The sequence below is a fragment of the Tursiops truncatus genome, chromosome 10, assembly GCF_011762595.2.
Source record: "Tursiops truncatus isolate mTurTru1 chromosome 10, mTurTru1.mat.Y, whole genome shotgun sequence".
Lineage (NCBI taxonomy): Eukaryota > Metazoa > Chordata > Mammalia > Artiodactyla > Delphinidae > Tursiops > Tursiops truncatus.
Genome location: NC_047043.1, coordinates 66477721 through 66541283, shown reverse-complemented (window position 1 = coordinate 66541283; position 63563 = coordinate 66477721). Strand labels below are relative to the sequence as shown.

Here is a 63563-nt window from a genome sequence, read left to right as displayed (position 1 = left end):
CTGGTTACCTACCACCACTGGGTCAGCGGGGTCAGCAGCATGTTAACAGAGTGCTTTGTCACCCTCTGTCACTGAAGCCCAACTCCCTATGCAGGACTGTTATTTCCATCTCATAACGAGGAGGACTCTGAGGCCCACAGAGGGGAAGTGTCCTGACACCCAGGGCTGTGCTGTTTCCATTATGACAGTGCAGCTGACTCAGAACCCCCAGAGGGTATTTCTCTTCCCCTTCCCTCCTCCAGGAAGGCAGGCTTGACAACTCAAAGCCCCTGAGGCCCCACAGCCCAGGGCCCAGGGAGGGCTGCAGGAGGAGTCCCTACCTTCGCCTCCACACCCAAGCCCAGCATATGCTCACTAGGCCTTACTTCCTCCAGGAGGCCAGCCTTGCCCCATTGGGAGTTCCCTCCACCCAAGGAAGAAGGTTCCTGGGGCAGGGAGCTGTGCCCAACAGCCCCTCCCTCAAATGACTCAGTTCCAGGGTAGCCTGGGAGCTAATTTACTGACCCCACCATGTGTGTCAGGCCCCAAGCACTAGGCACAGGAGTACAGTACTAATGGAAATGAGCTCCCCTGCAGTGATGGTGGAAGTCCTGGTGGATGGTGCTTGATCCAGCTGGCAAGGGGGAGGGGGAGAAGTCAGAGAAAGCTTTCCAAAGGACACCTGAGCTACAACCTGTCATCAGGACAGAAATGGACCAGGGACCCAGAGTGGGGCAAACCCAATTCTATCAGTGGGGTAACCTCCTCATCCCACCAGCCAATGGCTCAGAAGCTGTTAAAGTCTAAAACTAGAGGAAACAATGCAAACACAGTTTATTCCCCAAACTCACCATCTTGGACTCCCCTGGGTAGATGAAGATCTTGTCCTCTAGGTGTATTCAGAGAAGCTCCTGGCAGCCAGGTGTCACAGGTGGTCTGTTGCCCAGCTTAACTATTTTAAGTTTTCAGAGCCATGTGGAGCTCTATGGCAATCCCATCCTCCCTGTTCCAAGCTGACCTAAGTGTTCCTCCAGTGCTACCAAGGCTCCTCTGGCTCCCTAGGCTCCTGGGAGCCTCTGCTCTTGCCTGGGTCCCAAGCCTGACTCTCTTGGTTTACTCTGTCATTTTGCTGAAGCACATCCTCTAACAACTTTCCAAGAAAGGATGACTGGGTCCCGGTAATTTTCTGGGTCCTTGCAATTCTGAAAGGGTTTGTATTCTGCCTTTTTTTGTTGTTTTTGTTTTTTGTTTTTTGTGGTACGCGGGCCTCTCACTGTTGTGGCCTCTCCTGTTGCAGAGCACAGGCTCCAGACATGCAGGCTCAGCAGCCATGGCTCACGGGCCTAGCTGCTCCTCGGCATGTGGGATCTTCCCAGACCAGGGCACGAACCCTTGTCCCCTGCATCGGCAGGCAGACTCTCAACCACTGCGCCAAACAGGGAAGCCCTGCCTTTGCTTTTGATTGATATTTTGGCTCAGAATTCTTTCTGACTGCTCTGTTCATTGTTTTTTGGCTGTTGCTGCTGCTGAAATCCAGTGCCCCTGTCATTCCCAGGCCTTTGGATTGGCTTCTGTTTACCTTTTTTTCTCTCCAGAAGCCTCCAGGCTCTTCTGTCTCCAGTGCCTGAAGTTGTAGGTGAGGTTCCTTGGGGTGGGTCTGTCTTCATTTCTGGGTAGAGTCCTCCCTGGGGGCCATGCAACTCCTCACTTTCCAGTTATACCCTTATCCTGACACCCTTCTCTCAACTGCTCGAAGGAACCCAAGCCTGCCCCCTCCTGGCCGGAGACCTTGCCTCAGCTAACTCAGTCAGCATGTGAGGGATGGAGGCGGGGGAAGGAGCAAGCTTAGAAAAAGGAAAAAGATTTTTATGCTACGTTTTTTTCATGCACCGTGAAAATAGCTTTTGTTGAGTCCCATATCTGTTCTTGACAAGATTTATTTTAGATTTAATTCAAAAAATTTAATACATTTCACTATGGCTCAAACAGTTCCTCCCTCTGAAGACAACCAATATTACTAGTTTCTTGTGGATCCTTCCAGAGATGTCAGGGGTATTCTGTGCAAGTTCAAGCAAAAAAACAAAAACAAAAACAGAAACATGTAAGACCAGAAATAACATGTGCTGGCAAAAGAATGTGGAGAAAAGGGAACTGTTGTGTATTGTTGCGGGGATGTAAATTGGTGTAGCCACTATGGAAAACAGTATGGAGTTTCCTCAAAAAGTTAAAAATAGAACTACTATATGATCCAGCAATTCCACTTCTTGATATTTATCTGAAGAAAGCAAAATCACTACCTCAAAGATATCTGCCTCCACCATGTTTACTGCAGCATTATTTACAATAGCCAAGACATGGAAACAACCTGTGTGTCCATCAATGAATAAATGGGTAAAGAAAGTTTATATATGTGTGTGTATATATATATATATAAATATAAAATATAGAATCTATATATTATATAGAATATATTTATTATATAGTCTATACACTATATAGAATACATGTTTAATTTATTATATATATTCTATATATTTTATATTTTCAGCCATAAAAAAAGAAATTCGGCCATTTGTAACAATGTGGATGGACCTTGAGGGCATTATGCCAAGTGAAATAAGTCAGAGAAAGAAAAATACTGCTTGATTTCTCTTATACGTGGAATCTACGAAACAAAAAACAAAACCCAAACTCATAGATACAGAGAATAGATTGGTGGTTGCCAGAGGTGGTGGGGCAGGAGGTGGTGGGAGGTGGAGGCAAAATGAATGAAGGGGGTCAAAAGGTACAAACTTCCAGTTATAAGATACGTAAGTCCTGGAGATGTACTGTACAGCATGATGACTATAGTTAACAATACTGTATTGTAGGGCTTCCCTGGTGGCGCAGTGGTTAGTAGTCCACCTGCCAATGCAGGGGACATGGGTTCGAGCCCTGGTCCGGGGAGATCCCACATGCTGCGGAGCAACTAAGCCCGTGCACCACAACTACTGAGCCTGCACTCTAGAGCCCGCGAGCCACAACTACTGAGCCCATGCTCCACAAGAGAAGCCACTGCAATGAGAAGCCTGCGCACTGCAACAAAGAGTAGCCCCTGCTCGCCACAACCAGAGAAAAGCCCGCGTGCAGCAACAAAGACCCAATGCAGCTAAAAAAAAAAAAAAAAAAAAATACTGCATTGTATATTTGAAAGCTGCTAAGAGAATAGATCTTAAAAGTTATCACAAGGAAGAAAACTTGTAACTCTGTGGTGATGGATATTAACTAAACTTATTGTGGTAATCCTTTCACAATATATACATATATCAAATCATGTTGTACACCTTGGACTAATACAATGTTATATGCCAATTATATCTCACTTTAAATAAATGGATAAATAAAAATTATATAGATATATATGTTAAATCTTTCCTCTTCCCCTCCTTTTCTTTACCCAAATGATAGCATACTCTACACTGTATACTGCACCTGAAGTTTTCACATAAGATACCTCTATCTTTTTGTATCAGTCTTTGAAGTGCTGCCTTGTTCCTTGTGAGGGCTGCAGAGCAGTCTCTGCAAATATGCAGACTTTATGTAGCTAGCCCCCCAATGATGAACATTTAGATTGTTTTCAATTTTTTGCGTGGGCATATAATTTTTTGTGTGGGCATATTAGTAGGATCAGCCTAGTAATGGAACTGTTGTGTCAAAGGCATTCATTGTTCATAGCAACACTATTCATAATAGTCAAAAGATGGAAACAGGGGCTTCCCTGGTGGCGCAGTGGTTGAGAGTCCGCCTGCCGATGCAGGGTACACGGGTTCGTGCCCCGGTCCGGGAAGATCCCACATGCTGCAGAGCGGCTGGGCCCGTGAGCCATGGCTGCTGAGCCTGCGCATCTGGAGCCTGTGCTCCGCAACGGGAGAGGCCACAACAGTGAGAGGCCCGCAAACCGCAAAAAAAAAAAAAAAAAAGATGGAAACAACCCAAATATCCATCAACTGGATGAATGGATAAACAAATTGTAGCATATATGCACAATGGAATACTATTCAGCCATAAAAAGGAATGGAATGCTGATACATGCTACAAGGTAGATGAACCTCCAAAACGTTATATTAAGAAGCCATATGCAGGACTCTCCTGGTAGTCCAGTGGCTAAGACTCCATGCTGTAAATGCAGGGGGCGCAGGTTCGATCCCTGGCCAGGGAACTAGATCCCAGATGCTGCAACTGAGAGTTCACATGCTGCAACTAAGACCTGGTGCAGCCAAATAAATAAATAAATATTAAAAAAAAGAAGCCATACACAAAAGGTCACATATTCTAAGCTTCCATTCATACTAAATATCCAAAATAAGTAAATCCATAGAAAAAGAAGAGTAGCCCCTGCTCGCCTCAACTAGAGAAAGCCCACGTGCAGCAACAAAGACCCAATTCAGCCAAAAATAAATAAATAAATAATTTTTTAAAAAAAGAATGTTTTGGAACTAGACAGAGGTGGTGGTTGTACAACACAGTGAATGAACTGAATTGTTCACTTTAAAATGGTTAATTTTATGTTATGTGAATTTCACCTCAATTTAAAAGGGGGGAGGGAATACACATTAATAATTTTGTAGATATTGTCCTACATGAAGTTTGCACCAGTCTATTTCCCCATCCTTTGACCATTGCAATTTTTTATTAAAGTTTTGTTTGTTTTTCTTTTCTTTTTTTGCGGTACGCGGGCTTCTCACTGATGTGCCCTTTCCCGTTGCAGAGCACAGGCTCCGGACGCGCAGTCCCAGCGGCCATGGCTCACGGGCCTATCCGCTCCGCGGCATGTGGGATCTTCCCGGATCAGGGCACGAACCCGTGTCCCCTGCATCGGCAGGCAGACTCTCAACCACTGCGCCACCATGGAAGCCCATTATTAAAGTTTTTAATCTTTACCTATAAGTAAAAAATATGCAAGTTTAGTTTGATTTCCATTTATCTTCTTTAAAATGAATTAATTATTATTTATTTATTTATTTATTTTTGGCTGCGTTGGGTCTTCGTTGCTGTGCGTGGGCTTTCTCTAGTTGAGGCGAGTGGGGGCTACTCTTCGTTGCCACATGCAGGCTTCTCATTGCAGTAGCCTCTCCTGTTGTGGAGCACAGGCTCTAGGCAGGTGGGCCTCAGCAGCTGTGGCATGTGGGCCCAGCAGCTGTGGCTCGTGGGCTTTAGAGCACAGGCTCAGCAGTTGTGGTGCATGGGCTTAGTTGCTCTGAGGCATGCAGGATCTTCCCGGACCAGGGCTCGAATACATGTCCCCTGCATTGTCAGGAGGATTCTTAACCACTGTGCCACCATGGAAGTCTCTGATTTCCATTTATCTTAATAGGAGAGGATAACCAACTTTTCACAGGTTTGAGAGACATTATTTGTAGTTCCTTTTCTGTAGATGGTCTTTTTGTATCTTGTGCCCAGTTTTCTACTGGGCCATTGGTCTTTTTCTTATTGATTTATGAGAGCTCTTTATATATTAGGGAAATCAGCTCTTTATTTTGAAATGACTTGCAAGTACATTGTTTGTAGCCAGTTACAGTTTTATGTTTGTGTTTTGGTTTTGATCGTGGGTTTTTCCACATAGACTTTTTTTTTTTTACATCTTTATTGGAGTATAATTGCTTTTCAATGGTGTGTTAGTTTCTGCTTCATAACAGAGTGAATCAGTTATACATATACATATGTTCCCATATCTTTTCCCTCTTGCGTCTCCCTCCCTCCCACCCTCCCTATCCCACCCCTCCAGGTGGTCACAAAGCACCGAGCTGATCTCCCTGTGCTATGTGGCTGCTTCCCACTAGCTATCTACCTTACATTTGGTAGTGTATATATGTCCATGCCTCTCTCTCGCTTTGTCACAGCTTACCCTTCCCCCTTCCCATATCCTCAAGTCCATTCTCTAGTAGGTCTGTGTCTTTACTCCTGTCTTACCCCTAGGTTCTTCATGACATTTTTTTTCTTAAATTCCATATATATGTGTTAGCATATGGTATTTGTTTTTCTCTTTCTGACTTACTTCACTCTGTATGACAGACTCTAGGTCTATCCACCTCATTACAAATAGCTCAATTTTGTTTCTTTTTATGGCTGAGTAATACACATATGCAATGGAATATTACTCCACATAGACTTTTTATTTTTAATGTAAATAAATGTTTTTTTCTCTTATGGTTTCTGGGTTTGGTGACATACTCAGAAGGACTTCTCTACTCTAAGATTTTACAAACTTCTCCCTTTGTTTCTTCAGTATTTTTATAGTTCACTTAAAAAAAACATTTAAATATTTGATCCACCTGAAAAAAAATATGTATGTTTCAATAATTTCAATGGCTGACTCTTTGTTGAGAAACATCAGCAAGAAAGGAGCAACCAACCTGCTCCTGGACACTCTGATCATCCCTAGACTCATTTGAGGAGCTGTGCGCAGCTTTCTCATCTTTCTGCCTGAAACCAGATCTCAGCCAGAGATGCTGTCTGTTTGGATATTCCACTGGTCCTTAGGCTCCTCGCTTGCATCCTAGGCTCTGAAACTGCGCAGGACTGGGCCCCAATCCCAGTCTCCCAGGAAGTTCCTTTCTCTGGTTAAACCCTCATCACTCAGGTGTGAGACAGTGATGGAGGCGATGAGGGCCACTGCCCAGCAGGATTTCTCATCCTTTGTTCCAATTTGAGTAAAGGAAACTAAGATTCTTGGGGACACTCACTACCTTGTGACTTTGATCAAATCACTTTCTCTCTCCAAACCTCATATTCTTCATCTGTAAGGAGACAATAACACCTACCCCGTAGGGCTGTCATGAGGATGAAGTAAAGGTGCCCAGTCATAGTTAGTGTGCAACACAAAGACTCATAGTTCATTCAGATACTTTTTTTATTTGGCAAATATTATTGAGCACCTACTAATCCTGGGCACTGTTCTAGGTGTTGGGGATAGAGCAGGGGCAAAAATTTAATGACTGGTGGGGGGAAAGACAATAAACAAATAAGCAAGTAAATATATGAATCAGGTAGTGATAAAAACAGAGAATGACACAGGGTGGGGCCGACCAGGTATCAGGGGAGACCTTGATGTTAAGGATGCCATGTAGTTCACCCAGTGATGGACATTTTAATAGGGAACATAACCTTATTATTTTTCATCAATCTGTTTTCTTGGTTAAGTCCTGTTTCCAAGAGGTCAAGGTTCTTATGGTTCTGTGGAATTGCCAGGTGTTCTTGTGGAGGTGGCCAGGTCTGAGAGTTGATGTAACCAGTGGCTCTGTGTTGCTGGCCTCATCTGGGCTGTGACAGATCTCAGAGTTGGGGGCACTTACCTACGAACCGTTCTCCCAAGGGCTGGCTGCAGGGCCACACATGGTTTTTATGTTCCACTGTGAGTGCTAGGGTGGCCACGGTGAGCCTACTACACAGGCCCAGTCCTCAGGGCGTGCACAGGAAGATGAACAAGAAAACCTTTCAATTTTGTGTGAGTTGGACTCTCAGGAGACAGGAAACCCAGGGTCTGGGGCACACAGAGGAGTGCTCAATTCTGCCTAGTTAGGGTTGGGTAGAGGGACAGGGAGCAGGGAGCTCAAGCTGGGGCTAGATACCAGGCAGGCCACATCATCCATCATCAACTCTCAGCAACCCCAGCCCCCAAAGCCCACCTCCTTTCTAATCGTCCCATCCAAAGTCCCAGGACAGGCTCTGACTGGACAGACTGGGGTCATGTGCTCATCCTGACTCAATCACGGTGGCCTAGAAGATACATTATGTTGGTAACAGCAGGCAGGGGCTGATGCCAGAGAAGGCAAGTCTGCTGTGTATGGAGCCAGAAGTTGATTAGGAGTTGGAAGTTTCTCAGACTCACCAAGCTCTGACCCTCCTTTGCGCTTTTGCACACGCAATTCTCTCTTCTCAGAAAACTTTTCCCTCGCTCTACCAGGCTTTCCTCCAGGTCTCCGCTCAAATATCACCTCTTCCTAGTGGTCTCTTACTCTGCACAGGGCGCTCGCTGCCACAGACACAGCTCATTTGCTGACTGCCTAGTAGAAAGTCGGTCTGGGCTCCCACTGCTAGGGCAGGGCCTGCGGGCCGGGACGCCTCGAGGAGCCCAGGCCCCCCAGGAGGCGCTCAAGAAACGTCTCCGAGGAAAGGGATGCCACTCAAACACACGCACGCCCATCCACACACAGACCACACCCGCCCCCCGCCCGCTTTAAGGCCACAGGTTGGGGTATGCGTGGATCCCACCCACCTACAAACCCACCTGGCCGGAACTCACGGACACACCCCAGCCATAGACCGCTCGGATCATGGTGCACAGGCTCAAACACGCGTGCGCCCACACACGCTCGGCCACACGCAGGCCCTGTTCTCGGCTACAAACAGGGCACGCGCAAGCGCGCGAACAAGGCGATCAACTCAGTCGTGGGCCCACCCGAAACCAGGAGCCCACTACGCGCACGCGCGGCCCCGAGTCCCCGCCCCCTCCGGGTCTCGCCCGTCAGGGGCGGGGCGCTCTGGGGGCGGGTCTGCGGCACCGCCCGGGAAGCTGCGCGAGGCTGGGCGGCCGCCACCACATCCCCCTACTTCTTTTCCTTCTACGAGTCCAAGCGAGCCGAGCCGGGCCGGGGCCAAGCCGAGGGCTCCGACGGCGCGGGCGGAGCGGGGCACAGAGTCATGGCGCACCAGACCGGCATCCACGGTGAGGGAGGATGGCGGACGGGCAGGGGGCCGAGGGTCAGTGCTCGCGGCTGCGCCCCCTTGCTGGCTCTCGGCCCCTGTTTCCTCCTCGGCACCAGCCTGGGGAAGCTTCCTGTTCTCTTTTGCAGCCGCGGGTCGCCTGGGGTGGGCACATCTTGGTGGGATGCGCACTTACTGTGCATAGTTGAGGGTGGGCGTACATGTACGCACACAGCTGGGGTGGAAGTATCGGTGTTCCCATGTGGGGGTGGATGTGCCTGTGTGTGCCCATCTATGTATTTTTGTTCCTTTCTGGGGGTGGGTGTACCCGGATGTGCACATCTGAGGGAGTGTGCACGCATGTGCATTTGTCTTGTGTGTACAGTCCTGTGTGTTCACATCTGGATCTGACTGCTTGTGTACATCCAGTGCACATGCACTAATGGCTGATTGGACACTGTCGCATGGAATCATCTTTAGACATCAGTGTTTCGTGACTGTGTGCACATGTCTGTGGGTGTCTGTGTGCGTGTGCACAAGTTGGGTGCATTTCAGTGTTCATTTGTTACCATGGATGCATGTATGGCTCGTATTGGTTTGTGTCTGTCTGAGGAGGGGGCCCTGACCTTGGGCTCCTCCTGGGACCCTCACAGACTAGGCTGGGAAAAACCTGGGACAGGTTTTTTTCTAAGTGGGATGTGGAGAGTCGCCAATCTGACCTTGACCTCTGATCTCCCTGCCATTTTCCACTCTGATCCCCTGAGTCTGCCCCAGCCAGTGCTGGAAGGCTCCTGCTCCAAGCTGGAGGCAGGGAAGAGGGTCTTGACCCTAGAGATTCTAGGCCAGCTTCCCCCACCCCAAGCTTCTCCAGCCCAGAGCATCACCCTCCTCCCCCAAGGGGCCGGTTTCCTCCTTATACAGGATGGGGAAGAAGCAGTGGCCAGGAGCCAGGTGTCCTGACCCTACCTGGGCCTCAGTGTCCTCCTGTGTCACTGGCCTGGGAGGGCTGCCTGGCCTGTGGGGAAGGCCCAGATAGCCCAGTGGTTTGGCTGTCAGCCACTCCTCCCACCACATCAGGATCCCCTGCCCTGGGCCATCACCATCAACCAGCCTGACCGCCTGGATCTCTGCTTGTGGTTGTGGCCACTTGGTGGCTGGCCCTGAGAGGGTTTCCCTGGCCACACCCCACAGGACCAGAAAAGGCAGGGGCCTGGGTCTGGGCCAGCCATTCTCCAAGAAGAGCTGGAGGGGCAGCTTCATGACTCAGCCCCACAGAAGGGAACAGCCCCTCACCGGACCTGCCCCTTCCTTCCCCTTTGTCTGATCATTGCTGCTGCCTCCAACTGAGAGGGGATCAGAAGTTAGGGCTCCTCCTCCCCACTGTAGGCTGACCTGTCCTGTGGCCTGGGCCTTTCCTCACTTCCTCATTTCCCATATGCTGCAATGGGCCTGCCTAGGGGAATCTGAGGGTCGAGCCCCCCTCCCAGCCCTCCTTCTGCCTGGGAGCAACCCACTCCTTCCCATTTCTGTCCTGAGGAGGCCGCAGGAGAGATCACCCTGGATGCCCAGGTGCCAGCCTTGACCTGGCCATAGGTGTGGATCTGCTGCCTCAGAGCTGGGCAGGGGAGAGACCTGTAACCTGAGGCTTACTGGGAGGGGGGCGGGAGGTAAGGCGGGGGTGGGGTGGGGGTGGGGGACATGAATCTTTGATGATAGAGGCTCAGGTGTCCCAGGCCTGGTCTCTGGATTATTGATGGTGGCTGAGGAGGCATGGAGGGGGATGTCTCTTCCACTACCGGGGTGTCACTTTGTCCTGGTAACACTAGAAGGGGCGTGTCAGCCTCTCCCTGGGAGAGGTCTGAGCAGGTGGAAGTGACAGCTCAGCACGGCCTGTCCCGCCGTCATTACAGTAATAAAAATTAATAATTTCTGGGACTTCCCTGACAGTCCAGTTAAGACTTCACCTTCTGCTGCAGAAGGTGCAGGTTCATTCCCTGGTCGGGGAGCTAAGATCCCACATGCCTCAGGGCCAAAAAACCAAAACATAAAATAGAAACAATATTGTAACAAATTCAATAAATACTTTAAAAAAATGGTCCACATCAGAAAAAAATCTTAAAAAAGTATTAGTAATTGTTATTAGGAGAGGCTCTAACCATGTGAGGGGTATTAGCTCCATGTTATAGATGAGCTTGAGGTTCAGTGAGGTCAGAGGTCACAGATAGCTATGGGAAAGGTGGAGCCCCTGAGGTAAAGCTCTTCATCAGGGACCTGCTTGGGGTCTGGGGAGGGGCAGCTCTGTCCTGGTGCATTGGGGCTGTGTCTCCATGCCATGCTGCTCTCAGCCCCAAGGGCCTGCCAGGCTTAGCTGGGACCCTGCCCACCCAGTGGCCTTGGAGGGTGGTACACAGCGTGAGGTCTCAGGCTCAGGGTCACCCTGCATGATGGGCACCTGAGGACATGACCAGAGTTTGTTTTCCTAAAGGCCCCCACCCCCACCCCGCCCTCGAGCTGCCGGGTCTGGGCCCTATAAATATTCTCTGACCTCAGCCGTCCAGCTGTGTTCCTGCAGAATTCTCCTGACCCCTGGGCAGCCCCAAGGTCATGCTGGCCTGGCCCTGTGCACCCAGAGACCCAAGTAGGTCCTTCCCAACTTGGACCTTGGTTTCCCTCTCTGAACCACCAGTATATCTGTGACTTCCAGAGCTAGATCTTCCCTAGCTCTGACCATGATCCTCACTTCTGCACTTGGGTCCTTGGTCACTGGCTGTCACCTTTCAGGTCTGTGGCTCAGGGACCAAGACAGGGTCTGTTTTGGGGAGACCCTGAGAGTCACTCCTCTTTCCAGCTGCCTGGGGGTGGAGGCTTATCGCCTCCTGGCAGGGCTGTGCCAGAGCTGGCCTGGCTCCCCAGGGCCTCTCAGGGTTAGGCAGTGTGGCTGGTGGGCTGGGGCTGGGTGTGCATGCATGTGTATTTCTGTGTACACTTTGTACAGCCACTTGCCTGTACAAACATGTTAGCCATGCTCTGCATTTGCCTGTGTGTGAATTTATTAGCACCCTGGGGACTGTATCTGTGTGTGTGTGTCTGTGTGTTTGCACGTTTAAATGTGTGCGTCCATTTATGTTTGACCAGCTGAGTGGTGTGTTCATGTATGAGGGCGTTTGCATTTCTGTTCCTCTCTCTGTCACATAGTGTTTATATATTTCGTTCACACATTCCTGACTGAGTATGTACCCATTGGCACGAGCAACATGCAGTGCATGTGTGTGTGTATGCATGTACACGTGTGAGTAGACATAGTGGGCAGTGTGCATTGGGAGCAGTTGTTCTTGTATTTCTGTCTGTGGACATGACGGTGCTGGGAGTGTCCCAGGCCAGTTCTGTGCTGGGCCTTCTTGGGGGGCAGGGGACAGGAGGGGGCCGTTCACTCTGGCTGGTTTGGCCTGTCCCAGAGCCCGCCCCATTCTCGGGTGGGCTGTCCCATCCCCGTGTGCCCTGTCAACAGAGCCATCCCAGCCAGCAGGCCGCCCGCCTGCCACCTCTGCTGGCTAAATTTGGGAGCTTGTGTTCAGCGGCTGTCTCAGGTTCCCAGTCACATGGGGGGCCGTATTTAACCCGACTCCCAGCTCCGCCACCAGACCCCCAGGACAGAGTGGGCCCTGAGTGTGTTCCTGCCCACCGTGCTCCCTCTGTCTGCTCATCCTCCACCATGTTTCTTGTTCTGGTAGCTACCGAGGAGCTGAAGGAGTTCTTTGCCAAGGCGCGGGCTGGTTCTGTGCGGCTCATCAAAGTCGTCATTGAGGACGGTGAGTGCTTCCTACAGGCGAGGGTACAGGCTGGTGGCTGGACCCCGCTGCTTCTCTGAGAGGTGGGGGACATTGGCCTCCAGCCCCCTCAGGACCTCAGTTTCCCATCTGGAAATGGGAGGTGTCTTGTAGGAGAGGGCTGGAGGTGGGCATGGTCATTCTGCCTGTTACACTGAGCAGGAGGCTGAAGCTGGGGGGATAGCAAGGAGAGCCCTCCCCAGAGGCTCTGTAGTTGGCCGTTGGCCTAGTCAGGGGGCTGGGCTGGGTTAGGTAGGGTGGCAGAGGATGAGTGAGGCCAGGCACTGCCCCGTGTGGCTAGTGCCACTCACCTCCCTGTGTGGTCGGCAAGCCTGGCCTCGCTTGGCCACTGGCTCGGGGAGATTCCTAAGGAGAAGCCAGGGCCCTAACCTTGGGAAGTGCCCTCACAATGGGGAGAAGGGACTCGTGTCAGCCTCTTTGAGAGCAGGACTAGGGGATTCCGGGCTTGGCTAGGCCTTGACCTGGACCCGGGATACCTGGGGCTTCCACAAAGGGAGGTGCTGGGGATATAGGGGTTGGGGGGGCAGGTGAGCTTGAGCTGAGGCCTGAAGTGGGGAGGGGCTTTGAGGAGGTTGAGGATTAGACTGAGGCTTGGGGGGACTTGGAGTAGAGGAGTCCTGGAGTAGAGGACAGCTGAGGGGCTGGCCCTGGAAGTAAAGGGTGCAGACTCCAGGACTGGGGGTGAGCCGGGCCGCCACGAATCCTTCCAGCCCTTCTTGGTAGCCATGCAGTAGTGGGCCCTGCTGGGGGCTCCCCGCATGGGCTTGGTGCCCAGCTGACTTTTCACACATTGAATTGGGTCAAAGCAGGGTCTTCCCAGACCCAGAATTCACCCCAGGCTTTACGGCCAGAGTTGTGCTGGGCTTTGTCCAGGGTCCCCAGATTCAGATGCCCTCAGAGGCTGGGTTGGGGTCATTGGGGTAGGTCAGCTCCCTGGACCCCTCCGAAGAAGTAGACTCATGGACCCCAGTCCTCAGCCTTCCCTGTCGCCTCCCAGACAGGTCGTCCCTGTAGACGTTTACCAGGAGGAGTCTCTAGGTGAGCCCTTACCTGCATTCAGCATTACAGCTGTTGGGGCACCTGGGAGCGCCCAGGAGGGTCCAGGCCTGCTGACAGGCAGCCATTGCCCAGCTCCCACTGAGTGTGGCTTGATTTCCTGATTTTTCTAGAGAAGCCATGAATTCCACTTCTTATTTGAAAGTTCCCAGTTTGAAAAATGTTGGCAACACATTAAACAACTTGGGCAGTGCTGTTGGGGTCCAGTCGGCCTGTGACTGCTGGGTTTCAGCCTTGATCCCATCTAAGCTCTGGGAGGATAGGTGAGGAGGCCGAGGCCAGAGGGAGGCGACCTGGCTTGTTGGGACTCCTGGACAGCCAGGCCCCGTGCCCCCATCAGGAGGGCCTGGTAGTCAGGTGCCGGTACCCCCTGGCCAGGTGGTGATTGTCCCCTTGCCCTAGTTCTTCCTCTAGCCTGGGCCTGTGCACATCTGGGCTGGTGTTCGGTGCCACACTGAGGCCTTGTGGGCCGATAGGTCAAATGTATGTCCAGCCTCCATACCCCATTCAGCCACTCGGCCCCAGGCATTTAGAGGTTGGCTGCTTTTGATTTGTTACTTTTGGGGAAGCTGCAGCTGGTCGGGGGCAGCAGGGTAGCTGTTTATACAGCGTCTGGTAAGAGCCCCGTCTCCCTCTTGCCCATGTGCCTTTGTGCCTGCAGATCCCTGTGGCCTGAGGCTGTGATCCCACTTCCCATAGCACATTCTTTCTGAGAAGGGTGTGCTGGGGGGTCTGCTGGAGCCCCAGGCTGAGGGAGGAGGGGGCAGTAGGTAGCCCAGTGGGGCTGTGTGCTGAGGAGCTGTGCGGTGGGTCTGAGTGTGTGGATGTCTGTGAGGGGTCGCGTTGTCGATGGCTGTGGGCATGTGGCTGTGTGTCTTGGTGCGGTTGCCTGTGCTGGGTCAGCTGTGGGCATGTTCTCGAGACCATTTCTGTGTGTGTGTGTGTGTGTGTGTGTGTGTGTGTGTGTGTAAGGTGCAACCTCGGGCTGGCGGCTGTGTGTCCTCATTCACTCATGACTGAGTCACACAGACAGCCTTCAGGGACGTGGTGGCTCCAGGGGAAGGTGGGGTGGGTGGTCAGTGGGTCTGAGTCACCGCCAGAGGCCGAGGCCCACAGTCACAGGTGGGTGTGGGACATGGCTACTCCTTGGCTCACCTGGCCTCTGCCCCCAGAGCAGCTCGTGCTGGGTGCCTCGAGGGAGCTGGTGGGCTGCTGGGACCAGGACTATGATGGGGCCGTGCTGCCGCTGCTGGATGCCCAGCAGCCTTGCTACCTGCTCTACCGCTTGGACACGCAGAACGCCCAGGGCTTCGAGTGGCTCTTCCTCGCCTGGTCACCTGATAATTCCCCTGTGAGTCCTAGGGACCCCTGCCCAGCCCCCAGATTGGAGGAAGGGGGAAGCTGGGTCTGATTGAGATAACACGGCCCTGCCCCAGGGAGTCTGAACGGGGGAGACATCAGATCCTGCTCTAGAGGGTACGAGAGCAAGGGATGAGGTCCTGCGCTTGGAGCCTGGGGTCTCTGAGAGCCTCCTAGCCAGATCAGCCTGGCTCTAGGAGGCAAGAGGTTGGGCTGGACAGCGGCTCCCCCTGCTGTCTGAGCCGCCCTACTGCAGCCTCGCCCCCTCTGCTGCGCCCTCTGCTGGGTGTGTGGGCACAATGAAGTGACCAGGTCCTCACCCAGAGGCTCCTGTCTGCTCCTGGACGGGCAGCCCTGCCTGGAGGGGTCTCATGGCTTGGCCCCCACCCTTCAGGTGCGGCTGAAGATGCTGTATGCAGCCACACGGGCCACAGTGAAGAAGGAGTTTGGGGGCGGCCACATCAAGGATGAGCTCTTCGGGACTGTGAAGGTAGGCCCCCTCCCCTGGGCGCCACTCGCCCCCTTCAAGGCCAGGATCGCTAGGTTGCGGTCATGAACCCACAGAGGGTGAGGTGTTATACAGGGTCCAGAGTAAGTGGGTGCCAGGCTTGGGGGTGAGTAGGGAGGGCTGCGAGGGTCCAAGGTCTGCAAGCTGGGGTACTTAGTGTGCTTCTGCCAGCCCACCCCAAGGTGCTCATTTATGCCTCTATATCCACCGGCCAGGATGACCTCTCCTTTGCTGGGTACCAGAAGCACCTGTCATCCTGTGCGGCACCCGCCCCGCTGACCTCGGCCGAGAGAGAACTTCAGCAGATCCGTATTAACGAGGTGGGTGCGCTGGACAGGGTGGGCAGAAGTCCTGGCCCGAGGCCTTCGAGGTCACGTCATGCCCTGCTGGCCAAGCCTGTGCTCCCCAGGTGGGCTACACCCTGGTTTGGGCATGTGAGGGCCTCGCTTAATGTTCATCTGTCCCCAGGTGAAGACAGAGATCAGTGTGGAGAGCAAACACCAGACCCTGCAGGGCCTGGCCTTCCCTCTGCAGCCTCAGGCCCAGCGGGCACTTCAGCAGCTCAGACAGAAGACAGTCAACTACATCCAGCTGGTGGGTGCCCGTCCCCTGTCCCAGGCACACACTCAGAGTGTGCTGCACCTCCACCCTGCTCCTGCGCACACGCATGTGCTCACTTCAGCTCACCCACGTACTGGTGGGAACACGCTGCCCTCCATCCCTACCTGTTCCCTACAGTAGCCACGTGCAGTGGCTGCACTCTGTTCCCCTGCCCTGCCCTGCCCGGCTCACCCACAGGGACTCCTGTGAGACACTGTCCCTCAATCCGCCCTCCACGCTGCATACACACATCACCCCTGGGTTCACCCCTCAGCCCTGAGCCCCTTCCTGTCCCAGACTCCCTCTGCAGCCCCCTGACCACCCCCTTTCCCCAGCCAGGGTCCCTCTGCCCCAGTGGTGCAGCCTGCCCCCTTTCAAGCAGAATGGGTCCTCAGCTCTGAGGATAGGCTGGCCCAAGGGTGATGCCTCCTTGAGGTGAAGGCCCTCTCCACTGTCCTGTCCATTGTCCTTGCTGGGACTTGCTCCTCTAGCAGAGTGTTCAAAGGGGCAGAGTTGGGGCAGTGCCCAGGAGTGGCCTCTTCAGAGGGACCCGCATGGCAGGATGGGGGAGGGGAGCCCCGGGAGAGGGAGAGATGACAGCAGGTTCCCACCTCAGGGAATTCTTGTTGGCGAGGGTGGGCCTGGGCCCTCCCCCGCGCGGTGCCCTCACGTCTCCCCCTGCCCCTCGGCAGAAGCTGGACCTGGAGCGGGAGACCATCGAACTGGTGCACACAGAGCCAACGGACGTGGCGCAGCTGCCATCACGGGTGCCCCGAGATGCCGCCCGCTACCACTTCTTCCTCTACAAGCACACCCATGAGGGTGACCCCCTGGAGTCTGTGGGTGAGTGGCCGCAGCAGGGCTCCCGCGCTGGCCCACAGCTGGGTGGGCCGCCTGCAGGGGCCATGGGGCGGCAGGAGTCCCAGGCCCACTGCGGCTCACCTCCCTGTTCTCTGCAGTGTTCATCTACTCGATGCCCGGCTACAAGTGCAGCATCAAGGAGCGCATGCTCTACTCCAGCTGCAAGAGCCGCCTCCTCGATTCCGTGGAGCAGGACTTCCAGCTGGAGATCGCCAAGAAGGTGGGTGCCCATTCCCTAGGGCCTCGCCTCCCAGGGCCCTGTCACCCCACCCTCCACGTGGGGCATCAGGGTCCCGTGAGAATGGCAGAGCAGGGGCATTGTTGCCCTGTTGGTTGGATGGGGAGACTGAGGCCCAGGGGGTAGTGTGCATAGCCCAGGCCGCCCAGGTAACTGATGTCTTGGACAAGCCCCAGCTGTGACACCCATGTCTCTCCTTTTCCTGGGTCTGGAAGGCAGGTAGGGGGTGACAAGGCCTACAGGGCAGCAGGCCCTAGGCTCTGTGCTCCTGGAGGTGCGTTTCAGGTGGGGATCTGAGAGGACACCCCAGGGCTAGAGTGAGAGAGATCAGGGGGGTGCCCCAGGAGTGGGGGTGACCAAGGGTGGTGTGTGTTAGGGCCCTCCCCCCTTGGAGTGACCGACCACTGCCTTGCCCTGCACAGATTGAGATTGGCGACGGGGCGGAGCTGACGGCCAGCTTCCTCTATGACGAGGTGCACCCCAAGCAGCACGCCTTCAAGCAGGCCTTCGCCAAGCCCAAGGGCCCCGGGGGCAAGCGGGGCCACAAGCGCCTCATCCGTGGCCCCGGCGAGAATGGGGACGACAGCTAGGTGGCGGGACCCGAGCCCTGCTGGCATGTGGAACTGTGGGGCTGCCCCTACCCGACCCCGACCCCATCCCCGTGGCCACCTCCCTCCTTCCCAGCCTGGGCTCTGGGGTGACCTCCTGTGGGCAGGAGGGCTGGTGAGTGAACATTCTTGCAGCTTCCGAGGACCACTGGGCTGGCATTTTGCGACCCTCCCCCTCTGCTGTTCCTGCCTCTCTTCCATGTGCCCAGGGCATCTGGGGACCCTGCCCAGCTGGTTCAAGGGGCTGGGTGGGGGGCCTGGCATGAACCTGGCCCCCAGGGGAACTGAGACTAGGGTCCCAGCATGGCCCAGAAGCCTTTGGCCACAAGGGGTGCGGTCATTCGGGGCTGGGGCAGGGGGTCATTGCAGGACGAGATGGTTGAATGCTGTATTTTTTAAAGAATAAAATATTTTTAAATCAACAGCTGAGTCCGGCCCTGAGGGACCATCTCTGGCGCCGGGAATGGGGAAGCCCTGAGCATAGAACTGTCCCCTCCCAATGCAGAAGGGGCCTGTTGGCCTGCTAGGTGGAGCCCCAGCCCTCCCGGCTGCAGATGTGTGGGAGAATCTGTGTTCCTGTATACGAGGGCACAGCGTGGAGAGGCCGGCTTGTCGATGGGAGCTCCATCCAAGAGGCAGGCACACCTCTGCTGTGATGTAGGGGGTCTGGGTAGATTCGTTTTCTGTGGCTGCCGCAACAAAGTACCACAAACTTAGTGGCTTAAAACTACACCTTTAGGGCTTCCCTGGTGGCGCGGTGGTTGGGAGTCCGCCTGCCGAGGCAGGGGACACGGGTTCGTGCCCCGGTCCGGGAAGATCCCACATGCCGCGGAGCGGCTGGGCCCGTGAGCCATGGCCGCTGAGCCTGCGCGTCCGGAGCCTGTGCTCCTCAACGGGAGAGGCCACAGCAGTCAGAGGCCCGCGCACCGCAAAACAAACAAACAAACAAACAAAAAACAAACAAACAAAAAAACTACGCATTTATTCTCTCACGGTTCTTAAGTCTGAAATGAGTCTTCCAGGGCTAACGTCACAGTTTTAGCAGGGCTGTTTCCTTCTGGAGGCCTCGGGGGAATCCATTTCCTCACCTTTTCCACCTTCTAGAGGCCGGTTGCATTCCTTGGCTTGTGGCCCCTCCATCTTAAAAGCCAGGGGCATAGCATCTTATCTCTGATTCTGCTTCCGTGATCATATGGCCATCAGTAGTCAAATCCCCTCTGCCTCTGTCTTATAAGGACATTGTGATTGTATTCAGATAATCCGGAATACTCTGCCCATCTCAAGAGCCTTAACTTAATCCCACCTGCGAAGTCTCTATCACATAAGGGAACATATTCACAGGTTCTGGGAATTAGGACATGGACCTCCTTGGGGGCCTGCCACACTGAGTAAGCTCTGTCCACGAGGTTTCCCGGCTGCCGTGGCCCTGAGGCATGGTGGCTGTTTCCGTGGACCTCTGGGTCTTGGTGTCTCCAGCCCATGTGTGCATGTGCAGACTTCACTGTCATCTCATGGGCCCTCTCTTGGGTACCTGCATTCTGCCCCGAAGGGCCTGGGTTTCTGGTCCCAGGGAGTCTGGGAGAATCTCCCTCAGGCTTGGGATTCAGCAGGAACCAGAACTTCATTCTCTGCCTCTGAGAAGTGGGTGGAAGACCCCTCCCATCCTGGGTGGGAGTTGTGCAGGGGTGGGGACATGTGGGGCCGATGATGGATTCAGCTGCTCGATGGGCACCGTCCTTTTTCTTGAGAGTGCATCTTGGGCTGGGACTCAGGGCAGTATCCCATCCCTGGGGCCTCTCTCAGCCCCTACTAAAGCCCTTATTTATTTATTTTTAAAATTAATTAATTAATTAGTTTATTTTTGGCCGCATTGGGTTTTCGTTGCTGCGCGCAGGCTTTCTCTTGTTGTGGTGGGCAGGGGCTACTCTTTGTTGCAGTGCATGGGCTTCTCACTACAGTGGCTTCTCTTGTTGCGGAGTGTGGGCTCTGGGCTCTAGGCTCACGGGCTTCAGTAGTTGCAGCACACAGGCTCAGTAGTTGTGGCTCATGGGCTCTAGAGCGCAGGCTTAGTAGTTGTGGTGCACGGTCTTAGTTGCTCCAAGGCATGTGGGATCTTCCCGGACCAGGGCTCAAACCCATGTCTCCTGCATTGGCAGGTGGATTCTTAACCACTGTGCCACCAGGGAAGTCCTGAAGCCCTTAGAATTGTAGGGAGGAGAGCTGGAACCCTAGCCAGAATCCAGAGAAGGAGACCTGTCCTTTCCCACCCCAAACACTGGTTCTCAGGTGAGCAGGAGGACAATGCCATCGCCCTCAGACTGCTAAACCGCCTGGGCCTGTGCACCAGCTGGACGCCTGGCAGCTTGGCGCCTGCCTGCCATGACACCATCCAGAGGTGGGCACAGAGAAGCACAGAGAAGCTTCCCCTCCCAGCAGAAGCCCTATTTGTTTGTTCATTCATTCAACCATGACTCAGAAACACTCTCTGTGCCTGCCCAGGGCTGAGTGCTGGAGACCCATGGATTCAGCAAATATTGAGCACCTGCTATGTGCCGGGTACTGTGCTGGGCTCTGGGGACACAGACAAAGAGGTCCTTGCCCTCAAGTAGCTGACGTTCCAGCAGAGGAATAAGAGAATATACAAGAAACCATGAAAAATCAGTATTATGGTGTGTTAGCAGGTAAAGACTGTTAAGGACAAATTACGTAAAAGAGCTCAGGAAAACCCAATCTGGGGTAGGGGGTTTATAAGAATGTCAGAGAAAGCCTCATTGAGAGGGTGATGTGTGAGCAGAGATGTAAAGGTGGTGAGGGAGGGGGCTATGTGAGTATCTGGAAAAAGCTTCAAGACAGGGGGAATGGGGACTCCCTGGTGGACCAGAGGTTAAGACTCCATGCTCCCAATGCAGGGGGCCCAGGATTGATCCCTGGTCAGGGAACTAGATCCCTCATGCCGCAGCTGAAAGATCCCGCACGCCACAATGAAGATCCTGTATGCCACAACTAAGACCCAGCACAGCTAAATAAACAAACAAACAGCACATTCAAAGGTCCTGGGGCAGGAGAGTACATGGGTGTGTTCAAGCCACAGCTAGAAGGCCAATGGCTGGAGACTGGTCAGGGAGGCAGTGAGAGGGCAGATACCATAGGACCTTGCTGGCTATGATGTAGACTGGCTTTGACCCCAGAAAGGGCCGTGGAGGTGTCTGAGCAGAGGAGGGACCTAATGTGACCTAAGGGTCTAATGAGAATAAGCTTTGGGGCTTGAGAGCAGATTCAGGACAACCCTGAGGAGGCGATGACTGCACTGGTCTAGGCAAGAGGTGATGGCGGCTCAGACCAGGCTGGTGGATGTGAAGGTGGGGGGCAATGGGCAGATTCTGAACCTGGAGCCAGCAGGACTTGCTGAGGGTCCCGGGTCACCTTGAGGCTTTGGGCCTGAGGGATCTGTTACGATTCTTACCTGGGTCAGAAGGATCGTGTGAGAAGAGCCTCAGGGGAGGATGAGCCAGGAGGTCTCAGCTGGTCCAGCCATGGGGTTTGTTCTCTGATGGTGTGTTGGGAATGCAGAGGAGTCCCTGCTCCTAGAGGAAGTGGCAGCTGCAGTGGGGCAGGTGAGCCTGGGCAAGGCCAGTGCTGCCCCCCGACCCTGTATGCCAGGCCTGGCATGGCACACAGCCCTGGGGATGGGGCCGCAGGGCAGGAAAGGGCAGTGCGGGAGCTGCTGGCCTGAGAGTGCTGCCTGGGGGCAGGGGCTGAGCAGGCCCTGGCATGGGTGTCAGTAGCCCACCCAGGTCTGGCACTGCCCCTAATTCCACTCTCTCACTGACCTTAGACTGGGCTCTGGTGGTTGTTTCTCCCCAGACTTCCCAGAGGACCGGTGTGAGGCCCGTGTGGGATGTGGAGGGTTCTTAGGACAGGCTGTGGAGAAGAGGGGTGGGGGGGAGAGTAGAAAGAGGAAGAGGTGAAGGGGCCGGCTGCCACCTGACTATGCAAATAGCCTCTGACTCATTGCATCCCCCCCCCCCCGCCCCGACACCCCTGCCCTGGGCATGGGGTGGGGGAAGGAAGGGGGCTAGGTTATTGCGAAATTCTCACTTCCTCTGTTCCCCAAGCCGTCACCACGGGAAGGGGCTGTGAATGCGAAGCATCCTTCCCTGCAGCTGCTGCCTAGTCTGCCAGCCAGACCCTCTGGAGAAGCCCCCATTCCCTGTCATGGTAGGATAGCAGCCCTCAGTCCCCAGGGAAGGGGACAGTGGGAAGTGGTAGGGAGAAAGGTGGGATTGGTGGCTGCAATGGTGAAAGGGACAGTCACCCAGGTGGCCCTGGGGAAACTCACTGAACCCTGAAGATATCAGAGCGGAAGACCTTCTCTGAGCCATGAGACACAAACCCATTGCTTGGGTGAGGAGGCTGGGGCCTAGGGCTGCGCTCAGTGGTGGTGCTGGGCTGCGAGCAAGGGGAGCACCCAGGCTGGGCCCTGTCTGCCCTTTGCTGCCCAACCTCCCCTCCAATCCGTTCTGACCCACAGCAGGTTGAGTGCTTGGGCTGGGTGAGGTGGGCAGATGGGGAAAGAGCTGGGCAGTGCCCACTCTGGCCAGGACCCTGGGTGGTAGACAGCCTGAGCCCCAGCAGGAGACCCTCATTCCCACCTCTTGGCCAAACGGAGAGGGAGGGCTGGGAGAAGCCTGGTAGAAAGCAGAGGGAGATTTTCAGGGGGCTGGAGGGAAGGGAAGATGCCCCCTTGCTCAGGAGGAAAGAGAAATGACCTCTGAGGAACGGAAGGGCAGAGTCGGGGAGATCCTGGGGGGCCTGTTGACCACCTACCTGGCTCTCCTGTCCAGTTGGGGTTTGGTTGAGTGAAAGCTCTAGATCATGAGTCTGGATTCCAGGTCTCAGAACCAGTTCTGACTCCCCGTTCTGAGTCAAAGGCTGGGCCTCAGACCTGAGTCCAAGTTCCCTGTGGGCCTTGGAGGTGGGATGGGCACTGGGCAGAGAAACAGGAACCTCCCTGGAGGGCTGGGAGCCCTGTGGGAGACCCGGGGGGTGGGGCAGGAGAGGTGGAGCTGGGGCCGTGCCCTCACACGGTGCCCACCCCACAGGGCCCCTGCCGTGCCCGGCACCCCCTTTCTCTCCTGGTGCAGGCGGTGGCACTGGCTGCAGCCCTGGCCCAGGGCACCCTGCCTGCTTTCCTGCCCTGTGAACTCCAGCCCCACGGCCTGGTGAACTGCAACTGGTTGTTCCTGAAGTCTGTGCCACACTTCTCGGCCGCGGCGCCCCGGGCCAATGTCACCAGCCTCTCTTTGCTCTCCAACCGCATCCACCACCTGCATGACTCCGACTTCGCCCACCTGTCCAGCCTGCGGATCCTCAACCTCAAGTGGAACTGCCCGCCGACCGGCCTCAGCCCCATGCACTTCCCCTGCCACATGACCATCGAGCCCAACACCTTCCTGGCCGTGCCCACCCTCGAGGAGCTGCACCTGAGCTACAACGGCATCACGACCGTGCCCGCCTTGCCCAGGTCCCTCGTGTCCCTGTCGCTGAGCCACACTAACATCCTGGTGCTAGACCCCACCCACTTCGCCGGCCTACACGCCCTGCGCTTTCTGTACATGGACGGCAACTGCTACTACAAGAACCCCTGCCACCGGACACTGGAGGTGGCCCCGGGCGCCCTCCTTGGCCTGGGCAACCTCACGCACCTGTCGCTCAAGTACAACAACCTCACGGAGGTGCCCCGCCTCCTGCCCCCCAGACTGGAGACCCTGCTGTTGTCCTATAACCACATTGTCACCCTGGCGCCCGAGGACCTGGCCAATCTGACCGCCCTGCGCGTGCTCGACGTGGGTGGGAACTGCCGCCGCTGTGACCATGCCCGCAACCCCTGCATGGAGTGTCCGAAGCACTTCCCCAAGCTGCACCCCGACACCTTCAGCCACCTGAGCCGCCTCGAAGGCCTGGTGTTGAAGGACAGTTCTCTCTACAGACTGGACAACAGATGGTTCCGTGGCCTGGGCAGGCTCCAAGTGCTAGACCTGAGTGAGAACTTCCTCTATGACTGCATCACCAAGACCACGGCCTTCTGGGGCCTGGCCCGGCTGCGCAGCCTCAACCTGTCCTTCAATTACCACAAGAAGGTGTCCTTCGCCCACCTGCACCTGGCGCCCTCCTTCAGGGGCCTGCTCTCCCTGAAGGAGCTAGACATGCACGGCATCTTCTTCCGCTCGCTCAGCGAGACCACGCTTCAGCCGCTGACACACCTGCCCATGCTACAGATTCTGCGTCTGCAGATGAACTTCATCAACCAGGCCCAGCTCAGCATCTTCGGGGCCTTCCCGGGCCTGCTCTACGTGGACCTGTCGGACAACCGCATCAGTGGAGCTGCAAGGCCGGCAGCTACCTTGGGGGAGGCGGACAGTGGGCCGAAGATCTGGCTGCCGTCCAGGGACCTCGCTCCAGGCCCACTGGACACCCTCAGCTTGGAGGACTTCACGCTAAGCTGCAAGAACTCCAGCTTCACCTTGGACCTGTCACGGAACAACCTGGTGACGATCCAGCCAGAGATGTTTGCCCGCCTCTCGCGCCTCCAGTGCCTGCGCCTGAGCCACAACAGCATCTCGCAGGCGGTCAATGGCTCCCAGTTCGTGCCGCTGACCAGCCTGCGGGTGCTGGACCTGTCCCACAACAAGCTGGACCTGTACCACGGGAGCTCGTTCACGGAGCTGCCACGACTGGAGGCACTGGACCTCAGCTACAACAGCCAGCCTTTCAGCATGCAGGGCGTGGGCCACAATCTCAGCTTCGTGGCCCAGCTGCGCTCCCTGCGCTACCTCAGCCTGGCGCACAACGACATCCGTAGCCGTGTGTCCCAGCAGCTCTGCAGCGCCTCGCTGCAGGCCCTGGATTTCAGTGGCAATGCCCTGAGCCAGATGTGGGCTGAGGGAGATCTCTATCTCCGCTTCTTCCAAGGCCTGAGAAGCCTGGTCCTGCTGGACCTGTCCCAGAACCGCCTGCATACCCTCCTGCCATGCACCCTGGACAACCTCCCCAAGAGCCTGAAGCTGCTGCGTCTCCGTGACAATAACCTGGGCTTCTTCAACTGGAGCAGCCTGGCCCTCCTGCCCCAGCTGGAAACACTGGACCTGGCGGGAAACCAGCTGAAGGCCCTGAGCAATGGCAGCCTGCCGTCTGGTACCCGGATCCGGAAGTTGGACCTCAGCAGCAACAGCATCGGCTTCGTGACCCCCGGCTTCTTTGTGCTCGCCAAGCGGCTGGAAGAGCTCAACCTCAGTGCCAACGCCCTCAAGACGGTGGAGCCCTCCTGGTTTGGCTCCGTAGCGGGCACCCTGAAAATCCTAGACGTGAGCACCAACCCGTTGCACTGCGCCTGTGGGGCGGCCTTCGTGGACTTCCTGCTGGAGGTGCAGGCTGCCGTGCCCGGGCTGCCCAGCCAAGTCAAGTGTGGCAGTCCCCGCCAGCTCCAGGGCCGCAGCATCTTCGCACAGGACCTGCGCCTCTGCCTGGACGAGGCCCTCTCCTGGGACTGTTTTGGCCTCTCCCTGATGGTGGTGGCCCTGGGCATGGCTGTGCCCATGCTGCACCACCTCTGCGGCTGGGACCTCTGGTACTGCTTCCACCTGTGCCTGGCCTGGCTGCCCCGGTGGGGGCAGCGGCAGGGCGCAGACGCCCTGTTCTACGATGCCTTCGTGGTCTTCGACAAGGCACAGAGCGCAGTGGCCGACTGGGTGTACAACGAGCTGCGGGTACAGCTGGAGGAGCGCCGTGGGCGCCGGGCACTCCGCCTGTGCCTGGAGGAGCGTGACTGGCTACCCGGCAAGACGCTCTTTGAGAACCTGTGGGCCTCGGTCTACAGCAGCCGCAAGACCCTGTTTGTGCTGGCCCACACGGACCGGGTCAGCAGCCTCTTGCGTGCCAGCTTCCTGCTGGCCCAGCAGCGCCTGCTGGAGGACCGCAAGGACGTCGTGGTGCTGGTGATCCTGCGCCCCGAAGCCTACCGCTCCCGCTACGTGCGGCTGCGCCAGCGCCTGTGCCGCCAGAGCGTCCTCCTCTGGCCCCACCAGCCCAGTGGCCAGGGCAGCTTCTGGGCCCAGCTGGGCACAGCCCTGACCAGGGACAACCGCCATTTCTACAACCGGAACTTCTGCCGGGGCCCCACGACAGCCGAATAGCACAGAGCAACAGCCCAGCGTGCCTCATCGCCCCACCTCTACTTGCCCCTCTGCCTGGGATGCCCCAACCTGCCTTGCTCGGCGAGACCACTGCTCTGCCTCCCCCTCCCCCCAGCCCCCTGGCATATAGCAGGCACTTAATAAATGCTACCGGAGGGCCAACCCCTAACCCTGAGCTCACTGGAGGTGTGAGTGGGAGGAAAAGGGGAGAATTCTCCAGGCCTTCCTAAAATGAAGGGGAGCAGGAGGTGATTTGGGGGTAATTGTCATGGAGAAAAAGGGAGGGCCCACGGGGCATGGGTCCGCAGGGGAGGGAAGATGCTAAGGGCAATTGTGTTCACTGGCATCTTTTCAGGGGAGTCTGAGGAAGGTCACCGAGTGCGGCCTTGGTCTTTCCCAGAGAGCAGGCTGGGTCTTCTGCCCCTGTCAACCCCTCCCCAGATGCCCAGGCCTACCGAGCTCAGCATTCCTCTGGAACTGGTCTCAGGATCTGCCTCCCTCACCAGATGGAACTGAAGCTGCCTCAAGGGCAGAGAACCTGCAGGCCCCCTTCATTTCTGACTGGTGCCAGATTCCTTGGAGGCAGCGGCCCTGGGGAATGTCCATTCCTAAGGAGATAGGGAAGATTTGAGGCAAGTTCAGAGGGGTGATTGCGCCCTCTGGTGGCCATTTCTGTGCTGCACCCAGGAGGCTGGTCCAGGCTGGGGAGAGGAAGGCCTGCGGGTGAATCCTGGCAGCAGCGAGCTGAGAGTCAGGGAAGATTCTAGGGTGAGCTCACAATCCATCCCTTTCTGTTTCCACCTAGAGCACATGCTGAGTCTCTCTGTTCTGACATCAAATGGACACCTAGATGAGCCGCCACCTCTCACAGCTGACTGCACTTAGGTGAGAGTTGCAGCCAGGATGGAGTATGTGTGTGTGTTTCTAGTTTTGATACTAGATTTCAGTATAGATTTTGGGATACTGCCAGGAGCCTTGATGCCCACATGCCCAGTGTTTGGAGACAACCTGTTCACGGTCTCCACAAGTGTTTGGGGAGTTGTGGGTTCTGTCAGGCCCACAGTTCTTGTGGTGCTTTGCCCAGGCCGGCTGCCTCACCATCCCCACAAGTAAATCTGCCCTTCGAGGAGCAGAGGAGACACTTGCAGCCTCTCAGTCAGAGCTGGGGCCTGGGGCGGTGGGAGAGTGGAACCGGCTGGCCCAGGCCAGTTTGGGGCAGCTCAGGGCCTCTGGGCTGGAAGGTTGGAGCTCATGCAGACTTGGCTAATTTTGCAGCCCTGGTGGGGCTGGGAGGCTGCTTTTTCCCTCCCTCCAGGCCACAGCTGGGAGAGAAATATAGGTTTCCTTCTCCTTTCTGACCTGGGTATAGGGGTTCCTGCAGGGGGCTGGCATCCCCTATTATCTGCCTGCCTGAAAGAAAGAGAGAGGAGGATCTCTGACCCACCTATCAGAAGCCCCACCAGGGCCCTGACCCAATCCGGCTTCTGGAAGGGCAGGCTGAAGTTATAGCGTGGCCCCATGAGCTTCCGTGGCCCATGCCTGGGGAGAAAAGAAAACAGAAACCATCCTTCCCCCAGGCGGGAGTCTTGGGGGAGGCCCCTGCTGAGTGGCTCTGAGACCGCTCTGGCAACATCTGGAGCAGGAGGCAGGGCCCTGTCCAGGGCACCACATTTTGCATGTGGGAAGCACGATTTGCCTGTCTCAGACCAGCAGAGTCTGCCCTTGGGTAGTTCCCAGCTAGAGCCTCCACATACACGGTCACTCGCTCACGCTCCCAGACCTGGTTCTTTTGGGGCTGAGGATTCAGAAGAAGAGGAGATGAAGCATGGGGGCTATGGTAGGAACACTGTTGGGCTCCGCTTAAGTGAGTCTACGGGTCCATGGTGCTTGGTTCAATCTGCAGGGAAAGGCTCTGCTGCTGTCTATGGCGTCGGGGACAGAGCCACTAACCCAGGCCCCACAGGGGGCGCTAGGAGCTGGGAGGGATATACGGTGGTCGGGAAGGGTGCTCGTGGCTGGCTCCCAGCCCTCTCCTCCACACTGCTGGACATCCTCGACACTGCCCACAACGCAGCTCTGCAAGGCTGTGGAAGAGATGGGCCTCAGGTCAGATTACCTGGGGCGATCACCAGCTCTGCCATTTGGGTTATCCTGTGCAGGTGACCTACCTTGCAGAGTCTGTTTGCTCATCTGAAAATGGGGATGGCCAGAGTTACTCTGCAGGCTGTTACAAGGGTTTGTGGTAATGTGTGTAAAGTCTGGGAAACCTAGCGGGTCCTTGGTGGTCCTTATTAGGTAAGGGACTTATGCTGAGGACAACTGGCTGATGTGGCTTCGAGATTTTCTCTCTCCACCCAGAGATGGACCCTCCTGAATCAGGGCCCCTGCCCAGAGCACTGAACGGGGTTTGGAGGTAAATGTGGTTGAATCAGAGGCTCGTGAAGCTGGGAGGAGGACTGGGGTGCCTGCGGACCCTGGTGTTGCCTCCTTGTGCTTCTTTGTTGTTGGGGAGCAGTGTGTGCTAGACAAGTAGAGGGCATGAGACTTAGGACAACTTGACGTGAAGAAATGTAAATGTAAGGAAATGCTACCTGCTAAGGTTCTAAGCTACAGCTCTCCCTTTCCCCTCTAATACATTTTATTTAACACCCTAGGCTTCTAAATATTCTTGGGAAACTTCCATGACATCATACATTTTCACACTTGGATTCTTATTAGAAGCCAAGCTTCTCCTGTGTAAGCAGTTGATAAATCCATCCACGCCCTCCAGAACATTCCATCATCCTTTGTTCTCATAACCACCAGCAGCAAGGAGAAGTTGAGCTCATGACCTTGTTGACCCAGCTGGCTCTGAGTCTTAATGAGAAGGAAGGTGGGTCTCATTAAGCATTCAGAGAGAAACACCACCCAAGGTAGAGGGGAAACCACACTGGGCGGAAAGGAGGTGGAGGGAGTTCCAGGCGTGGGAATGTGTAGGACAATGGAAAGGCCCTGAAGGCTTTCATGAGGGAACAGAGCTGGGAAGGCTGAGTGAGGCGTGTTTCCTGAGCAGAAAGGACCGCATGGTTTTTCCAAGGGGACGTGACTTCCATCACGCCCAGCGGCCTGCCCAGGTGTGTGGCTTTATCTGATGGGACCAGGGCTCAGCGAGCTCTCTCAGTGCCTGGGCTGATTAGGGGCATGGGGCCACCCCCAGTTACCCCTGGAGCTGAGACAGGCCAGCGAGGCCAGGAGGCTCTGTGTCCTCCATCTTCGGCTCACCTATTCTTTCTGGTAAAGTAGCCTTGGGTGTTCTCACTGGTCCCTATTATGGGCTGAATGTTTGTCCTCCCATGGGTTGAAACAATAACCCCCAGGTGATGGCGTTTGGAGGTGGGGCCTTTGGAAGGTAATTAGATTTAAATTAGGGCAGCAGGTGGGCCCCTTGTGGTGGGGTTAGTCGTCTTATAAGAAGAGGAAGAGGGAAAGGTCACGTACATTTATAGCGAGAAAGCAGCTGCGTGCAGGCCAGGGAGAGGGCTGTCACCAGGAACTGAATCTGCTGGCACCTTGACCGCGACTTCCAGTCTCCAGAATGGTGAGAAACAAATGTTTGTTGTTTAAGCCCCGCAGTCTGTGGTGTTTCGTTACAGCTGAGACAGTCCCCTTTCGTTCACTCAACACATTTGCTCAATGTCCACTGTGTGTGTCAGGTACAGTGCACGGCATTGGAGAGAGAGAAGCAAGGAGAACGACAGGGAAACGGTCAACAGGGGTGGTGACCAAGGCTTTGAAGGGCAGCCCGGGGGGAGGCCAAGTGATGGTGAGAACACAGGAGGGGGCTGCCTTAGTCCGGGGGCTCAGGGAAGGTCTCCTCGCAGACCCTTGTCCTGTGTGAAGAGAGGCATCCACACCACGATCCAGGGAAGAGAAATCCAGGAGAGAAACAATGGCTAACAACACCGAGGTCTGGAAGCTGGTGAGAACGTCCGTGGGTATTTGAGGCCCAGGAGTATGCTTCCACACGTGAGGCAGAGTGAACAGATTGGGGTGGGGTGGGAGATGAGGCTGCAGAGCTGGATGGGATCCTGATCCCAGAGAATGTCATCAGTCTGTGTGACAATCTAGAATTTAACGAGTGCAATTCGAAGACCCAGAAAAATTTTCTACAGGGGAGGGTCAGGATGTGATATATATGTTTTTTAGGCTGTACTGCACGGGATCCTAGTTCCCCAACTAGGGATCAAACCCGGGCTCCGTCAGTGTAAGCGCCAAGTCCTAACCACTGGACCGCCGCGGAACTCCATTTTTTTTTAAAAAGCTCTCTCAGGCTGCTGTGTGGGGTAGAGGCTGGGGCGGGTGCCAGGATGATGGTGGCACGAGCAGGATGGTAGCAGTGGGAGGTGACAGGAAGTGGCCTGGCCTGAGGTGTATCTTTGAGGTAAGACGTACACGACTTGCTAACAGTGTCACGCGTGGGCAAGACAGAGTTGTTTTCCACATGAGAGGCGGGAGTAACTGGGTAGATGTGGGAAGATGAGGAGAAAGGCAGGAAGGGGAGGAGTGGGCAGACCCAGGGCGCCCTCAGGAGCTGCGTGGTTCAGGTGCTTGTTTGCTGGCCCTCAGTGACGTACAGCTGGAACTGGAAACCCAGGGCTTGGGGAGATCCTGTGCAGGGAGGGGAAGGGTTACATGCAGTTAGAGATGAACCCAGGGGGTCCTCAATGTTCAGAGAAGGACCAGTTCAGGAAGGAGGAGGGCAATCAGGAGAGGTCAGTGGCACGGAAGCTTAGAGGAAGCTGTAAAAAGGCCAAGGACAACCACCTCAAACACTACTGGGAGATCCAATGAAAGGAAAACAGGAGGCCACTGGATTTGGCAAGAAGAAGCAAGACGTGGCAAGAAAAGAGCAGCCTCCACAAGGAACAGGCTGAAAGACCAAGTGGGGAGGGCTAAACAGAAAAGGAGCAGAACAGAGGCAGCAGCTAGATGGGGGTCAAGACTGAGGGAGAGCCTGTTTTATTTTTAGGATGGGTGAGAGCCTGCTGCAGGCCAATGGGGAGAAGGCAAGAGATAGTTGCAGGAATGCACGAGAAGCCAGGGGACCCAGAACACGAGGGGCACGAGTCAGGGGAAAGAGCACAAACGCCTCCACTTTGAGGGGAGGGGCGCGATCACAGGTGCAGCTGGCGCTGGAGGACCTGCTGGTGACAGACAAGCCCGACTGCCCAACTTTCACAGGGAAGTGTGAGAGGGAGGCAGTGGCTGGGAAGGGAAAGCGGAAGGGGAGAAGCCGCTGCAGCGCGGACTGCACGTAAGGTGTGGGGAGAGGCTCGGAGTGAAACAGCCGCCGTGTGGTGCCCTGTGGTGACTGCTCTCAGAACTGCTCAGGCTGGGGCGCAGCTGCGCCACCACCTGGCTCGCATTAAAGACCTGCTAGCTTCCTGCGGACTGGGAGGTCCTGCTATCCCAGCAGGGTCTGGAGCCACTCCCAGAGGACCAGGATGTTTTTATATACTTCATACATCTCAACAATACAGACCACGTTTAAAGGGATGAATGATTTTTTGATTCAGGAGCCAATGAAAAGAGGACCCATGATTTAGACAAGAATTTATTTTCAGGACTACACGTTTACTACAGATTAAAATTTAATATAATTTAATTCACATACAAAGACAATTCTGGAGAACTGACTACCTGGATACAATGTGGCCTGGGGTTAGGTGGAGTGATTGAGGGCGCGACACACTCAGGCCTGAGCAGACACCAGCTTGCTCATACCAAAGAAGTAGGATTTCTCTCTTTCGCTCATCACTTCGAAATGCAGCGGCCTCCTGCAGAAGTTGCACTCGGCTGAGGAATGTGGCTTGAGCTCCAGCCCAACTCGCTTCCACGTGGCCAGCAGATTCTCTGTGAGGAGGAACAGCTTTTAAAAATTAAAGGCAGTACATACCCAAGACAAATGGAAACACATGCCCCCAACAAAAACTTGCACACAAATGTTCACAGCAGCATTATTTTCGTAATAGTCAAAAAGTGGAAATAACCCAAACATCCGTCAATTGATGGATAAACAAAATGTGGTAGATCTGTGCCAAGGAAGATTATTTGGTAATAAAAAGAAATGAAGTGCTGATTCATGCTACAACATGGCTGAACCTTGAAAGCACTGTGCTGTGAAAGAAGCCAGGCATAAAGGGCCATATATTCCACTTACATAAAATGTAATGTATAGGCAGAAAGTGAATCAGGGCTGATGGCTGACGGGGGCTGGGGATGGGGAGGGGCTGCTAAGGGGTGTGCAGTTTCTCTTTGAGGTGATGAAAATGTTCTGGAATCAGAGTGGTGACAGTTGCACCACATTACCTAAAAACCACTGAATTTCATATGTTGAAAGGGTGGAATTTGCGGTATGTGAATTCCATCTTAATAGGCTGTTATAAAAAAAAAAAAGAGAGAGAAACAAAACCCGACTCTGGCTTTCCTTTACATGCCTTCAGGAAAGAAGTTGCTCCCACATGGCTCCACTGTGTCGGGCTGAGCACTCCTAGCAGAGCAGCCCTAAAGGCTCCAGGCAGGGGAAACACCTCGGACAGGGGTGGCGGCTCAGGAGCAGAACGCACCTTTGAGGCAGAGGCAACCAGGAGCAGCCCGTTGGTCTCTGCCTTTAGGTGGATGCGGGGGGGTGAAGGACTGGCTTCTACAGAACTATGAGAATATAAAATGCTGAACAATGACTCGCATCAGAAGGGGTTTGTGTGGAGTTGGTTCAGAGAACAGAGAGAAGTACAGAGCTGAGCTCTGGAGGCCTGGGCAGACTTAGGCCTTCAGAGGCATCTCTCCTGCAACAGCCGTGACCGGGCATCCTTGAGTCACACAGACAGGGGCATGGGAACAGTGGGTGGATTAGCAGCCTCCCTCAGCACTTCCCAAATGACTGCACCCTCCCAAAGTGAATGCAAACGACTAAGTGTCTTTTACAGTTTTATACCATCTGAGAACATTCTGAATTACTTGGAAAAAGAAGAGACAAATCTGAACGACTCTGAATGGCTTCAATTATAGACACTGAAAAGACAGCTTCATGCCACTCTCCCATGAGGTGCTGGCGGCTCCCTGGCTACTCACCCACGAAGTAGTTCATCATCTGTGGTGTGTGGTGGGGCGTGGGGGCGATGCGCAGCAGCTCCTCCCCCCGGCGCACCGTGGGGTAATTGATCGCTTGGACATAGATGTTATGTCTGCTCATTAGCTCATTACAGACCTCCGTGTTTTTAGCAGCATCTGCAACCTAAGTTTGATGATAACAGAAGGTAAGACCAGAACCGGATGGACCACCTCTTAGCAGGCTAGTGACACGCGTGCCCACGTGGCTCAGGCTGGAGCCGCGTATGCAAGCCTGGCACAGAGGTAAAGCGCTGCCCAGACACCTGCGACTTAAAGCGTCCAGTGTTGTTCACTACAGACCAGAGAACTGAAACCATATTAGAAGTAAATTTCACACTGATCTCCCACCCAGACCCCGAATGGGGAAAACGGGAGCTTCTGTGACCCCAGTATGATGGTAGTTGGACGTGTGCATCCTGGGGATAAGGCAGCTTTTATACCAGCTCCACTACTCAGATGAATTCAACTGTGACACCAACAGGGCTACGCTTTGTAGCAGGCAAAGCAAGACCCATTTCAAAATTAAATGAATAGAAAGCCATACTTCAAAGCTAGCCAAGCTCAGGCTTCCGGAGCTTTCCAGATACGAGCTCTGTGTTTACCCTGTCAAGGCTAGTGCTCTGGAGGAGGAACCTCTGTTCCAGCCTGCTGGGTTCAAAGGCTTCATTCTCATTGTGAAGTCAACCAAAGGCAGAAACACGGCAGAGGGCCACTGGCTACAGTCCCTCGCCCTGGCAGTCACCCCGCCGCAGCCCAACTTCAGGAAGGCATGAACCGGGACATCTCCCGTTGAGTGCGGAGCCCCGGCCCCCAGCGAGTCCAATCACAGGCCGCTCATTACCCGGACGGGGATGATGTGACTGGGGCAGTGGACGACTGGGAGGCTGGCGTCCATCAGCATCTGCCTCATGAGCTTGACGTTGCGCTGGTGTTGGCGCCGAAGCACCCGGCCCTCGGTGCTCTTCAGGATCCGCACAGACTCCAGCGCTCCAGCCAGCAGCATGGGCGGCAGGGAGGTGGTGAAGATGAAGCCCGCCGCATAGGACCGGATGGTGTCGATCAGGGAACTCGTACTGGCGATGTACCCTCCAACACAGCCAAAGGCTTTGCCTGGGAGGAGACAGGCTCATTTATTACAGCAACTGCCCTAAGTGTGCACAGCCAGGTGCTGCAGAGCCTCAGAGCACTCACTCTTCTCTTCCTCATCTTTGTTTGCCCTAAGACTCAAATCAAGCCCATTTCCAAACAGGAAAAAGCTGAGAACGTTATGAAAGGGTCTTGACCAAAGTCACAAGACCAAGCTGGTGTCCGACCAGGATCAAAGCACAGGCCTCCAGACCAGGCCTGGCACCGGCGACTGATCACAGCGTGCCTGAACCCCACGTGCCACCTCCCTTCCCACCCAGGCTGGCTGCATTCCCCCTCGCGCTGCATTGCGCCTGCTCCAGGACAGGGTCTGAGCAGGGGGCTCACTGTGAGAATTACCCCTGAGGCCGGAATGTCACCCAGCTAAGACATTAACTGTTTTGGCAGGGCTGGTATTAATTTCTACTTAAGTAACCACAAAACTCTGACAAGGAGTGTTTGCTGGATAAATATGGAAACTCAGACCCTGTTAGGGTTGATTTAGGGCCGGCCTCGTTTTTCAATTCTTGTTAAGTCCCCTTGTATAATCGGTATCTCGGGTTTCAGGATTAATGACTCCAGAAGAGTCCTCCTTGATCTTAACATTATGTTCTGTAATTAACAGTCTTGCTTGAGCCCCACGCACTGCTGGGTTGATATAGTCTCTGACAGTGGAAAATCTCTCTCTCCAGCCCTTTTCATCTCCCAGTGACCATACCTTCAAAGAGCCCACGTCATAAGAGCTCTTTACAAGAAAAGGGCTGCTGGAATTAGGACGCATGAACAAGAGCTTTCCTCTTGGCAAGGCTCTGCCCTGCGAGGCCCCAGGCTCTACTGGTCTGCACGACGTTCTCACGCCCCTTCACGGTACTGAAGGACGCTCTTTTTTGCCTGCCCTTCCTTTACCAACTGCAGGCTGTAAAGTGGCACTTTAGCTAAACACTACATGGTCTCCAGCTGCCTTACTAACTTTTGAAATCCTCAGATTTGTACAGTTGGACTTGCCTCGTGGTGCAATGGTTAAGAATCCGCCTGCCAATGCAGGGGACACGGGTTCGAGCCCTGGTCCGGGAAGATCCCACATGCTGTGGAGCAACTAAGCCTGTGTGCCACAACTACTGAGCCTGCACGCCACAACTACTGAGCCCTTGTGCCACAACTACTGAAGCCCGTGTGCCTAGAGCCCGTGCTCTGCAACAAGAGAAGCCACCTCAATGAGAAGCATGCCCACCGCAATGAAGAGTAGCCCCCACTCGCCGCAACTAGAGAAAGCCTGTGTGCAGCAACAAAGACCCAATGCAGCCAAAAAAATTTGTACAGTTTACATTTTTACCTCATAGACAAAAGAACGTCTACAGTAATTGTTTGTATACAGTTCATTTATCTTCTCCAAGCTGAGGTGGGTTCTATTGTTACCTCCATCATATTGATGAGGAAACTGAGGCACAGAGAAGTTAACCACAAACCCAAGGTCACACAGCTAGTGAGTTATTAAGCATGCAAGATTTACACCCAGCAGGCAGCATGGCTATGGAGTCTGGAAGAGTCTGGAGTTGCTCCAAGAGACACGGCCTCTCTATTGGGAGGAGCAGAGGAAATACAAAGTAGCCAGGTGAACTGGAATGTTCCCACCCGGTAGGCACAGAGCTCAGTGCTTCACAGCACAATGCCTTACCTGCAGCTCTAGGAGAAAAGCACTAAAATTCTTCTTTTTTATTTTTTTTTAATATAAGGGAAAAATCTGACGCACAGAGAGTAAAGGCTGTTGCCACGGCGTATACCTAAAGCCACAACTAAGTTTGGAATGAGCTCAGATGGCAACAAATGGTACTTCTATCATGTTAGGCTGTGAGGTTTACTTTGATTCTGGGGGCCATGCCATGACTCAAGGGATTCTGATAAGCTGTGCCACCACTCACTGAGGAAAGAAAAACTCACTCAAAAAAGTGACCCAGGCTTTAGATGCTATCAGACCATCTCCTCACCTGACCTGTTAGACCAGTAGTCCTTGGCCTTGTTAGAAGAATGTAATTTTAGTGCAGATTACAGACTATGCAGAGTGTACATACCAAGTGTTCCAGAAATGATGTCCATTTTTGGCATAACTCCATCCCGATCGCCAATCCCTCCTCCTTGAGCCCCGTACAGCCCAACCGCATGGACCTCATCCACAAAGGTGATTGCTCCAAACTCGTGGGCCACGTCACACAGCTCTTCCAGTGGGCACACTGCCCCTAGGAGAGACCACAGACTGCGTTGAAGTGCTTGCTATTTCACGAATTTCTGTTTTGGTAAGAGTTACAACACAAGAACGTACGTTCTAAGATATTTTTAACATTGGGGAAACCAATTAACTTCCCCCAGTTTCTGGATTACCTTGGGGTTTGGAGTCTGGTAAAAGCCAGAGTAGAATATCTACATTCATCCCAATCTATACAGTGTCCCGCAACTACAAAATCCTGGCAAAGTGAAAAGAAACTACAAAAATGAAATAAATATCACACTTTTAAGAAGTTCAGGCCTTGTTTTCATTTAAGATTTCAGATTGGCCTCTACCTAGACTTACCGTCCATTGAGTGGACAGTTTCAAATGCGACAATCTTGGGGACGGCAGGGTCAGACCTCTGCAGCAGTTCTCGGAGGTGGTTGACATCATTGTGGCGGTAGATGTACTTTGGCACTCGGCTGTTCCAAATCCCTTGGATCATGGAGGCATGGTTCCCAGAATCAGAGTAAATCTCACAGCCTAACAACACAAAAATGCTATTTATTGTCATCTGCACCAAAGACAAATTATTTCCTCGACAGTCAAGGACAACAGACTTTGACCTGAAAATGTTGCTTTGCCCAGTAGGAAAAAGACCCTGTGTGGCAGTTTCTTCCTGGAAAAATAACTAACTAGTGCTTCTCCTCTGAGAAGGCCCATAGGTATAAAATAACCCAGTGGCATGCAACTAATCGGCTTTTAAATCTGGCTGTCTCACTCCAAACTCAATGGAAGATAACTACAGGGCTTGCCATTGCAGGGGACACGGGTTCGATCCCTGGTTTGGGAAGATCCTACATGCTGCGGAGCAGCTAAGCCCGTGTGCCACAACTACTGAGCCTGTGCTCTAGAGCCTGCGTGCCACAACTACTGAGCCCACGTGCCACGACTACTGAAGCCAGCGAGCCACAACTACTGAAGCCCGTGCGCCTAGAGCCCATGCTCCACCATAAGAGAAGCCACGACAATGAGAAGCCCGCGCGCAGCAACGAAGACCCAATGCAGCCAAAAATAAATTAATTTTTTTTAAGAAAGAAAGATAACTACACATAATTAAGAGAATTCTCCAAAGGATTTTCTTAGAGTACAAAGCACACTGGAAGCAATTAGCTTAAAGACAAGCCCTGCAAATCTGATTCTTTATCGTTATCATGTTCTACTGGCATTTATAATGTACAGTTAACACTTTATGCTCAGTTCAAGAACAAATGCTTCCAGTTACCATCATAACTCTTGAGTGGTTCTGGTAAGCTTTCTTTGTTGTCAATATTCCTGTTACTACTAAGAAAGCCAGAAAACTCTAAGGCGCCCATGACAGCTTCCTACCTGGCATCATCTTAGCCAGAGTGAAGAGGGTCGAGTCGTTGGCCACAAAGCACGAGGAAAACAGGAGTGCTGCATCTTTCCCGTGGAGGTCAGCCAGCTCCTGCTCCAGGTCCACGTGGAATTTACTAGTTCCAGAAATATTTCTAGTACCCCCTGCTCCAGTACCATGCTGTTTCAAAGTGTCCCTTTTAAAAAAAAAAAGAGCAGACAGAAAATAAATCTCATGGTTCTGAATACGACGTGAACATTCCTCCCTCCAGGATCCAGGAGACTGAAACTGATGTTGTTGTAGCACCTCTCTCCCTGTGAACCAGAAGTTCACACAAGTTTCAACCCACTTCATCTCTAGACTGGGCGGGAGAAGGTCTCAACACCAGGGTGATGAGGCCTCTAGGGAACATCAAGAGCAAGTGTTAACAATCTTAGTTGAGTTTTAGTTAACTTACTGAGATTTCTTTTCTCTGACAAACAGCTTTTTCTCCAATAACACGACCTCAGGCTCTAGAGGGACATCTTGAATGGTGGCTACCTAAACTCTTTGTGAACCAGTCCCGTGATGTTAGGCTATCTCTATTACTAAACCTCAGACTGGGCTCTCTCTAGCAAGCCTGCTTGGAGAGTTTGACCAGCAACTCTCTCAAGTGTTCCTAGCCATGGCAAACCTCCTGAAGGACATGAACGACAGGCTCTACCAGCCCTTTTTTTTTTTTTTTTTTAATATTTATTTATTTGGTTGCACTGGGTCTTAGTTGCAGCAAGCAGCCTCCTTAGTTGTCGTGTGTGAACTCTTAGTTACAGCATGCATGTGGGATCTAGTTCCCTACGTGCAGCATGCATGTGGGATCTAGTTCCCTGACCAGGGACTGAACCCGGGCCCCCTGCACTGGGAGCGTGAAGTCCTAACCACTGTACCACCAGGGCAATCCCTCTACCATCCAGTGCTGCTCGATTTGTATTTCTCCACCCACAGCCACAAGCCAGGAAGCCTCTGTGCAAGACTTGCCTGTGGAGGGGTAGTAAGTGGACATGTGTAGTCAATGAGCCCAGAAAAAACTCTCACAAAGGGGCTCCACCAACTACTTACACATCAGAGTTTCTCTGAAAGTAACCTGTACATATTTTTAAAGGCTAAGAAGAGCATTTTGCTATGGCACACTCTCAGCTGCTGAATATCCCCCCCATAAAAGATCCAATTTCTATAAATCATCAGTGTCTTGCTAAGTCATGCCAGTGACGTGCCAGTGACATCTGAAAACTGAAGGCTACTTACATGACGGCTCCACACACCCGTGGGTGGCAACTCATTCCTAGGTAGTCATTGCTACACCAGACGGACACCTGCTTTTTGGTGACGAGAGAGTCTGAGTAGTCATCTGCCATGGGGAAGAGCTGCGCCCTCCGGTTCACAGTTTTGAAAACTCGATAGGTATGGTCATTTTTTTTCTCGTCAATTTTCTTCTCAAAGAAATGATCATATTGAAAAGTGGAAACAGCTAAAAACCGAACAAAAGATGGTACAGTTTGACGGTTAAAAAGCACATCTAGGCTTTGGTGTAAGACCTAGGTTCCAATCCCGGCTTGGCCATTCGGGAGCAAGGAGATTCTGGACAAACTAACGTACTAAGTACTAAGTACTCATCTGGGCAAGTTCCTTGACATCCTTATCTTGAGTCTGTGTATGTCTCAAATGACAATGTCTGACCCCGTGAGCAGACAGTAGGTATTAAGAGAGATGAGGCAGGCTATCAATAGGACTGGCATTCACTGTAGCCAAGAGCATCTACTTGCATCAAGCAAGAGACATGGCTTTTAATCCACAACTCACCATGCAATTATACGTTTAATCTGATGTATGTTTAAGTTATAAACTCTCCTGCATCAGGCAAATAACAAGAAGACTCACATTTTGGCAAGTTATCTTGAAGAAGGTGGGACACTCCTTCTGGTCGTTGCTTTCGCATGATGTCCTGAAAGTTCTTCAGCAAACCACTCAGCTCCCCTCCATCGGTCTTCACACTAATCACACTGGGATTCACTGAGGTTTGGGCAACCTCTGTAACAAAAGTAACAAGAGGCAAAGGGGACCAGTGTTCTATTCTGAGTCTACAATACCTTCCAGACATACTGTTAAAAATGGCTTACTGCCTAGTTCACAAAAATAGCCCATCATAACGAAAGTGAGATGTAACTGAGTGTATGAAGCTTTTCTTCTTCTTTAGTTACTGTTTGGTTTTGTTTTCAGAGCTACCAGTCAGCTTTGAGGAACATTAAAGTCCAAAGCTTTTCTTTTCTGGCTGGTTTGCCTTCCCCATCACACCCCCCCTACCCTGATTTTCTTCACAGAAAACAATTTCAGCCACTTGTATCATTTCTGCTGGGGAGAATTTCTGGGGACCTTATGTGTTCCATGGATACGGCCACAAGTGGAATTCAGGTTGCCACTCAATGACCACCACTAAGACACACAGCTTGGGAGTCCTAAAACTAGCACTCACTGCAGTAACACTGTTTTTTACCTTTTATCCAACCAAATGGTGGGAAAGAAACAAAGGGCACTGGTAATAGTTTATGCCTGAGGGGTATTTTCAGAAATTAAAGAATTACTGTAAAAGCTGGTTACATCCTACACACACACACACAGAAAAAGAACTCCCACATTTTGCCATACAGTCCTCTATCTTGATGACCTTCCTCCTCGGCCCTAAAACAGGAAGGTGCTGACACAAATACTACCCTAATAATAGTTCACACATAAATCTGAGGGTCTGAAAGAGCCACAGAACCTCTTCGCTCTTCTGATGGCTCATGTCATCTGTTTACCTTCCCTCACGGCATGCATTTCCTGCACATCCTCCTGAAGCTCTAGGCTGGCTTTGCAGAAGACGCTGCTGCCGCCCTGGCTCATCTGGGCTGCCAGGAAAGGGCATTTGCTCGCACTGCCCTGGCTCGCGGCAAGGGAGGCGTGTCCAGACGGAAGCTGCGTGCCATCTGGAGTCTGCTGGGATCCATCAGGAGCCTGCTGCACCTTGGCTTTGGCAGTTTTGTCCTCTGAGGGGGGAAATGTTAAAACGGAAGCATCAGATCTGGTTGCACGGTACACAGAAGCCCACTTGTTTCTTTCTCTTGTTGCCTCAAAGACAAACCTTATACTTACTCTATCCCATGATCCAAAGACAAGTTTATTCTTATTAGGTTCTGCTAAATCAACTGTTTTCTCATCTGCCTCACTGGACACAATGTTCCTGTGAAGAGTTAACCGGCACAGTTCACCTACCTCTCAAACCCATAGTATTTCTCACTTATAAATCCCCAAAGTAGTATTTTCTAGTTCTAGACAGCCCAGCATTCTTGAGTTGAATTATTTCCAGTAAATCTACCCCAAGTACACTCAGCATATTTCATGCGAGGACACACTCTTGAAGGTAACTGGGAAGTGGTCATACGGTTTTTTTCTCTGCTAATATTTTCTAAACAGATTCTTGACAAAAAAAAGCTTGCCATTGCTTAACAGATAAACTACCAGTTTTCTCTAAATGCCTCAAAGAAGTTCATGACTTAATGCAGTTGGCTGGTAAGCTTCTAGACTTCCCTCTCCCCTTGAGCAAATGCATTCATCTTCCTTCCAGAGAAGTCTTTCTTCATCATTCTGGAATCCTCCTGTGAGTCATAGGCTAGGCTCTCCTACAACTTGGGCAGTGTCTCAATACAGTTTGTATTAAAATCTATAAAGGAAAGCAAAAAAATTGCCTTGGGGAATTCCCCAGCAGTTCAGTTGTTAGGACTCCACCCTTCCACTGCAGGGGGCAGGGGTTCAATCCCTGGTGTGGGAACTAAGATCCCGCATGCTGTGCGGCGAAAAAATAAAATTTAAAAAAAACCTGCTTTCAAGTTCATTTCACTCACTATAAAAGTCAGTAAATACATATTCATTGTAGGAAGTCTAGAAAAATAGAGTTCTATTATTCAAAACATAACCATTGCAGACAACTTGGCATATTATCTTTCTTTACCCCTTATGTGTAGATTTAGAAAAAGTTGTACTTATTCTGTATATGCTTGTTTATTCTGCCCTTTTCATTATAAAGATCTACATAAGCTAGTAAATAGTTTGTGAATATCATTTGTGATGGATGCATGGCAGTCTATCAAGTGGATAAGTCACATTTTACTCAACCAGGAACAGAAGAGGAATCTACTGCTAGGGACAGAATGGTAAAAAACATAACTAACTCCTAAACAATGGTAAAGAGGGAAAGAAATCCTAGAAAGGATTAAATGCTTTCTAGTAAAAAACATTCTTTTCTTACAAGTCCACATCCAGAAAACACAACTAACAGAGCCTGTAAGGTACATTATTCCCTAGAATTAAGTGGTATCTGAAAAGCTTCGTTCTTTCCTGGCAAAGACAGACCAAAACCAAATCTCTGATGTCTTTATTAAAAGCAAAATTTAAAAATTCATATACAAAATAAAGATACATGTGTTAAGGGAATTCCCTGGTGGTCCAGTAGTTAGGACTCAGCACTTCCACTGCAGGGGGCTTGGGTTTGATCCCTGGTCGGGGAACTAAAATCCCGCAAGCCGTGCCAACAACAAAAAAAAAGACACATGTGTCAAAAAAATCACTACTTTAACAAATTTTGTATGATTCCACTTACGTGAGGTTTCTAGAGTAGTCAAATTCATAGAGAGGAAGTAGAATAATGTTTGCTAGGATCTGGGGGAGGAGGATGGGGAGTTAGTATTTAGTTGGCTCAGAGTTTCAGTTTGGGACAATGAAAAGAGTTCTGGACACTGGATGGTGGTGATGGCTGCAGAACAATATGAATGTACTTAATACCACTGTACACTTAAAAATGGCTGAGATGGTAAGTTTTATGGTATATGCATTTTGCCACAGTAAAAAACATAATTAAAAAAAGAGAAAACTAGCATCCGTGCATTTAGTTGGAGCCGTGTGACGAGTTCTGGCCAATGGATGTTGTGTGTTGCTTCCTGGCTAAAATATCCGAGAGCTGGTGGGGCTGAGTATTTGATGATATTAGGAAATTGCATCATTTTTTAGGTGTGATAATGGTATTGTGATGGTGCTTTTAGAAAGAACTCATAGGGACTTCCCTGGCGGTCCAGTGGTTAAGAATCCGCGCTTCCACTGGTTCGATCCCTGGTTAAGGAACTAGGATCCCACATGCCACGTGGTGTGCTCCCGCCCGCAAAAAAAAGAAAGAAGTCATATCTTTTAAAGGTGCATACTGATATTTACAGAGGAAATTTCTGGAATCAGTTTCAAGTTAATCCAGTGGGAGCAGGCGGGGTGAATGGGGACACAAGTGAAGCAAAATTGGCCCTGGATTGATTATTGTTGTTCATAATTGAAATTTACTGTTATGAAAAGTTTTAAAAAGATGAGCTGGTTTGAGACCCTCTCACTTTCCCCTTATGCAATAGTGACCCAAAAGCCACCTATTTCAGAGTTAAAGCTGTAGGACACCAGAGTGTGGAACCCCAGGTCACTGCTTAGAACAGAATTGCCCTGATGACCCAAAGTGGACCTTGCGTGAACAAGACAGAAATCTTTATGTGTTAAGCCCTGAGATTTGGGGGTTGCTTGATACCTCAGTGTAGCCTAACCTAACTGAAAAACTCACAGGTAGAGTTGACTTTGAAGATGGTTTAGCCTGGAATAGCCTATGTGGTCTGGAGCCAGACAAAGAGATAAGGTATGATAAGTGACTGCATAAGAAGCTACCAGGAATTTGGGAAGGCATAGCACAGAAAGGAATTGAGGGCAAAAGGCACAGGTCAGGCAACATAGCAAAGGCAAGGGAAAAAAAAAAAAAGAAGAAAAAAAATCACAACTTTAAAAGCTACAAGCATCTACATTCCAACTTTACATAAAGATTCCAACTTTACATTTACATGAAGGAGGAACTGACAACTCACAAACTCCAACAGACACTGACACGCAATCCACAAGGTGGAATGCTGGCCACTGTTTCACCTTTAAAGATGTGAAAACTAAAACTGCCTACTTTGTGGGGTTAGGATGACAATTCCATGAGATAATCTATGCAGAGAACTGACCCTGGCACCAAGTAACCGCCTCGCGTGACCCTCATCAGCACTGTGCGTGAGAATTGCTTCCAGGGTCTTGTAATGAATGCAAACATCACCACTCTCTACTTCATTGCTAAGGACACTTACTCTCGTTGGCCGGAGGGGTTTCTTTGACCTGCTGGCAGAGTACTGCTGAAGCGGACAGGGCCCGAGGGGCTGGCTTGGCCCCAACTTCCATCATCTTAGGGCAGTTTTGGGCATAGAACAATAGAGATTTGCCTGCCTTCTGCAGAAAGGCCTGAGGCACTCGGGATAAGAATGGGCAGCGGCGAACAACAGTCTCCATGTCCCGTCCCGGAGGTGCACTGATCCTGTACAAAGATGAGGAGTGATACCAACACTTGTTAATAATCACGCAAATACCACTCCAAGGTCACTGGGTTCAGGTGTCACCTGAAATTTATAGCAAGGGTACTGTGGGATACTAACAAGTCTCACTCAAAAATGTCTAAGGACAGCACTGATGAGGGACTCAACTAAGAAGTGGTGACCACACTCTACCCAGATCACCTTCATTCCCCAGCTCCATACAAAGGCACCTGCAAAACTACTTTACCAAATACGGTAAATACTGATGATCAATAACCAAGGGGGTGGGACAGGAGGGACAAGTCAGGAACAGGTTTAGGAGGTCAGAGGCTCCTTGAGGAAGATACACAGTGCAGAAGTGCAGCTAACACACCTTGGCACCCACCCAGGTGAAGAAGTGAGGCCAGGGAAGAAGCCACTGTCATCCATCAAGGCAGAGAAGACTCTTAGGGATCCTGATCTTCTCCGGGTCCCTACACTCCCAGACCCCAAGAAGGCATCCAGTCCGGCCCTGGGTTCCTGAGGCCATGATTTCCCCGAGGTTATGCCCCTACAGCTCCGTGAACTGGGCATAACTGAGAAAGGAGGGGGCATAAAGAAGGCCAGGGATACGAGGGGAAGCGCCGCTGGGGCTAACTGGGAAGAGACAAGGGCTAAAAAATGAGGGCCGTGGGTCTGGTGGAAAGTGGTGGTCCTGGGCAGGGGAGGTCTGTGGTTACCCGGGGCGTCGAGAGCTCGAGAATAACGGGAGGTGTCTAAGAAGGGAATTCGAAAGCGGTCAATTAAACGGGGAACGCCGTGAGGGGGCCGATCAGGTAGAAGATCGGGCATATGAAAGTTGACCCCGAGGCGGCGGGTGATTGGAGCGGTGGGGGATGGGGTCCCAATGGCCGGAGTAGCGGGGCGCAGGCAAGCAGGACACGCGGGGGTTGTCCCCGGCCGCGCCGCATCCAGAGCGCGGGGCCCTCACCTGCGCGGGAGACTCGGCGGAGGCGGCGTCGGCGGCGTCGGCGGCGTGTACCCAAACAAGGGTAGAAACAAACCCTTGCCCTTATCCGCGAGAATCCTCAGGCCGCGAACCCAGTCTTCCTAATATACACAGATAGACAGCTGCGCATGCGCCATGGGCCGGGGCGTCCTCCGCGCAGGCGTGCCGCGGGGCACTCCAGAAGTTGGAAGGGCGGGGCGGGGCGTAAAAGCACTCCTCCTTAGGCTCAGTTTGTGCTGGTGGGACCTGGGCTTACCGGGACGGCCTGCTGGGAGGACGAAGAACAAGGCTGGGGACGGATGACTTCATGCTGCACCACCTTGCCGCTTCCCCTAACTACCCTATGCTTCAGAATCCTTTGTGGAGCATAAAAGGGCAGAGTCGGAGGGGAAGCGCCTCTAGGGTAACCAGGGGGTTTATAGGGCTGCAAAAACGGGTGCCTTGGATATAGAGGAGGCAGGGGAAACGAGGAGTTCCGGACCAGGGTCTTAAGCAGGATCTGACCCACCCGGGGCTTTTTTCATGGCGGAGGGCTTCCCGGAGGAGATGGGGCTGGATTGACCAAGGATGGAGTGGTCCTGGGGGTGATGACCAGGGAGCTGGAGGGAGGGATCCGTAGTGAGGAGGACGAGGAGAAGCAGACGGAGACCCAGCCGTGGCATTTTTCTGGTCCGAAATAAAGGGACTTAACCTGATGCAGAGAAGGAGCACAAGGAACAGGGCTGGATGGAACCCACACACTACACACTGGGTGGGAGGTGAGGGTGGAGGCATGGGGCCTGACACATAGTTGGGGGTTGACATATATTAATTATTATTATTATTACTTTTTTTTTTTTGCGGTACGCGGGCCTCTTATTGTTGTGGCCTCTCCCGTTGCAGAGCACAGGCTTCGGAAGCGCAGGGTCAGCGGCCATGGCTCACGGGCCCAGCCGCTCCGCGGCATGTGGGATCTTCCCGGACCGGGGCACGAACCCGTGTCCGCTGCATCGGCAGGCAGACTCTCAACCACTGCGCCACCAGGGAAGCCCAATTATTATTTTTATTTTCCATTGTGGGCTGTCCAAAGTCCCTGCTGGCCACCCTGGCCGGGCACCAGCTGGGTGACTCAGTACTCTCTCCCAAAGTTCAGAGTTGCCCTCACCTCCTTTGAGTCTCCCCTAGACCACACCTGTGGAGTACAGCTTGGCAAACCCCTCTCAGGAACGCCAGCCTGGCCTCCTTGCTCCACACCCTTCCCAGCTTAACTTGGGCTTGGTTGGGTTGGGCCCGTGCCAGGCTCAGAGTTGCCCTCCTCCACTCTTCAGGAAAGGACCACCCAGGTTGCTTCCTCCTCAGCTGGGCATTAATAAGAGGGACAAAGTCTAGAGTGATGGTGACCAAGGTGTGTCCAGGTATTTCCCAATTCCCTCTCTTTGAATCTCCAGCCAGCTGCAAGGCAGGTGAGGCGAGTCTCCACCTGAAGAGGAGGCACCTGGGTCTGGAGTGGCACTGGGACCATTCCAGGGGTCCAGGATGAGGGCTTTGCCTGGGAACCCAAAGTTCAGCTCTGCCCCGTCCTGCTGAGGGGCCCTGGGCAGTGCCCAACAGCCGGAGAGAGGGTAAGAGAAAAGGTCAGACCCAGGTGCAGCCAAAACAGGGTAAAGATGGTATTGAGTGCTTTGTCCATCTCTGGGCCTCACTTTTCCTTATCTGAGCAATGGGATCATAATCCCTGTCCTGCCCGCGTCGCAGAGCTGTTTGAGTGATCAGAGGCAAAGCAGAAGCAGAAAGAACTGGACATCGGAGCTGGACATGGGTTCTAACCCCGGCTCAATCTTATTTGGTCTTAGGTAGGCTACAATCTCTCTAAGGCTCCATTTCCTCATTGTAAAGCTCTCCCAGCCTTGCCACTTGTGGTTGGCAGAGGGGCAAGTGAAGTCATGGATTTCAGAGGCTTATTGTTTAAACCAATAAGTTTCTAGTCCTCTGGGAGTTTCCTGTTTAATAGAGGGAAAGGTTGGGAAACAAAGCAGATCCACCCGGAAAGTAAAATAGGATGTTGTAAATAATTCCAGAGGGAGGAGGAGGCTATTGGGTTGGCCCAAAAGTTCGTTAGGGTTTTTCCGTAAGATGTTATGGGAAACCCAAACGAACTATTGGGCCAACCCAATATTACTTCAACACAAGCTGAAGGAGAGGGGAATCCCAACCACAAGGAAGGCTTCCAGAAGAGAGGTACTGGCTGGAAGGGTGGGTCTATATGGGACTGGGAGACTGGTGGGCGAGTCATTGAATGGGAAAGGCCTAGTTCTGTCCTGGAGGGCAGGGTGACTCAGTTTGAATAGCTTGGCTGCAGGGGTGCAGCTAGGATGTAGGGCTAGGAAGTCAGACCAGAAAAGCCAAAAGAGAGCCACAGAGCTTCCCAGTGTTAGGTCTCAAAGAACCACCAGCAGGGCACTGGTCAAAATGCATATTCCTGGGCCATGCCCCTTTGATTCTGACCCAGGAATCTGCATTTTAACCAGGCTCCCTCCTGGTAATGCAGGGGTAGGGTATATTGGGGCCACATTTTGGGAAATGCTGCCTGAGTGGTTTCCAGTTTGAGACCTTGCTTGAAGGGCAAAGGCTAAAGCCATGAATTCTAATCTTGACTGTGCTCCTTTCTGATTCTGCGATCTTGGGCAAATTACCCCATGCCCTAAGCCTCAGATTTTGCATCTGTGAAGTGGGAGTGCCCCTCCTGCCTCAGTGATGAGTCTGGGTGGGCCCCATTCTGGCAAAGTTGTCGTCCCTCTCCTGGGTTTAGCATACTTACTCCCCTCTCCCTCCCCCGTGATTTTTCCTTCCCTCTCTTTTCTCTCCCTCAATCCTGTCTTGCCTCCCTCCTCAGAGCTGCGATATAAACTCATCTTATCACCCTGGCCCTGGGCAGGGGAGCCCAAGCCTCCGGAGTTCAGGCAAGGTCAGGCTCCGTTCTGGGGATGATGCTGGGATCTGGCCTCCCTGACTTTCTCCTTCCTCCCCACTCTCTGCCCCATCTGCGTCATCTTCACCCTCAGGGGCTGCTGCATACAGCATCTGCCCAGGGATCAAGGCAAAAGAAAAACGTTGACGCTAGCCCCAGAATTCATCCTTTTCCACTCTGGGTTCCAGGAACTATTTTTAGCAGTTCCCCTCTATAAGGATCACGCAGCCCAGGGACCTTGAGCAAGCTTACTGCTTTCCTCTGGGCCTCATTTTCCACATCTGCCAGCCAGCTGAGAAATCTTGCTAGCCTTCACCTCGAGGAGACCCGAATGGACACGAGACAGTTTTAGAGACAGACAAAACCTCCAGCCTGTGCTGCTCATGGTCAGTGTGGCCTTGGCCTTGGCCCAGCAGTGCTCCTTGGGGTGTCAGTCCCTGTCTGAATAGTGGTGGGTGAGGGGCCAGCTTTGCAGAGTGGCTAGAGTTTCTAGAAACAGCTCAGGTCTGCCCTGAGGGTTGGAAACATGAGCTCCAGGGTTTACAGTGATAGGGCCCGGGAGTTATGATAGGAATTTGGGGATTGGGCGGGGCAAGAGGGTTCTGAGGCCCCCAACACCTGCCTTATGCTGGCCCTGCCTTTGGAACCCTCTCAGGCTCTGGCCTAGCTGGGGCAGGCCTGGGCCTGTGTTTGTGAAGCCATCTACAGGTCAAGGGGTGGACTCCGATTGACTAGTCGGGGAAAGAGGCCAGAGTGGAGCAAAGCCATCAAATGCTCCAGGAAGCAGGTCTGGGGTGGTACACAAGGAACAGCACGCCACCCTCTTGCCAAATGAGAGCAGGAAATGCCCCCAGAGCAAACACTATCCTTCCAGAGAGCCCCAGAGGGCCCTGGAACCTAGCCTTCTAGTCTACCACCCACAGACTGTGGCCCAGACGTGTTCTGTTTGACCTACACGGTGCTTTTATTTTTTTAATTAATTAATTTATTTGGTTGCACCAGGTCTTAGTTGCGGCAGGCAGGCTCCTTGGTTGTGGCATGCGAACTCTTAGTTGCGGCATGCATGTGGGATCTAGTTCCCTGACCAGGGATCAAACCCGGGGCCCCTGCATTGGGAGTGTGGAGTCTTATCCATTGCACCACCAGGGAAGTCCCCACACAGTGCTTTTAAACATGTGAATTAGTTGTCAAGATTTTGCAGTCAGGAGATCGTTAAATTGAAACTCAGATTTCCAGCTTCTCTTGAGGACTCAGCAGACCTGGAGCCCCTGGGCTGGCCCAGGCAGGACGTGCTCTCTCCACTTCTCCACCAGCGCTCCCTTCAGTGGGTCCCCAACCCTGCGGACATGTGATGTCCAAGCAGTGACAACTGTCTGGCCTTGCAGACCTCTAAGTGTGTGTCTGTAGCCCTAACCCATTTTAGAGCCGGGATGACTAAGACCCAGAGAGGGGAGAGGACTTGCTCAAGGCCACACAGCAAGTGAGGTTTGTGCTGCAAAGGGATCCAGGTGTCCTGCTTTCTAGCCCACACACTAGGCTGTTTTGCCCTCAGCCTCTGGAGGAGGGTTGCGGGGTGAGGGGAAGAATCAGGCTGGCCCAGAAGTGGGTTCCCCAGTGCTTGTCCTCACCCCCAGCCCCTGCCTGCAGGTCAGGTCAGAGCAGGCCCCCTGAGGTGATGGAGTGGCGATGGGGGGTGAAGGGAGCAGGCTAAGCCTGCCTCCTCCAGCTGGTGCTGGGTGCACAGTGTGAAGGAGCCTCGCTCCCTGCCCTGGGCTGCTGGGGAGGCACCCCAGGAAAGGAACCATTACAGGCTGTGACCAGTGTGGGCAAGGGGCCTGGGATGGACAGTGGTGGGGAGGGGGGACCCACCTTGGAACTGGGACCTGGTATCAATGAGATACCACCTCTGATGGAGCAGCCAGGCTGAGGGGCCCTCTGGGGCGGCTAGAGGAGCCTGGTGTGGAGGAGGGACTTAGGGGGCCAGGGAGGCTGGAGGCAAGAGGGAGAAGGACGAGGTATGTGGCAGAGGGGAGGGCGGGGGTCAGAGTCCCAACCAACCATTGCCAGAATCCCACTGTTATCAACACTGCGATTATCAACCAAGGCAAGGGACTTCATTTCTCTCTGGCCCTGGAGGCATTTAAAAGCCTACCCAGCACACATTCTGACCAGAAGATGTGGGAGCTGGAAAAAGGAAGGGAGGATGGGGGAGAGAGTGAGCGAGGCTCAGCGAAGTGGTGCTGGGTGGACAGGCGTAAAAAGAAGGCCAGGGAGGATGATACTATGATGAACAAGTATGGCAACAAGTAACAGCTCTATTCAGATGTTTGGCAACAGCTCTATTCAGATGTTTGGCCTGGTCCTGGCGAAGCAGCCCTCTAGCCCCGAAGCAGACCTCTCGGTCTGTGTAATGATTAGCCACATACGTTGGACAGAAGTTCAAAATGGTTAAGTGACTTGCCCAAGGTCACACAGCCAGCAGGTGGAGAACATGGCTGACCTGCTGGCCTTCTGCCTCTGATCTAGCGCTCCACCCCGGGGAGATTAAGGAAGCTGGGAGGAATGAGGCTGGGACTGTGTCTAAGGGTTTCAGGTCTCAGTGGAAGCTTTTCTCTACCTCTGGGTGTTAGTCCAGTTAGGGTGGGCACATGGCAGTGACCAGCCCAGGAGCCAGCCAGCTGGACCCTTAGGGGAAATCACCCACTTCCAGGAACGTCTGGGCAACCAGCCACAGCCTCAGGAGGCGAGACTTCTTTCTGACCCCACATGCTGGCGACACTGTGCTCCCTCTCTGTGCCCTGCACGTGGGTCAGAGGCTCTGGACTTCGTTGCCTGACATGGGAGATCACAGCCTGCTGGAGTCCACCTTCTGCCCGCCTCCTCCTTGGGGGGCCCGGGGACTGTAGGTTCTCTGCCCTACACTCTAGAACCCATCCCTCATGGGGTGGAGCAACACTCCTCTGCCTCCTTTCCCTGTTCCCACGCCATTCTGTCCTTTCTCAGTACTAACAGTAATTCCCTAATACCACCCACTGCCCTATTGATTTCTGTCCCTACCATAGACATGGTCCCATGCACTTCTGTGCATTTTCCTATCTGATCCTCACACGCCCCGTGTGGAGTAGCCACCCGCAGCCCTGTCCTCAGAGTGGAGCCGACTCTGGCTCGTGTTCACCTCCCAGCTCCATCCCTCTGTGCTCCTTAGCCTTAAGCGTGTGGCACAGCCTCTCTGAGCTTCAATTTCCTCATGCGCAAAAGGAAATAGTGCGTTCTGTGTTGGTTAAATGTTATGTGTCAACTTGGCTAGGCGATGTTGCCTATTGTTTGTTTAAACACTGGTCTGGATGTGGCTGTGAAGGTATTTTGTACATGCGATTAACATCTGTAATTTAAGTAAAGGAGGTTATCCTTGATAATGTGGGTGGGCCTCATACAGTCAGCTGAAGGCCTTAAGAGCAAAACCTGAGGTTTCCTGGAGAAGGACTTCTGCTCCAAGCTGTAATATAGAAATTCTGCCTGAGTTTCCAGCCTCCTGGCCTGCCGTACAAATTTCAGATTTGCCAGCCTCCACAATCATATGAGCCAATTCCTTAAAATGAAATAAATCTCTCTCTCTCCATATATGCTAAATATATATCTTATTGGTTCTGTCTCTTTGGAGACCCCTGACTGGGATACTTTCTATGGACAAGGTTGACACGAGGACTCCCTGAGACCCTGCCTCCATGCTTGGGGGAGGGACCAGCCTCTGGAAACGTTATGCAGTTAGTATCAGCTGTTGGATACAGATGAGGGAACGGAGGCTTGGAGAAGTGACTTGTCCAAAGTTTCAGAGCTGGAGTCAAGATTAGAGCCAGGCCTGCCTTCCTGCCTCTCCCAATATGTCCTTGCCCTGTCACCCACCTCATTGCCCAAGGGGCTGCTGGTGGCTCCCTCGCTCCAGGGGTTCCCTTTGGGTTTAATTAAAGCCCTCAAGCTCTGGTCGGGGGTGAGACCAGAGGCACTGTTGGGGCCTGGCGGGTACTGAGTTAACTGATTCTTGTGCAAGACTAACAGGTTTGTGACATGTCAACATTCACCAGCCCTAAAACTGTGGTGACTGTGCTGTGGCTTTTAGAGTCATCGTGAGTGAAATCAACCAGGAGAGATGGCTTCCCTTCACCTTAGGGAAGCCTTCTCAGCCCCGCTCTGCACTCTGCAGACCTTGCAAGCTAATCTCTTTGCAGCATAGACCTGGGGTCAGCAGCACAGAGGCCCACAGAGGCCAGATGGGGTGAGGCAGTGCATGCCCTGCGCCCCCTGGGCTGAGGGGAGGCCCCATCTCAGCTCCGGTCATTGTCATCTCAAGGAACACAGCCCGGTGTGGCCAGGCCTTCCTCCCATTTTTTGAGAAAAGCCTCACATCCAGATTTTTTTTTTTTTTTTTTTTGCGGTACGCGGGCCTTTCACTGTTGTGGCCTCTCCCGTTGTGGAGCACAGGCTCCGGACGCGCAGGCTCAGCGGCCATGGCTCACGGGCCTAGCTGCTCTGCGGCATGTGGGATCTTCCCGGACCGGGGCACGAACCCGTGTCCCCTGCATCAGCAGGCGGACTCTCAACCACTGTGCCACCAGGGAAGCCCTATTTTTCGTTTTTTAAGGAAACTCCATACTGCTCTCCATAGTAGCTGTGCCAATTTACATTTCCCCCAACAGTGTAGGAGGGTTCCCTTTTCTCCACAACCTCTCCTGCATTTATTGTTTGTAGAGAAGGTCAAAATCTTTGATTCCAACTTTGTTTTTTCTCTCGTATAGAATTGTATGCATTCTTATAAACAACCTCAGATTCTTGCTGGAGTGAGGTTGTTTTCAAAAAATAGATAAATAGGTTTACTCATTCGGCAAATACATATTGTGTACTTACTGTTTACCGGGCATTGAACTAGGTGCCAGGGTAGCGGCTGTGAACAAGACAGATGCAGTCCTGCTCTCATGGAGTAGACAGTCTAGTGGGGGAGACAGATGTAAACACAAGCCCATCCAAACACGTGATCACATGAGAGTGAGAGCTCACACAGGTCGTTTGAGTGGCCAGAACAGGGACTGCTTTATTTGGGGGCTTGGAGAGGACTCCTGAGGATGGGACATTCCAGGTGAGTCCTGAAGAATGAGAAGAGCCAACCAGGTGATGTAGGGGAGGAGGAGGCTGGGCTGGGGATCCATGACCTTGGTTGCTTCCAGCTCCAGTCACTGCGCTTCATGATATAGGCAGTTGGAAATATCACCCATCGTGCCAGGCACCAAGGAGGTGTTGGATACGTCTCATTATATTGCTATCATTATGAGCAAAATGCAAACGAGGACGCATGGATGACAAGTTGGGGGAAGTGGGCAGTACTTGGAAGATGGGCTCGGGCTCTCTAGGCCTTTGAGGACCCTGAGGAGGGAGAGTGGGGAGGAGCTGGAAGGCCTCCAAGCCCCCGTTGAAGTCACAGAGGCTGGTGTAGCTGGTGAGAATGAGCATGAGGGGCAGCAAAGGCAGCCTGGGCCCAAATGAGGGGCCCCCCGAGAGCTAACAGAGAGGTGGACCTTGTTCTGTGGGGTGTGGGATTGGGGGACAGCTCTGAAGCCTTGGGGTCAATCCTAGGTGAGACAGACCCTGGGCTTCAGGCAGAGTGAAGTGCCAGGTCCAGTCAGGGGAGCCTGGGGTCAGGGGAGGGCAGTCATGGCGTTTACCCAACCTCCAGAGGCCATCCGGCTTGATACAAAGACCTGGTTGTGACACCAGCTCAGAGCTTCCCTCCAGCTAACGGCCACCATCCCACCCAGCCCCTAGCTTCCTCTTTTCTGAGCTACCCACGTGGAGGTCCGTTGGGACTTTGCTTTCATTGCTTTGACTTGGGGGGCCTGGGGGACTAGAGGGGTCCGCAGAGCTGGTGGTTCAGAGGAGGTGCTCCATGAGCATTTGGTGAATGAATGAATGCATGCACACATGCATGAATGAATGGAGTGGGTAAATAGACGAGGATTCTCCGTGGACTGTGTGTGAATGCATGTGTGTGGTGGTTTCTCAGGCCCCAGAGCTGGGGGCAGCTTGTGGGCAAGTTGTGTCAGCAAAGAGGTAAGTGTGGAAAGTGGGAAGCCGATGGCTGGTCAGCAGATAGTGTAGAGATGGGCAGGAGAATCTGAGCAAGGTCGTTACCAGGCACTCGGTTGCTTTGGCATTTGCATGAGTCTGCCCCCGGCGAGATCTGCGAGCACCCTACCACTGCACCCCATCTTGTCCATGCACAGACTCACAGGGCCCTCCCCGGGGTCCATGCCATCTTCCTCCACGCCGTCCTCTGTGTTCACCCTGGAGCTGGCTGTCTTTGATCCTGGTCCTGGTCTGTGGACTGTGTGTGTGGTCAGGACCCAGCTGAGGCCCCGTGGGGCTGGGCTGGGCTAAGGGCTGCAGGACAGACGGAGGGCAGGTGGCAAGTCTTCCCCATCGCAGACCCTAAGCCTTTCTCCTGGTCCTTCTCCTGTTGCCTCTGTGGCCAGCACATCAGATGACCATGGGTCTGCGTGGCAGCGCTCCCACTTTATATCTGGGTAACTACATTTAGAAGATAGTTTTCCACAGCCTGCCCATGTCTTAGCAGACAGAAAATTGCTGGCAGCTCTGAAGTGACATTTCAGGTTTGGGAGTTCTTGGGGCCAGAGCAGCCTGCTGGTCACATTCACAGGTGCACACGCTGGATATCTCTCAAATTCACACGTGGTCCCAGGCCCACAGGTGCCAGAGTCACTAACACCCCCTCGTGCACAGCCACATGCCCAGCCACTCTAGTCATAGGGACAGCAACACACATGAAAACAGCCACATGTAGGTGCAAAAGTCACACTTGTTGCCAGCAGACATACAAGGACCGCCACCATGCACCATGGTGATACGCGGTGTCACACACACATGGGCTGAGCAGTGTAGGGTCATAGGGTTGTGCACGGTGCTTCACCTCTCACCCTTACTGTCCCCCCACCCCGAGTGCTCTCTAGCTCCCTGGGTTGTGTCATCACTGTCCCTTCCCCCACCTGCATCCCTGATGAGGTCAGGGCTATGAGGTCAGTACGTCCCCCTTGGGAGCTTGGGAAACGTTAGTGGTTTGTAAATCACCCGAGTCCAGTCAGGGTCACCTTGGGACATTCGTGCACTTTCTAAAGGGCAGTTGCATGTTAGGCACAGGCAGGAGACCAGAGAAGATACATGGAAGTGCACCTGAGGTGGCTCTGGTCTGCGTTCAGGCTGTTTAACAGGTGTTCTCTGAAAAAAATGTTCTGTGGTTAACTTAGGAAAGCATATTATATAACTCAGCTGGGCTGAACAAAGGTGAACCGGTTTCTTGTTTGTGGGTTTTGGCAGGGCCGTGTGCTGCCAGAGCATTCAGGGTGGTGTTGGGGGGTGATAGTGTGGGTCCCCTTTCCCACCCACGCTTTCTTCTCAGAGCCTCTGGTGGGCTGGGAGCACTGGGGCAAGGCTGCTTGGGGGGCACCAGTAATCCGTGGACCGCTCACTCTGTGCCCCACCCCAGGGCTCCAGATTCAGCAGCGCACCCGAGAATCTGCATTTCTACAAGTTCTCAGGTGGTGCTTCTGGGACCACACCTGGAATGGCAGACTCCCCTCTGACCTAGTCCTCTGTGAGGTCTGCGGGGTAGCTGCCCAGAATCTGCACTGGAGTCCCTGGGGCCTGTCTGAGTCTGTGTTCTGCCTCCCTCCGAAAGTGGCTGTGCTGGCTGTACACCCACAGTCCTCCCCTGTCATGTCAAGGCTGTGGGTTTAAGCAGCCTTGGGTGTTGGGATAGTCCATGAATTTGCCCATGATGTCAGTGGTGGCCTTGCTCAGGACTCCCAAGGAATCTTCTGACAAGCAAGGCTTTTTAATTTATTTATTTAATTATTCCTAAATATTTATTATTATTATTTTTGGCTGTGCCGCGTGGCATGTGGGGTCTTAGTTCCCTGACCAGGGATCAAACCCGTGCCCCCTGCAGTGGAAGCATGGAGTCTTAACAACTAGACCTCCAGGGAAGTCCCTGACAAGCAAGGCTTTGACTTCAGGGTCCTCCTGCCCAGGGAGCTGGCATCAGGCCCTGAGCCTTGCTTTGAATGGCTCTGCCTGGCCAGTGGACTGCAGGCTGAGGTCTCTAGGTCACTCATCCCGGCCCTCCTGGGTGCAACTCCATGATCAGTGTCCTGCTTCTCGTGTGTCCATATCTGCCCACACACATGTGTGCAGGTGCAGGAAAAGTCTGCAGTCTGCGCTCCTGCACCTCCACCCTCCACCCCTGCTTGCCCTTCTTTGTTTTTTTAATTGACAAAACATTATATTAGTTTCAGGTGTACAATGTAAAGATTCGATATTTGTATGTATTGCAAAATGATCACCATGATAAGTCAGTTAACATTTGTCGCCATACACAGTTCCCCCAAAATTATTTTTCTTGTGATGAGAACTTTCAATATCCACTCTCCTATGTTCAAATACGCAATATGGTATCATTACCTATAGTCACCATGCTGTACAGTTCATCCCCATGAATTATTCAGTTTATAACTGGAAATTTTCTTTTTTCAGCTACAATTTATTTTTAAAAATTTATTTATTTAATTTATTTATTTTTGGCTGCGTCGGGTCTTCATTGCTGCGGGCAGGCTTTCTCTAGTTGTGGCGAGCGGGGGCTACTCTTTGTGTTGGTGTGCAGCTTCTAATTGTGGTGGCTTCTCTCGTTGCGGAGCACAGGCTCTAGGCAGGCAGGCTTCTGTAGTTGTGACTTGCGGGCTCTAGAGCGCAGGCTCGGTAGTTGTGGCGCACGGGCTTAGTTGCTCCGCAGCATGTGGGATCTTCCTGGACCAGGGCTTGAACCTGTGTCCCCTGCATTGGCAGGAGGATTCTTAACCACTGTGCCACCAGGGAAGTCCCTACCATTTATTGAGAGCTGACTGTGCCAGGCCTGTGGTTTAATCCTACTGCAACCCTATGCCATAGGGTTGTGCTCCCCAAAAAGATATGTTGAAGTCCTAAGTCCCCAGTACCTGTGAATGTGACTTTATTAGGAAATAGGGTCGTTAAAAACGTAACGAAGTTAAAATGAGGCCATACTGGATGAGGGTGGGCCCTAATCCCATAACTGTGTCCTTAAAAGAAGAGGGAAATTTGGACCCAGAGGCACATAGAGAGGAAGGCCATATGAAGAAGGAGACAGAGATTGGAGTTACGCTCCACAAGCCGAACCCCTGGGTCTACCAGAAGCAAGGAAGCGTCCTCCCCTAGAGGTTTTGGAAGGACCCTGCCAACACCTTGCTTTGTGACTTCTAGCCTCCAGAAGTAGGAGAGGATACATTTCTGCTGTTTTTAGCCACCCAGTTTGTGGTGTCTTGTTACAGCAGCCCTGGGAAACTAATACACCTAGTTTCTGTTAGGATATCCATTTTACACAAGGAAATAAAGCTCAGCGAGGTTAAGCTCTTGCCCACAGGTACAGAGCAAGTCAGTGTTGCACATGGAATTGGAACCCAGATCTATACAACTTCAAGCCTGTGGGCTCAGCCTCTCCCCTACGGACCCCCCTTGGCTCCATTCCCTGACCCACTACAGCACCCCACCCCCTGCAGCCTCAGGGGAGACCCCATCCCCTCCCAGCTGGGGGCCGCTAGTCTTCTTCACTAGCTCCTAAAACTCCTCCATGTCCTGGTTTCCCCAAGCTCCAGTCTTACCTTCCCCAGCAGACTTCAGGGGTGCCCCTCACTATCCCCCCCAGACCCCACATAGCCTCAGTCCTTGGTGCAGCTCTCAGCTGTCCACGTGGGAGTTCTGGTACTCCACGGCCCGGACTCCGGATCCTCCTGTGCATCTCTGTGCAGTCACGATCTCCCCGTGGCCACACCCCTTCTTCCTGCTGCTCCCAGGTCTCCACGGCCAGGCCTCTGTCCCCAGACCTCTCCCCCTCCAGCCCTGTTCAGGATGGACCCTCTAAAGGGGAGCGCTGACTGCACCCCCTCTCTGGCACCCCAAGCTATGAGCAGGCCCCACTGCCCCCGAGTGGCATTTGAGGCCACTGTCCAGGCTCCTGTGGGCAGCAAGGTTCAGACAGAGGAGGCCCCGGTTGCCTTCTCTGCAGTAGAGAAGGCCTCCCCCATCTCCCTGCCCCCAGCCCATTTGACTCCCCTCTCCGCCACCTCCATCCTGGCTCAAGGGCAGAAGCTGCCGCTGCCCAAAGCAGGTCCGGGTCTGCTCGGCCAAATTTGGCGGAGGCCTGGCATGGTTTGACAAATCCTGAGCCGGCCTGTTCAGGAAAGGGAAGGAGAGCAAGGCCATACATAGCTCATCTGATGTTGCAATAGCCTTCCTCTGGCCCAGTGGAGGTTTGCACGAGGAGAGGTCATTGGAGTCCATGCATCCACGTGATGTAACTGGGCAGTGGCTCATACACAGGAGCGTGGACATGTGGTGTAGCAGCTGGTGTCGGCGCTCTACCTGCTCCCTCCTTACTGACCATTTTGGGGCCCACAAGCCCGACTTCTTACTGCCAGTACCAGAGACCCTGTGCTGAGGGCTTTCTTTGCCCCAGAAGACCCTAGGCCTGGTGTAGAACTGGCTGGAAATGCCAGGCTGTCGAGTGTGGGTGGATAAACCCTCGACTCCCTCACCTCAGGTGAGATGACCCTGAGGCACATTCTGTATTGGGTCACAGGCTCTCCGGCGACCTTGGGCTCTGGTCACCTGAGGTGGTAACTTGCTTAATAATGCCCTTCACTGCATGCTCTCCATCCTTTGTCTCCCACTCCCACTCCCTACTGGTGTTTTCTAGAGTCACCTCCCAAATAAATGAATTAAACTTGAATCCTTTCTCAGCTTCTGGAGGAACCCGAACCAAGATACACAGGCACAGGTACACACGTCAAGTATCTCCCATAGGCATGCACACATGTGCCACAGACACACAATCACCTACAAGCACTCAGAGGCACACGTGGGCATACACAGACACACAGTCACACACCTTCATCCATTCCATATGCTCTTGAGAGGGGACCCGAATGAACTGACAGGACCCTCCCTCTGAAAGCACTTGGATCCTCACAAGAAAACCCCATTCTGCTTCTACTTCAAATCCCCACATGCGCCTTCTCCTGGAAGCCCCCCAATCCTGCCAACAGAGGGACACCGTCAGTGCTGAGCCAGAACACCTGGAAGGACACACAGAGGGCTCAGCCTGCTTGGTGGCCCTTTCCCTCTCTGGTTTTCCTGGAGCAGAGGCTCTGGTTCATCACCTGCCTCCCCCATGACCCTCCATAATGCCTGCGGACCCCAGAACAGGGTGGGGCACGCAGCTGGCATTCCACAGATGCTTGTGGAATAGAATTGTCTGCTCCTGACCCCATAGCAAGCCCCTCCCTGAGTCCCAGCATCACTGGGGACCTTGGGAAGGATTTCCTGGTGTTCCTCAGGCCCAGTGGTGGTTCCAGGGATTGAACTGTCACACACGTTTGGTGAGTTTTTCCGGTGCCAAGCCAGGGCTGAGTGCCCAGGACCCCCCTGTGATCAGCAGGGTGTGGTCCCTGCTTGCACAGAGCTCATAGCCCAGAGGAGATAGATGAGAAAGCTCCAGCATATAAGCAGTGAAGGGGATGGAGGAATGAGGAGTGTCTGGGGTGGGGCCAGCAGAGGTGTCTCTGAAGGGATGATGTCCAGGCCAAGGCCCGAAAGACCGTGAGTGAGCAAAGCGATGAGCTGGGGGAAGAGCAGCCAGACAGAGGGAACAGCCAGCGCAAAGGCCCTCAGGAGGGTCTGAGCATGAGGGAGGCCAATGTGGCATGAGGCCAATGTGGCAGGAAGGGAGACCAAGGGGCCTTGCCTACTATTGCCTCCAGCCCTTCCTCTTCCAGCTGACCACATCCACCCATTGAGGCCAGAAGTGCCCTAGAGGTCACCTATGGATGTCCTTGTTGTACCCATGGGGAACCTGAGACCTGAGATGGGATCACAGAGCAGGTTGGGGTCAGAGCTAGGACTTGTCGAGTCCGGGTCCCTGGCCAAGGCATCGTAGCTGAGTGACAGTCCCCTGGCTCCTCGAGGGTAGGATGGAGCTGTCCAGGCACTATGGTGCCCAGGGTTTCTTTATCAGGTCCTGGGACCACCATGTCACAATCCCAGGGGCTTGTTATAAATGTGGGCTCCCAGCCCCACCCAGATCCATGGAGTCAGACTCTATGGCTGGTCTGGGAATTGGTATTTAAACCAGCTGCACCTAGACTCTGGAAACCCTGTGCCCTAGGACCCCTGTGGTCCTGGTCTTGGCAGTCCCACTCCCTGTGATAAACGGCTGAATGACCCTTCTATGGCCCTGCTTCTCAAACTGAGGATGGGGGCAGGTCATAAAACCACAGGATAAACTGGGGCATCTTCCTGAATATCAGTGTGACTTGGCATTAACTGGTCCATCATTAAAACATTAATTTGATATTAAAAAGATATTGAAAAGAAGAGTAGATGCTAAACTTCCTGACAGTTTAAGATAAAATATGAGACAACAAAGGACTTTCTAATGTGGGGTTCACTGCCTTGGGACTGTTTCGGCCTCCATCCCTACTATTGGGGGTAAAGTCTTGAGGCCCTCTTAAGTTTTACCGGGCCCTGAACTATTTAAGGATTCTTAGTTCTTCTTCCTGTATTTGTTAGGATTAACGGTTCAGACTGTGCAGACAGACAGACTTGGGTTCGAATCCTGGCTCCCCATTTAGTAACTCTGTGCATCAGTTTCCCCATCAGTAAAATGGGCATAATATTGTACTACTCCTGGGGTTGTAGCTAAACCTTCACATGGCTTTTGGTGTACAGTGACCTTTGGTAAATGAAAATCATCAGTTATTTTATAGCTGGCACTATTCCAGGCTGGTTCACCACACCACAATTCAGGGCTCCCTGGAGGAGGGAAATCTGATTATCCTCTGGTTTCATGGGTACCTGGCCCTATCTTCCCACCCCAAATGCTCTGGGGGCAGCCAGCAAAATCTGCTAGGGGGCCTGAGGAGCTGTGGCCTGCATTCTTCTAGCTTGACCGATTTCCCTGGGTTTGGGCTGGTGTCACCAAACACCCCTCAGGTGGGCAGTGGGACATGGGGACCAAGATTTGCTCTGGCTACTGTGGACAGGACACGGAGTTCCTTACCGGCCTCACCAGGAGACTGAAGTCCTAGAGGCTCCATGACTTGCCCAGGGCCACAGAGCCAGTCCATAGCCTAGGGCTGTGCAGTCCAATACGGTAGCCACTAGCCACATATGGCTGTTTACATTTCAATTAATTAAAATTGGATAAAATTTAAAATTCTGTTCCTTAGGCACGGTAGCCACATTTCAAGTGCTGGATAGTCACATGTGACCAGTTGGTCAGTGTGATTACAGAACATTTCCATCGTCACAGAAAGTTCTCTCGGTCACACTGATCTAGAGGGGCTGTTCTCAGCCTTGGCTGTGCACTAGACTCACCTGGAGAGCTTTTAAGAAACGTTGGTGCCTGGCCCCACCTGCAGAGGTTCTGAATGGCAGCCAGGGCTGAGAACTGCTCCGAAGCCCTGTTTGCATTGTCTACTGGAAAGGTTTCTCTAAACGGCTCAAATTGAATTCAGACTTTTTGTGAGTGTCTGCATCCCGCTTCCAGCCCATGTGTGCAGAGCCAAGGTTGGGGGGTGGGGCTCAGTTTTGTGGAATTCCCTCTCTTACCACAGTTGGGCTGCCCTGGCCCCTTCCCGTCTCTCTGGACAGTGTGAAAAGGAGGCCCAGCATCTCTCACGGGCTTGCTTGAGGCTGTGGGAGAGAGGCCATGCATCTTGCCTGTCATGCTTATGGGAGGTGGGTTGAAGTACCCAGAGGCGTCCCTATCTGACTTCAGTGGATGGTGTGGAATGTGGCTACTGGCCAGCTCTGTGTCTTTCTGGAAACTGGTCCCAGGGACTCCTGGGACCCTTGACATCACTGTCCCAGGAATTGCTATGGCAACTTTAATCATGCTACCCACTGTTTGCAACATGCAAGGACAGGCCCAAGCTGGATGCTTACTCAGACTGGCCACTGCTATGGGATGGAGGAGCAGGACTAGGCGAGGTTGAAGGCTTGGGGCTCCACGGGACCTCTCCCCACTTTGGGGTGGGCCTACCATATAGAAGGCTGACCTGCAGGGGCACGCTAATTTCACAGCGGGTTCTCCTGAGGCCCAGAATTACAATGGGTCTTCCTGGAGAGGGTCACCCTGCAGGGGTCACTCCCACAACAGGGAGACCTGGTACCAGAGCTCCATCTATGAGCAGTCTCTTTTGGCTCACCTCAGCCCTAGGAGGGGACATGTGGCCCTTGGGCAGGGAGTCTGGGAGTGATGACAGGGTGAGAGGCCCTCACAGGGGGCCCTGAGTGTGGGCTTTGTACCAGGATAGAGACATCTCTGCCATAGGGGGGCTTGGAAAAGAAGCTCTCTTTGAGCCGCCTCAACATGGAGCCCCCCAGTATTAAAGCTCTTCCAGCACTGAGTGTTCCCCCCTCCCATGGAGGCCCCAGTCAGAAATGGAGTTCAATCTGGTCGAGGTGGCATGGGGTGGGGACTGCTCCATCAGAACATGGAGGCACCAATCTTGGTTTATGCAGGCTGTGCCAGTGTTGTATCCTAGGTTGTCTATGTGGTTTTGGCAGAGCTGAACTCTGCGTTCTTATGGCGAGTAAATGAGCAAGAGGGAGTGGGGCATCCCCAACTGCTCCTCCCTGAGGGGTAAGGATAGCAGACAGTGGGATCTAGAAAGACCAGCAAGGATGAGTAAAATCTTCCAGTGCCTCTCGCTTTGAGCAGACCTGACATTTGAAAATCATTTTACAGAAGGGTTTCATAAATTTAGTTATGTAGATTATGAACTCCTGTAAACCATGGGTGTTCTATAGCTAAAATTGACAACAAAACCAAACCAAACCAAAAACACCACCCAACAACAAGAATGATTGAACCCTTATGTGTAATAGATAGATTTTTCTGTATTTAAATTTTTTTCTTCCTTAATGTTTTCACTTTAAATGTTTGTCCAGTAGGCAAGAGAATAGCTGAATAAGATGCAAACATTGGTGGGAAGGCTTGAAAATTGTCATTTGAACAGTGCTGAACAATTTCGGGTGTGTGTAAGCGATACTATACATGTTTTAAGTGGAATTTCATATTGTATAAGTTATGTGAGCCTGACAATTTCTAACATACAGGAACCAGTTTTAAGCCAAACCACAGCGAAGATGGGATTAAATGTGTCTATTTCTTGGGTCTGGCCCCAAACCTTCCAGGTCCAAAGAAGAGACTCACTCCTCCACATGCCAGCTCCCCCCCACTGCCAGTCTCTGAGTTCACTGAATTGGGCT

The 63563-nt window shown here is 53.0% G+C and overlaps 2 protein-coding genes and 1 long non-coding RNA gene across 5 annotated transcripts; 1 reads left to right on the top strand and 2 right to left on the bottom strand.

Annotated features, from left to right (window-relative positions):
• The first annotated feature begins 8489 nt into the window (after positions 1-8489).
• LOC101333543 (twinfilin-2) lies at positions 8490-41771 on the top strand. 2 transcript variants are annotated; one of them, XM_019947659.3, is made up of 9 exons: positions 8490-8683; positions 12393-12470; positions 14738-14916; positions 15319-15414; positions 15648-15752; positions 15901-16026; positions 16725-16875; positions 16992-17113; positions 22842-41771. In XM_019947659.3, exons 1-9 carry the CDS (start codon positions 8659-8661, stop codon positions 25929-25931), a joined length of 3972 nt encoding a protein of 1323 aa, XP_019803218.2. In that variant the 5' UTR covers positions 8490-8658; the 3' UTR covers positions 25932-41771. The 2 variants fall into 2 exon arrangements, with proteins under 2 accessions (XP_019803218.2, XP_019803217.2); XM_019947658.3 differs by lacking the exon at positions 22842-41771 and adding an exon at positions 17554-18161 and having other exon boundaries at positions 8523-8683.
• LOC117313950 (uncharacterized) lies at positions 18513-22615 on the bottom strand. Its single transcript, XR_004528564.2, has 4 exons — positions 22567-22615; positions 21570-21660; positions 21203-21323; positions 18513-18966 (listed from the first exon to the last, which is right to left on the bottom strand). It is a non-coding gene; the product is annotated as an uncharacterized lncRNA (long non-coding RNA).
• On the bottom strand, positions 31509-45350 carry ALAS1 (5'-aminolevulinate synthase 1). Of its 2 annotated transcripts, none has more exons than XM_004313246.4 (11): positions 45194-45350; positions 44002-44225; positions 40618-40845; positions 39701-39850; positions 39068-39290; positions 37798-37982; positions 36772-36951; positions 36275-36439; positions 33922-34190; positions 33042-33204; positions 31509-31823 (listed from the first exon to the last, which is right to left on the bottom strand). In XM_004313246.4, the coding sequence occupies exons 2-11, from the start codon at positions 44198-44200 to the stop codon at positions 31663-31665; spliced, it is 1923 nt and encodes a 640-aa protein (XP_004313294.1). In that variant the 5' UTR covers positions 44201-44225; positions 45194-45350; the 3' UTR covers positions 31509-31662. The 2 variants fall into 2 exon arrangements, with proteins under 2 accessions (XP_004313294.1, XP_019803216.2); XM_019947657.3 differs by lacking the exon at positions 45194-45350 and adding an exon at positions 44597-44693.
• Positions 45351-63563: the final 18213 nt, after the last annotated feature.

Excerpts from the sequence above, each read along its gene's own strand:
- LOC101333543 (XM_019947659.3), top strand. The coding sequence starts at position 8,659 with ATGGCGCACCAGACCGGCATCCACG. Across the intron at positions 14,917-15,318 it reads GGTCACCTGATAATTCCCCT|GTGCGGCTGAAGATGCTGTA; the intron begins GTGAGTCCTAGG and ends CCCACCCTTCAG. Across the intron at positions 15,753-15,900 it reads AGCAGATCCGTATTAACGAG|GTGAAGACAGAGATCAGTGT; the intron begins GTGGGTGCGCTG and ends ATCTGTCCCCAG.
- ALAS1 (XM_019947657.3), bottom strand. The coding sequence starts at position 44,652 with ATGGATGACAGTGGCTTCTTCCCTGGCCTCACTTCTTCACCTGGGTGG. Across the intron at positions 36,440-36,771 it reads AACTGTCCACTCAATGGACG|GGGCAGTGTGCCCACTGGAA; the intron begins GTAAGTCTAGGT and ends GGTCTCTCCTAG. Across the intron at positions 31,824-33,041 it reads GATGATGAACTACTTCGTGG|AGAATCTGCTGGCCACGTGG; the intron begins GTGAGTAGCCAG and ends TCCTCCTCACAG.